The following is a 72,089-nucleotide window of genomic DNA, read 5'->3' on the forward strand; positions in this document are numbered from 1 at the left end:
AAATCAGCAGACTCAGCTCTGGGAGAGTCACAAGGTGATAGGAAACTGAGTCCCTGCTCTTAAAGAGACAGCATAACAAACAGTCCTTTCGAGATACAGCACAGAAGCAGCAGTTTGAAAAATGTCTGGGGTGTACAGGAGAGAGATTTATTTACTAATCTCAGAGTGTGTGCTGAAGGGACAGAGAAGTCTTTGGGAGACTTCTCCAAGAACAAAAGAACTGACATGATATTTCTCTCTCCTACTTCCCAACCTGGATACAGAGACATCTGCCAGAACCAGCACAGTTCAAACACTCTCCACCTAGCTTGCTAACAGTATGCCCTATCCCGCATGCTCTTCTGTGGATTCACCCCCTCCAACCCAGCATCAGTGGGATTTTTTCCCAGGCAACTGCAGATCCCCTCCTGCACCTTGTTGGTACCATGCACCCTGCCCCTATGTTCTCCAATGGACCCATCCCCCTCCAATGTGCCCTTGGCAGTCCATCCAAAGCAATGCTACAAACAAGGCAGTGTGCAAGCAGCCCCAAAAGGAGCCAGCACCACACCAAAGTGACTCCTGCCCCAAGGAGAGGGGAAGAGAACCATACACACCTCTCCAACTGTGGACCCAGCAGTGGGCTGGGGGCAGACATCTGGTCTGACAGCAGTCCCCACCCATCAACAAACCCTTCTTAGGAGGATGACACAGGAACCACACACTGCAGTTTGGTGCTACCACAGCTCTGGCAAATGCCTGGTTTGACTCAACCCAAGCCCAAGGCAGCCCCATACTGGCCCACTAACAACACAGGGACCAAACCCTGCTCAAAACAAGCAAAGAAAGCCATTGCAGATAACTGAACTAAAGGCAAATGCAGCTCAGCCACAACTGTAAGGTGCACACAACACACACAAGAGACACGAATGAAGTGCCAGGTTCTAGTGAACAGGGGTTGTTGCACTGAAGGGCACTACAGAACCTCTTCTTCATGAGGCCGCTACTTTCAAGAGCAGATGTAGCTGATTTTCCTAACACTTAGAAACAGTGAGTTAGAAAAAATGAGGAGATGGCAAATATGTCCCAAATGGAAGAACAGGACAAAATCACAGCAAGAAGCTAAATGACACAGAGATAAGCAATATGCCTGATAGAGAATTTAAAGTCATGGTCATAAAGATACCCACTGGACTTGAGAAAAGAGTGGAGGATCTCAGTGAGAACTTCAACAAAGAGAAAAGAAATATAAAAAAGAACCAACCAGAGATGAAGAATTCAATAGCTGAAATTTAAAATACACTAGAGGTAATAAATAGTAGACTAGAAGAAACAGATCAGATCAGTGAGGTGGAAGACTGAGTAATGGAAAGTAACTAAGCTGAACAGGAAAAAGGAAAAAGAATAATAAAAAATGAGAATAGGTTAAGTGAACTCAGAAACACCATCAAGTGTAATAACATTTGCTTTATAGGGATCCCAGAAGGAGGAGGAGATAAAAGGGGGCAAACATTTATTTAAAGTAATAATAGCTCAACACTTCCCTAAACTGGAAAAAGAAACAGACATCCAGATCCAGGAAGCACAGAGAGACCCTAACAAAATCAACCCAAGGAGGTCCACACCACAACATATAGTAATTAAAATGGGAAAAAGTAGTGAAAAAACAGAGAATTTTAAAAGCAGCAAGAGAGGGGTGCCTGGGTGGCTCAGTCAGTTAAGCATCTGCCTTCTGCTCAAGTCATGATCCCAGGGTCCTGGGATCGAGCCCAGCATCAGGCTCCCTGCTAAGCAGGGAGTCTGCTTCTCCCTCTCCTCCCCACTCATGCTCTCTGGCTATCTCTGTCTCTCTCTCTCTCAAATAAATAAATAAAATCTTAAAAAAAAAAAAAGCAAAGAAAACAGTTACATACAAGGGAAAACCCATAAGGCTATCAGCAGATCTTTCAGCAGAACTTTGCAAGCCAAAAGGGAGTGGCGTGACAGTTAAAGTGCTAAAAGGGAAAAACCTACAACCAAGAACACTCCGTCCAATAAGGCTATCATTCAGAATAGAAGTAGAGATGAAAAGGTTCCCAAAGTTAACGGAATTCATCACCACTAAACCAGCCTTATAAGAAATGTGAAAGGGGATTCTTTGAGTAGAAAGGAATTCCATAAGCAGGAGTAAGAAAAGTGGGAAAGGAAAAAAAATTCACAGGTATGCATAACACAAAGGTAGTAGATTAATCACTTATAAAACCAGTATGGAGGGGAGGGGGCGCCTGGGTGGCTTGGTCAGTTAAGCAGCTGTCTTCGGCTCAAGTCATGATCCCAGGGTCCTGGGATCAAGCCCCGCATCGGGCTCCCTGCTCAGCAGAGAGCCTGCTTCTCCCTCTCCCTCTGCCTGCTGCACTGCCTACTTGTGCTCTCTATCTCTGTGTCAAATAAATAAAAAATATCTTAAAAAAAAAAAACAAACAGTATGGAGGTTAAAGCACAAAAGCAGTACAATCAAGTATATCTGTAAAAATCAGTCATTGGATTCACAAAATGAAAGGATGTAAGGTATGACACCATATACGTAAAACATGGTTTGGGGGGAGAGTAAAAATTCAGTGCTTTTAGAATGGGTTCAAACATAAGTGACCATCATCCTAATATAGACTGCTATATGCACAAGACATCATCTATAAACCTACTGATAACCACAAATCAAAAACCTGTAACAGATATGCAAAAAATAAAAAGGAAACCAAGCATACCACTAAAGAAAGCCATCAAACCACAAGAGAACACAGCAAGAGAAGAAAGGGGTAGACTAAAGAAAGCCATCAAACCACAAGAGAAAACAGCAAGAGAAGGGGTAGAGAAAAAGAAAAAAAGCCATAAAACAAGTAACAAAATGGCAATAAATATATAACTAACAATTATTTTGAATGTAAATGGATTAAATGTCCCAATCAAAAGACACAGGGTGACTTCATCAATTAAAAAAAAAAAAACTAGACCCATCTATATGCTGCCTACAAGGGCCTCATTTCAGACCTAAAGACACATGCAGATTGAAAGTGAAGGGATGAAAAATATATATCATGCAAGTGGAACTGAAAAGAAAGCTGGGGTAGGAATACTTATATTGGACAAAATGGACTTTAAAATAAAAAACTAATGATGTATTGTATGGTGACTAACATAATAAAATTAAGTTGAAAAAAATAAAAATGAAAAAAAAATAAAACAAAGACTGTACCAAGAGGCAAAGAAGGACACTACATAATCATAAGAGAACAAGCCAACAAGAAGATATAACAATTGTAAATATTTATGCACTCAACATGGGAGCACCTAAATATATAAAGCGCCGTTAACAAACATAAGGAAACTGGTAATAATACAATACTAGTAGGGGAATTTAACACCCCACCTATATCAGTGGATAGATCATCCAAACAGAAAATCAACAAGGAAACACTGGCTTCGAATGACACATTGAACAGATGGATCTAACAAATATATTCAGAGCATTCCATCCAAAACAGAAGAATACACATTCTTTTCAAGTACACATGGAACATTCTCCAGAATAGATCATATGCTGGCAACAAAACAAGTCTCAACAAATTTAAAAAGACTGAAATCTTTTTTTTTTTAAGATTTTATTTATTTGACAGGGAGACACAGCAAGAGAGGGAACACAAGCAGGGGGAGTGGGAGAGGGAGAAGCAGGCTTCCCGCTGAGCAGGGAGCCTGATGAAGGGCTCGATCCCAGGACCCTGGAATCATGACCTGAGCCAAAGGCAGACGCTTAATGACTGAGCCACCCAGGTGCCCTAAAAAGACTGAAATCTTATCCATATTTTCCAACTACAATGGTATGAACCTAGAAATCAACTGCAAGGAAAAATCCAGAAATAACACATGGAGGAAATAATACATGGAGGTTCAGTAACATGCTACTAAACAATCAATAGGTCAGTGGCGGAGCAAGATGGCGGAGGAGTAGGAGACCTGGATTTCATCTGGTCTCAGGAATTCAGCTGAATAGGGATCAACCATTCTGAACACCTACGAACTCAACAGGAGACCGAAGAAGAGAGTAGCAACAACTCTCTGAACAGAGAAGCAACCACTTACTGGAAGCAGGGACCCAACAAGTGGCAGAGCTGGGGAGACTCCCCTTCCTCCCCTGGGAGGAGCAGCGCGGGAGTGCACCGCAGGGATCTGCTGGGTTTGGAGACTCCACACGGGGTCGGGTGCCAGAGAGAGAAACGCTCGGTCACAGGCCAGGTAAGCATAGAGTGCGGCCGGAGGAAAAAGTAAAACTTTACCGTGGCAAGATACTACATACAGAAAACTCTAAAGACTCCATCAATAAAAAAAAAAGAAAAAAACCTATTAGAACTGATAAATGCATTCAGTAAAGTCACAGGACACAAAATCAATATACAGAAATATGTTGCATTTTTGTACACTAATAATTAAGTAGCAGAAAAGTTATTTTTTTAAAGATTTTATTTATTTTTGAAAGGGGGGAGAGAGAGTGAGCATACGAACGAATGGGGGGCAGGGGCAGAGGAAGAAGCAGACTCTCAGCTGAGCAGGGAGCCCAATGCAGGACTTGATCCCAGGACCTTGGGATCATAACCTGAGCCAAAGGCAAACGCTTACCCAACTGAGCCACCCAGGTGCCCTAGAAAGAGAAATTAACAAAAACGATCCCATTTATAATTGTGCCAAAAAATAATAAAATATCTAGAAATAAACTTAACCAAGGCGGTGGAAGACCTATACTCTGACAACTATAAAACAATGATGAAAGAAATTTAAGATGACACAACAAATGGAAAGACATACCATACTCATGGATTGGGAGAATCTTGTTAAAATGTCTCTACTACCCAAAGCAGCTACAGATTTAATGCAATCCCTAAAAACTAACAACAGCATTTTTCACAGAATTAGAACAAATAATCCTAAAATTTGTATTGGAACCAGAAAAGACCCCAAAGAGCCAAAGCAATCTTGAAAAATAAGAACAAAACTGGAGGTATCACAATTCCAGGCTTCACAGCCATATTACAAAGCTGTAGTAATCAAAACAGCATGGTACTGGCACAAAAATAGACACATAGATCAATGCAACAGAATAGAGAGCCCAGAAATAAAGCTGTGATTATATGGTCAATTAATCTATGACAAAGGAGGCAAGAATGTGCAATGGGAAAAAGGCAACCTCTTCAATAAGTGGTGCTGGGAAAAATCAGCTACATGGAAATGAATAAAACCGGACCACTTTCTTACACTATACACAGAAATAAACTGAAAATTGATTAAAGACGTAAATGTGAGACTCGAAACCATAAAAATCCTAGAAGATAGCACAGGCAAGTAATTTCTCTGACATTGGCCACAGCAACATTTTTCTAGATACGTCTTCTGAGGCAAGGGAAACAAAAGCAAAAATTAACTATTGGGATTATATCAAAATGAAAAGTTTTTGCACAGCAAAGGAAACCATCAACAAAATGAAAAGGTAGCCTATTGTATGGGAGAAGTTATTTGCAAATGATATATCCAATACAGGGTTAATATCCAAAATGTATTAAGAACTTATACAACTCAACACCAAAAATTAAAAAAATGAATAGAAGATTTCAACAGACTTTTCTTTGAAGAAGACACACAAATGGCCAAAAGATATATGAAAAGATGTTTAATTAACATCACTAATCATCAGAGAAATGAAAGTCAAAACCAAAATGAGATACTACCTCACACCAGTCAGAATTGGCTAAAATCAAAACCACAAGAAACAATAGGTGCTGACAAGGATGTGGAGAAAAAAGAACCCTCAGGCACTCTTAGTGGGAATGCAAACTGGTACAGTCAATATGGAAGTTCCTTAAAAAATTAAAAATAGAATTATCTTATGATCCAGTAATTCCACTACTGGGTCTTTACCCAAAGAAAATAAAAACACTACTCCAAAAAGATGTATGTACCCCAATATTTATTGTAGCATTATTTACAATAGCCAACATATGGAATCAGCCCAGGTGTCCATCCATGGATGAATGGATAAAAAAGAGGTGGTATGGGGGGGGGGGCGGAGCAAGATGGTGGAGGAGTAGGAGACCTGGATTTCCTCTGGTCTCAGGAATTCAGCAGAATAGGGATCAAACCATTCTGAACACCTACGAACTCAACAGGAGATCGAAGATAAGAATAGTAACACTCTGAACAGAAAAGCGACCACTTTCTGGAAGGTAGGACGTGCGGAGAAGTGAATCCGAGGCGATATTCGGGAGGATAGACGGCGGGGGAGGGGGCCTCTGTCGGCCGCTTCTGGCAAGTGCTAGAGCCGCGGAGCACAAAATTGGAACTTTTAGAAGTCGGCTCCGCTGAGGGACGTCGCTCCAGTGGCTAAGCGGGGGTGGAACCCTCGCGGGACAGTGTGGTCTCAGGACCCTCAGGGTCAAAGAAAGACCAGGGGGTGCCTGAGTGCGGCAGAGCTCCCAGGTATCAGAGCGGGAAAGCCGGCTGCAGAGACGGAGCCGAGGCGCGGGCTCTCGGCTCGGGGTTGCCATAAACTGTGATCCGCGGCCCAGTCGGGCCACTGCGCCTCCAGCAGGGACCCAACAAGCGGCAGAGCCGGGGAGACTCCCCTTCCTCCCCCGGGAGGAGCGGCGCGGGAGTGCACCGCAGGGATCTGCTGGGTTTGGAGGCTCCACACGGGATCGGGTGCCAGAGATAGAAACGATCGGTCACAGGCCGGAGTGCGGCCGGAGACCGGGGAGATGGGAGTGACTGCTTTTCTCTGGGGGCACACTGAGGAGCGGGGCCCCGAGTTCTCAGCTCCTCCGGGCGGAGATTGGGAGCCCACCATTTTCACCCTGGTCCTCCAAAGCTGTACCGAGAGCTTGCAGGGAAAAAAGCTCCTGAGAGCAAACCCGAGCAGCTTGCTTAGCCCGGACCAGCAAGGGCGGGGCAGTTCCGCCTCCGGCAAAGACATTTGGGAACCACGGCAACAGGCCCCTCCCCCAGAAGATTGGCAGGAACAGCCAGCAAGCCAAGACCAAGTTTACCGATCAAGGAGAACGGGAGAACTCCAGCGCTAGGGGAATACTGCACATAGAATTCATGGCTTTTTTTTTACCATAATTCATTAGTTTTTTAAAGGTAATTTTTTTAACTGTTTTTTGAATTTTCCTTTTTCCGCTTTTCAAACATCTTACCAATCCCTTTTTTTAAAAAAAAACATTTTTTATTTTTCATTTTTAGTCATATTTTTATCCCTTCATAGTAGTTACCCTTATTTTTGCCATATATATATAAGTTGTTCTCTAAAATTTTGAGATACAATTTCTTCTAACATATCAAAATATACCCGAAATCACTAGTATATGGCTTTGTTCTATTCTCCTGCTGATCACATTCTCTCCTTTTTTTCTTTTTTTTTTCATTTTTCTTTTTCTTTTTAAATGTTCTTCTTTCTTTTTAAAAACTTCTTATCAATTCCTTTTATAAAATCTTTTATAATTTTCATCTTTACACTCATCTTCAATCCCTTCATTTTATCAACCTTTATTTTGTACATATATAAGTTTTTCTTCCTTTAAAATTTTAGCAGGTACTTTCTTCTAACATACCAAAATATGCCGAAAAGATAGTGTGGGGCACTGATCTATGCACTAGCCTGATCATATTTGATCATATTCTGTTTTTTTTTGTTTTGTTCTGTTTTTGTTTGTTTTTATCTTTTTCTTTTTCCTATTTTTTTTCTCTTCTTTCTTTCCCTTTCTTGTCCCCTGGTTTCAGGTCTTTTCTGATTTGTATAGAATATATTTGCTAGAGATGTTGTTAACCTGTTAGCATTCTGTTCTCTCATTCATCTGTTCTCGTCTGGACAAAATGACAAGACGAAAAAAATCACCTCAGCAAAAAGAACAAGAGGTAGTACCGTCAGTCAGGGAACTACTCAATAGGGACATTAGTACGATGTCGGACCTAGAGTTCAGAATCATGACTTTAAAGATACTAGCTGGGCTTGAAAAAAGTGTGGAAGTTATTAGAGAAACCCTTTCTGGAAAAATAAAAGAACTAAAATCTAACCAAGTCGAAATCAAAAAGGCTATTAATGAGGTGCAATCAAAAATGGGGGCACTAACTGCTAGGATAAATGAGGCAGAAGAGAATCAGCGATATAGAAGACCAAATGATGGAAAATAAAGAAGCTGAGAAAAAGAGAGAGAAACAACTACGGGATCACGAGGGCAGAATTCGAGAGATAAGCGATATGATAAGACGAAACAACATGAGAATAATTGGGATCCCAGAAGAAGAAGAAAGAGAAAGGGGCAAAAGGTATATTGGAGCAAATAATAGCAGAGAACTTCCCTAATGTGAGGAAGGAAACAGGCATCAAAATCCAGGAGGCACAGAGAACCCCTCTCAAAATCAATAAAAATAGGTCAACACCCCGACATCTAATAGTAAAACTTACGAGTCTCAGAGACAAAGAGAAAATCCTGAAAGCAGCTCGGGAGAAGAGATATGTAACCTACAATGGTAGAAACATTAGATTGGCAACGGACCTATCCATAGAGACCTGGCAGGCCAGAAAGGACTGGCATGATATCTTCAGAGCACTAAACGAGAAAAATATGCAGCCAAGAATACTTTACCCAGCTAGGCTATCATTGAAAATAGAAGGAGAGATTAAAAGCTTCCAGGACAAACAAAAACTAAAGGAATTTGCAAACACGAAACCAGCCCTCCAAGAAATATTGAAAGGGGTCCTCTAAGCACAGAGAGAGCCTAAAAGCAGCATAGATCAGAAAGGAACACAGACAATATACAGTCACAGTCACCTTACAGGCAATACAATGGCACTAAATTCATACCTTTCAATAGTTACCCTGAATGTAAATGGGCTCAATGCCCCAATCAAAAGACATAGGCTATCAGATTGGATTCAAAAACAAGACCCATCAATATGCTGTCTGCAAGAGACTCATTTTAGACCCAAAGACACACCCAGATTGAAAGTGAGGGGGTGGAAAACCATTTACCATGCTACTGGACACCAAAAGAAAGCTGGGGTGGCAATCCTTATATCAGACAAATTAGATTTTAAAACAAAGACTGTAATAAGAGATGAAGAAGGACACTATATCCTACTTAAAGGGTCTATCCAACAACAAGATCTAACAATTGTAAATATCTATGCCCCTAACACGGGAGCAGCCAATTATATAAGGCAATTAATAACAAAAGCACATTCACAACAATACAATAATAGTGGGGGACTTTAACACCCCCCTGACTGAAATGGACAGATCATCTAAGCAAAAGATCAACAAGGAAGTAAAGACTTTAAATGAAACACTGGACCACCAAATGGACTTCACAGACATATTCAGAACATTCCATCCCAAAGCAACGGAATACACATTCTTCTCTAGTGCCCATGGAACATTCTCCAGAATTGATCACATCCTAGGTCACAAATCAGGTCTCAACCAGTACCAAAAGATTGGGATTATTCCGTGCATATTTTCAGACCACAGTGCTTTGAAACTAGAACTCAATCACAGGAGGAAAGTCGGAAAGAACTCAAATACATGGAGGCTAAAGAGCATCCTACTAAAGAATGAATGGGTCAACCAGGAAATTAAAGAAGAATTTTAAAAATTCATGGAAACCAATGCAAATGAAAACACAACTGTTCAAAATCTTTGGGATACAGCAAAGGCAGTCCTGAGAGGAAAGTATATAGCAATACAAGCCTTTCTCAAGAAACAAGAAAGGTCTCAAATACACAACCTAACCCTACACCTACAGGAGCTGGAGAAAGAACAGCAAATAAAGCCTAAACCCAGCAGGAGAAGAGAAATCATAAAGATCAGAGCAGAAATCAATGAACTAGAAACCAAAAGAACAGTAGAACAGATCAACAAAACTAGGAGCTGGTTCTTTGAAAGAATTAACAAGATTGATAAACCCCTGGTCAGACTTATCAAAAAGAAAAGAGAAAGGACCCAAATCAACAAAATCATGAATGAAAGAGGACAGATCACAACCAATACCAAAGAAATACAAACAATTATAAGAACATATTATGAGCAACTCTATGCCAGCAAATTAGATAACCTGAAAGAAATGGGTGCATTCCTAGAGATGTATCAACTACCAAAATGGAACCAGGAAGAAATAGAAAACCTGAACAGACCTATAACCCCTAAGGAAATTGAAGCAGTCATCAAAAATCTCCCAAGAAACAAAAGCCCAGGGCCAGATGGCTTCCCAGGGGAATTCTATCAGACATTTAAAGAAGAATTAACACCTATTCCCCTGAAACTGTTCCAAAAAATAGAAATGGAGGGAAAACTTCCAAACTCATTTTATGAGGTCAGCATTACCTTGATCCCAAAACCAGACAAGGAGCCCATCAAAAAGGAGAATTACAAACCAATATCCTTGATGAACATGGATGCAAAAATTCTCACCAAAATACTAGCCAATAGGATCCAACAGTACATTAAAAGGATTATTCACCACGACCAAGGGGGATTTATCCCTGGGCTGCAAGGTTGGTTCAACATCTGCAAATCAATCCACGCGATACAATACATCAACAAAAGAAAGAACAAGAATCATATGATCCTCCAATAGATGCAGAAAAAGCATTTGACAAAGTACAGCATCCTTTCTTGATCAAAACTCTTCAGAGTATAGGGATAGAGGGTACATACTTCAATATCATAAAAGCCATCTATGAAAAACCTACAGTGAATATCATTCTCAATGGGGAAAAGCTGAGAGCTTTCCCCCTAAGGTCAGGAACGCGGCAGGGATGTCCACTCTCACCACTGCTATTCAACATAGTATTAGAAGTCCTAGCCACAGCAATCAGACAACAAAAAGAAATCAAAGGCATCCAAATCGGCAAAGAGGAAGTCAAACTCTCACTCTTTGCAGATGATATGATACTGTATGTGGAAAACCCAAAAGACTCCACCCCAAAACTGCTAGGACTCATACAGGAATTCAGTAAAGTAGCAGGAGATAAAATCAATGCACAGAAATCAGTGGCATTCCTATACACCAACAAGACAGACGAGAGACAAATCAAGGAGTCAATCCCATTTACAATTGCACCCGAAACCAGAAGATACCTAAGATTAAATTTAACCAAAGAGGCAAAGGATCTGTACTCAGAAAACTATAAAATACTCATGAAAGAAATTGAAGAAGACACAAAGAAATGGAAAAACGTTCCATGCTCATGGATTGGAAGAACAAACATTGTGAAGATGTCAATGCTACCTAGAGCAATCTACACATTCAATGCAATCCCCGTCAAAATACCATCCATTTTTTTCAAAGAAATGGAACAAACAATCCTAAAATTTGTATGGAATCAGAAGAGACCCCGAATAGCCAGAGGAATGTTGAAAAAGAAAAGCAAAGCTGGCGGCATCACAATTCCGGACTTCCAGCTCTATTACAAAGCTGTCATCATCAAGACAGTATGGTACTGGCACAAAAACAGACACATAGATCAATGGAACAGAGTCGAGAGCCCAGAAATGGACCCTCAACTCTATAGTCAACTCATCTTTGACAAAGCAGGAAAGAATGTCCAATGGAAAAAAGACAGTCTCTTCAACAAATGGTGTTGGGAAAATTGGACAGCCACATGCAGAAGAATGAAACTGGACCGTTTCCTTACACCACACAGAAAAATAGACTCCAAATGGTTGAAAGACCTAAACGTGAGACAGGAGTCCATCAAAATCCTAAAAGAGAACACAGGCAGCAACCTCTTCCACCTCAGCCGCAACAACTTCTTCCTAGAAACATCGCCACAGGCAAGGGAAGCAAGGGTAAAAATGAACTATTGGGATTTCATCAAGATAGAAAGTTTTTGTACAGCAAAAGAAATAGTCCAAAAGACAGGCGACAGAATGGGAGAAAATATTTGCAAATGACATATCAGATAAAGGGCTAGTATCCAAAATCTATAAAGAACTTATCCAACTCAACACCCAAACAACAAATAATCCAATCAAGAAATGGGCAGAACACATGAACAGACATTTCTCCAAAGAAGCCATCCAAATCGCCAACAGACACATGAAAAAGTACTCAACATCGCTTGGCCTCAGGGAAATCCAAATCAACACCTCGATGAGGTACCACCTCACACCAGTCAGAATGGCGAAAATTAACAAGTCAGGAAATGACAGATGTTGGCGGGGATGCGGAGAAAGGGGAACCCTCCTACACTGTTGGTGGGAATGCAAGCTGGTGCAACCACTCTGGAAAACAGTATGGAGGTTCCTCAAACAGTTGAAAATAGAGCTACCGTAAGACCCAGCAATTGCACTACTGGTAGCTGGCAGCATCTTCTTTAAAGACAGGGGTTTTCTTCATTGTTTTACAGCCTAAATGTATAAAACTTCGAGCGAGGTCTCCATTGCAATAGGGCTGAACATTTGGAGTTAAATCCTAAGATTTTCTGTACCTCTCAGCCGACTTTGGAGAGGCAAGACTGATGTTGTGGAGCACAGTTATTCTTGCTGTTTGCTCCTGGTCACGTTGATTGTGGCACTTGGTAGGGAAGAGGTACCAATTTGAAGATGAACACCAAATAGCTGAGAGCTACCTTCACCCTGAAGGCTTTTAACTACAATATAGGAAAGCTTGAGTTCCATCACTGCATACTAGCAGAGCCCATGTATGTGGCCTCTCAGAAGGTCCAAAGCTTTCAGATACTTATACACCTGTGAACTCCATCCCCAATATTCTTAAGGGTCACTCCTTAATCCACAATCTGTGTGTCCCCCTGGCACTTGTGTGGCTGTGACAATGAAGAGGACTAGCAGAGACAAAGTTGCAGGAGCAGAGCCACCAGGGGTGCAGCTGAGAACTTTGTCAGGACACGATACTCAAAGTCTCCTAAGTGGCCCTGCATACCACTTTGGTACCAACTCCCTTCTTGCCCAAGACTCCTTTTCCTCTACTTCCCACTCCCCAACCCCTGGTTTCTCTGTTTTCCTCCATCTCTGCAGAGCACAGAAGACATCTCCACAGAGATGCACCCCAGAGCTATCCTTGGGATGTATTATTCATCTCTAGTTCTTTAAATAGGGCCACGCACACCATAGCATCCAATCAATATTTGCCAAATAAGTGATGCTACATCTCTGTAGCTCCAGAACATGTTGTAAAGCAGAACATAAGTGGTAGTGTACACAGAAAAGAGACACAGCACATTTTAAAAATCAAATTAATATAATCTTCTGTAAGATGAGAGGAAAAGAAACATGATAAAAGAGTAAGCAGCACAATCATCCATGAAGAAGGGTGATGGGCCAAAACTCTGTTTTTACAATTAGGATCACTGTTGATACTTCTTTACACCTGCTGTTCACTGGGTGAGGGTGGAGTGATTTGGAGCAGACATTATAATGTAGGGAATGGAGAAATAATCTAAGCATGAGGAAGCCCAGGTCTTAAAAATTTTCACATTCAGTCACAGATCACCTTGTTTTTTATTTCCCTCCTTTTTGATTATGCTAATGATACATACTGAGAACCTAAAAGATCCCAACAGAGAAGATATTGAAGCCATTGTAGGAAGAACAAGGCTCCATTCTGAGTACAATTCATTCAATGCACACTTTTTTTTTTTTACTCAACAACTATTTTATGGCAGACCTTAGCTGAGGATAAAGCATTAAACAATGCTTTTGGTCCCAGTCCTCACATAAGGAACTATCTAGAATGAAGAGTAGAATTCAGGGATGCAAAAGAGGAGCTGTAAGGAGAGCAACCTAGAGGGAAAGCATTCCAGAAGGAACAGCATGAATAAAAGGGCTCAGTTTTCACGTGACTTAGTATGCAATCCCTCTCATTTGCTTTGTTTTCAAATAAGATGATTCATAAAACATCACTGGTACTTACGTTAGGGCTAAATGTATAGATCGTTTTTACAATTGAAAGGATTCCATAAAGACTGAAAAAAAAAAAAAGGTTTCATTTCTCCACTTATTCAATATAATCTCTCTCAGGATTCAATCTATCCTGGGTGAGACCAAGAACATAGCATTAAATGGCCTCATGATGTACTGTGGGCTTTTTAAATTAGGAAATACTTAATATTCCCTCAGTTTACCATGATTTGATAGCCTGGAAGACCAAAGTAAAGGAGATGGATAGAGTTAAACCAACTCTGCCTTAACTTGGGTCCCCAACTAAATTTTAAATTACTCTTTTAAGATTTTATTTATTTATTTATTTGAGAGAGAGAGAGCGAGCTCACAAGCAGGGGGAGAAGCAGAGGGAGAGGGAGAAGGAGGCTTCCTGCTGAGCAGGGAGCCTGATGCCAGGCTCAATCCCAGGACCCTAGGATCACGACCCCAGCTGAAGGCAGACACTTAAGGGACTGAGCCACCCAGGTGCCCCTAAATTACTCTTAAGTACGGAACTTGCCTTGAATCCCCTGTACTACATACCTAGTACAAGACAGATTTTAAAATGTTTGTTAAACAAAAGGATATATTCAATACATTTTAAAGAGATATCATGGTTTCTGAAATGCGTAAGAGTTTCTGTAAATGTCAGTCTCTCCCCTTTGTGGCCCAGCTGTGAGATGGTAATTATGGAATGAAAAAGTCTCTTTCTAAACTGTACATACAAAATAGAACTCAAGAGCTCTCCTAGCTACCCCATAGGACAGTTCTGGTGGATGTGACAAAATCTAGGAGTTTCATGCTATTCAGTTTCTGCACCAGCCTCTACTGTTGTATTCACATTAAGTAGTAACACCTGCACCACCACCCTCACACATGCGTGTGCACACACACACACAGGAGGGGCTGTACAATGGTTAGATCACAGGCTTGAGAGCCAGATTGACTATATTTGAATCATCACTTTGGTAGTTATTAATTTTATGGCTATAGACAAATTACTTAACATCTTCCTGCTTCATTTCTAATACATAAAATGAATATAAGGACCTACCTCAGAGTTGACTGTTTCCCCATATTTACTGAGAAGTAGGCAGCTAGCTGTCTGTATTTTCCCCCAAAAATCCTTCCACTGCCCTGAAAGACATGAGATCTCACATCCAAACCAATTCAAACCTTGAGCCTTCTGGTGATTTGTCTCTCTAAATATCAGTGACCTTTACACTTCATATATTTTGACAACCCACTTTAATGGCCACACCTTGAACCTTGTCATCTCCCAAATGACACCTCATACTTCACACTTTCAAACCACAGATTCTTACTCTTCTATATTTCTTATTTTCTCACTCTCATTACACTTCCCAGAAACCTTGAATTCACTCACTAATTCACTAAACAAAAATGTACTGAATACATTTTATGTCCCCATCATTGTTTCCTGGATTCTCCCATTGCCTTTCAACTTATAAGACCCCTGCTAGCCCATTTCCTTTTCTTCCCAACATAGGTTCTGTGGTTAATTACTTGAATTGTTTTCTCCCCTTAACCCTCAAATTCATGGAACACTTTTTTTTCAGTTTGAAGTCTGTTTCCTCAAAGGAAAGCATATATTAATTATTAATTTGTTAATTCTTAAGTTTCATCTTCCTAAAGGTTAAAGGAGTAAAATCAAAATTGTTTCACTAGATATCACACATTCCTGGAGGTTACAAGTTAATTTGTATTCTCACCTTATACCACATATCAAATAAATCTCAGATTATTTATAGAGTCCACTGTTTTTAAAAATCCAATTTTTTAAAAATTTTATTTTAGAGAGACAGTGAGAGAGAGAGAGAGCACAAGACGGGGTAGGGTCAGAGGGAGAAGCCTGACTCCCCACTGAGCAGGGAGCCCAATGTGGGACTTGATCCCAGGAGTCCAGGATCATGACCTGAGCCGAAGGCAGTCGCTTAACCAACTGAGCCACGCAGCACCCTAAAAATCCAATTATTATAACAAACTCAGGGGATATAGTCTCTATGAGCACTTCTTTTAAAACTGTAGAAGACTGACTTCAGATAAACAAGAGATAAATGGTAAGAACACTTACAAACAAAATGGTAATAGTTATCAAATGCAAATAACTAGACTACTAGCCGAAAACAAAACAAAACTATGGAGATTATGGTTGGAAAACAGAATGTAAATATTTTAAACTGAAACAACACAGAAATATTATAAATGACATTATACACATATATTAAAATATTCATGTATGCACATATATTAAACATTTTATACCTACATAAAATGTATGTTTTAATAAATAAGTTATATATGTAACTAATATATACTATTGTATAAGCTATATTTATTAGTTATAGTATTTATATGTTATATATAATAAATATACTACATACTATATACTATATCTAGTATATACTATAATATACTATATACATATAGTATATATACAACATATTAGACTATACACTATAGTCTATATATGTGCTACATACCATATATATATATACACACACTACATAGTATAGACTATATACTATGTATGGTCATATAATTACAGTATATATTATTTTTTAAAAACATACATTTTTAACTAAATAAGGGTAAACATAAAGGCAAATAATTTAGTAAGCAAAAATATAGTACTGGAGAGAAAGAAACTGCAGCAAGGAAGTGTAAATAAATCATGTACCTACTTATGGTAAGAAGTCAACACATTGCCAATGAAAGATAGATGAAATATTTTATATAAATTTATCGTACTTATAATTTCATGTTATAAAAAGACAATGACTAGAATAAAAACACAAACCTTTCCATTTTTTAGAACATACACACACAAATGCTTTTAAATTTCAACCCAGGGGCTCCTGGGTGGCTCAGTCGGTTAAGTGTCTGCCTTCAGCTCAGTTTATGATCCCAGGGTCCTGGGATGGAGCCCCACATTGGGCTCCCTGCTCAGCGGGGAGTCTGCTTCTCTCTCTGCCCCTCCCTCCCTCCTGCTCTGCTCTCTCTCGCTATCTCTCTCTCAAATAAATAAAATCTTTAAAGAAAAATAAATTTCAGCCCAGTAATTCCATTTCCAGCATATAAATGTGAGATTATTCATTTCAACACTATATTAGTAGAAGATTGGGAAACTATATGTCCACTAATAGGGGACAGGTTAAAGAACATACAGCCATACGATGGAATACTGTGTGTCCATCTTAATGGATAACAGAAGCAGCTCAATATGTACTGACATGGAAAGATATTCAAAATGCATCCTTGCATAAAAAACAAAGCACAGAATAATGCATGTAATATGCAATAACTCACATAAAAAACGAATGTATGTAATGTGTGTATGCATCTTGTACACATACAGGATCTAGAAAGATATTTACAAAAGAGATGAGTGATTAACTTGGAAAGGGAAACTCCTTGGTGGGAGACAGGAATCAAAGAGAATTCTTAATGCAAGGATGGTTCGATATTCACATATCAATCCATGTGATAAGCCACATTAACAAAATGAAGGATAAAAACCATACATCTCAATAGATGCAGAAAAAGCATTTGACAAAATTCAACATCCAGTCATGAATAAAAACTCTCAACAAAGTGGGCATAGAGAGGACATAATAAAGGCCAAACCCATAGCTAACATTATACTCAATGGTGATAAACTAAGAGCTTTTCCCCTAATATTAGGAAGAATATGAGGATGTCCACTCTCACCACTTTTATTCAACATACTACTAGAAGGCCTGGCATCTGCATTCAGGCAAGAAAAAGAAATAAAAGGCATCCAAATTGGAAAGGAAGAACTTTAAGTATCACTATTTGTAAAAGACATGATACTATATAGACAGAACCCTAAAGACTCCATCAAAAAACTATTAGATCTAATAAGTGAATTGAGTAAAGTTGCAGGATATAAAACTTCTATACACTAATACCAAAGTAGCAGAAAGAGAAATTTAAAAAACAACTCCATTTATAATTGCATCAAAAAGAATAAAATAACTAGACATAAACTTAACCAAAGAGGTAAAAGACCTGTACTCTGAAAACTATAAAACACACTGATGAAAGAAACTGAAGAGGACACAAACAAATGAAAAGACATACTATGCTCATGAATTGGAAAAATATTGTTAAAATGTCCACACTACCCAGAGCAATCTATAAATTCAATGCAATACCTATCGAAATACCAATAGTAGTTTTCACAAAACAAGAAGAAATAATCCTAAAATTGGGGTGGAATCACAAAGAAACCCGAATAGCCAAAACAATCTTTAGAAAGAAGAACGAAGCTGGAAGTATCACAGTCCCAGATTTAAAGATTTACTACAAAGCTATAATAAGGCAAATGAACATGGCACTGGCACAAAAATAGACACAAAGATCAATAGAACAGGATAGAAAGCCTAGAAATAAACCCATGCTTATATGGTCAAGTAATCTACAAAAAAGAAGCCAAGAATATACAAAAGGGAAAAGACAGTCTCTCCAATAAATGGTGTAGGAAAACTGGACCACTTTATTATACCTTACTCAAAAACAAAACAAAAACCTCAAAATCAATTAAAGACCCGAAAGTGAGACATGAAACCATAAAAATCCTAGAGGAAAACACAGGCAATAATCTCTTTGATATCAGCCTTACCAACATTTTTCTAGATATGTCTACTCAGGCAAGGGAAACAAAAGCAAAAATAAGCTATTGGGACTTCACCAAAATAAAAAACTTTGCACAGCAAAGGAGACTACTGACATAACAAAAAGGCAACCTACTGAATGGGAGAATATATTTGCAAATGACATACCTGGTAAGAGATTAATATCTAAAATACATAAAGAGTTTATACACAACTCAATACCCCAAAAAACCCTCCAAGTAACCCAATTAAAAATGGGCAGGAGACATGAAACAGACATTTCTCCAAAGAAGACATACAGATACCCAATAGACATAAAAATAGATGCTCAACGTCACTAATCATCAGGAAAATGCAAATCAAAACCACAGTGAGATAACACTTTACCACCTGCCAGAATGGCTAAAATCAAAAAGATAAGAATTAACAAATGTTGAGGGGCGCCTGGGTGGCTCAGTTGGTTAAGCGACTGCCTTCGGCTCAGGTCATGATCCTGGAGTCCCCGGATCGAGTACCACATCGGGCTCCCTGCTCAGCAGGGAGTCTGCTTCTCCCTCTGACCCTCTTCCCTCTCGTGCTCTCTATCTCTCATTTTCTCTCTCTCAAATACATAAATAAAATCTTTAAAAAAAAAAAAGAATTAACAAATGTTGGAAAGGATGTAGAGAATAAAGAACCTTCATGCACTGTTGGTGGGAATACAAACTGGTGCAGCCACTGGGGAAAACAGTATGGAGGTACATCAAAAAGTTAAAAATAGAATTATCATATAATCCAGTAGTTCTACTACTAGATATTTATGCAAAGAACACAAAAATACTAATTTAAAAAGATATATGCACCTCTATGTTTATGGCAGCATTATTTACAATTGCCAAATTATGGATATGATATGGATATGATAGATGAATGGATAAAGATGTGGGGGTGTGTATACACCTACATACTACACCTACATACACATATGTACATACACATATAGTGAAATATTACTCAACCATAATAAAGAATGAAATCATTTATAACAACATGGATGGATCTAGAGGGTATAACGCTAAGTGAAATAAGTCAGTCTGAAAAAGACAAATACCATATGATCTCATTCTTATGTGGAATTTAAGAAACAAAACAAAAGAACAAAGAAAAAGAGAGACAAAACAAAAAACAGACTCTTAACCATACAGAACAAACTGATGGTTATCAGAGGGGAGGTGGGTAAGGGGATGGGTGAAATTGGTGAAGGGGATTAAGAGTATACTTGTCATGCTGAACAGTGAATAATGTATAGAATCACTGAATCACTATATTGTACAACTGAAATATAACACTATATGTTAACTATACTGGAATTAAAATCTCTAAAAAACAAAACAAACATACACACACACACAAATTAAAAATAACCAAAGAGGTGAAAGACCTGTACTTTGAAAACTATGACAACAGTGATGGAAGAAATTGAAGATGACACAAAGAAACGGAAAGACATTCCATGCTCATGGATCAGAAAACCAATACCATTAAAATGTCTATACTACTCAAAGCAATCTACATAATTAATGCAATCCCTATCAAAATATCAACAGCATTTTTCACAGAGCTAGAACAAACAATTCTAAAATTTGTATGGAACCACAAAAGACCCCAAATAGCCAAAGCAATCTTGAAGAAGAAAAGCAAAGCTGGAAGCATCACAATTCTGGGCTTCAAGTTATATTACAAATCAAACTTAGTAAAAAAAAAAAAAAGAAAAAAGAAAGAGGGCGCCTGGGTGGCTCAGTCGTTGGGCGTCTGCCTTCGGCTCGGGTCGTGATCTCGGGGTCCTGGGATCGAGTCCCACATCGGGCTCCTTGCTCCGCAGGAAGCCTGCTTCTCCCTCTCCCACTCCCCCTGCTTGTGTTCCTGCTCTCGCTGTCTCTCTCTCTCTGTCAAATAAATAAATAAAATCTTTAAAAAAAAAAAAAAAAAAAAGAAAGAAAAAAGAAAAGAAAGCTATAGCAATCAAAACAGTATGGTACTGGCACAAAAAAAGACACATAGATCAATGGAACAGAATAGAAAGCCCAGAAATGAACCCACAACTATATGGTCAATTAATCTACAAAGCAGGAAAGACTATCCAATGGGAAAAGGACAGTCTCTTCAACAAATGGTGTTGGGGAAACTGGACAACAACATGCAAAAGAATGAAACTGGGCCACTTTCTTACACCATACACAAAAATAGACTCAAAATGAATGAAAGACCTAAGTGTGAGGGAGGGAACCATCAAAATCCTAGAGAACACAGGCAGTAACCTCTGACGTTGGTCATAGCAACTTCTTACTAGATATGTCCCCTGAAGCAAAAGAAATAAGAGCAAAAATAAACTGTTGGGATTTCATCAAGATAAAAAGCTTCTACACAGCGAAGGAAACAATCAACAAAACTAAAAGGCAACCTATGGAATGGGAGAAGATATTTACAAATGAAATATCTGATAAAGGGTTAGTATCCAAAATCAATAAAGAACTTATAAAATACCCCCCCAAAAAAGCCCAATAATTGTTAAAAATAAGAAGATATGAATAGACATTTTTCCAAAGAAGATATAAAGAAGGCCAACAGACACATAAAAAGATGCTCAACATCATTCACCATCAGGGAGATGCAAGTCAAAACCACAATCAGATACACCTCACACCAGTCAGAATGGCTAAAATCAACAACACAAGAAACAGCACGTGTTGGCGAGGATGCAGAGAAAGGGGAGCCCTTGTTCACTGTTGGTGAGAATGCAAACTGGTGCAGCTGCTCTGGAAAACAGTATGGAGGTTCCTCAAAAACTTAAAAATAGAACTAACCTATGATCCAGCAATTGCACTACAGGATATTTACCCAAAGGATACAAAAATACTGATTCGAAGGATACCCCAATGTTTACAGCAGCATTATCTACAATAGCCAAATTATGGAAAGAGCCCAAATGTCCATCTACTGATAAATGGATAAAGAAGATGTGTTATATATATAAATCGAATATTAGTCATAAAAAGGAATGAAATCTTGCCATTTGCAATGACGTGGATGGAGCTAGAGAGTATAATGCTAAGCGAAATAAGTCAGAAAAAGACATATACCATACGATTTCATTCACGTGCAAAAGTTAAGAAACAAAACAGATGAACTTGGGGAGGGGGGAAAGAGAGGCAAACTGGAAAATGCACTCTTAACTACAGAGAGCAAACGGAGGGTTGCTGGAGGGAGGTGGGAGGGGCGATGGGTTAAATGGGTGATGGGGATGAAGGAGTGCACTTGTGATGAGCGCTGGGTGATGTATGAAGAGATGAATCACTGAATTCTACACCTCAAACTATTATTACACTGTATGTTAACTAACGAATTTAAATAAAAACCTGAAAAAGGAAAAAGGAGAGAAGTTTCTTTGACACTGCATTCCCTTTTGTAACTTTTGAAATTTGAACCATGTTTATGTGATACCTATTCAAAAATTAGTAAATTTTTATAAAAGGATAACTTCATATTTCACTGTTAAAAATGTTTAGTTTTTTACTATGATTTTTCCTTTTATTCTATTAGGACTTAAAAATAGTGAAATATTTAATATTTACTTCTTTCAATTTAGTTATAACCATTTCTTAATCAAAACAAAATTTCTTAGCATATATTTTTATTTTTTATTAAAGATTTTACTTATCAATTTGACAGAGAGAGAGAGAGTGAGAGCAGGAACCAAGCAGGGGGAGTGGGAGAGGGAGAAGCAAGCTTCCCGCTGAGCAGAGAGCCCAATGTGGGGCTCGATCCCAGGACCCTGGGATCATGACCTGAGCTGAAAGCAGACGTTTAACGACTGAGCCACCCAGGCGCCCTTAGCATATATTTTTAAGTTAAATATTTTTTAATGAGTTTTAGCATCCTATAGAATAGTGGTTTAAGTAAAAATGGAATAATTGATGCATATGTTTTACCTTTAGCACTTTAATTATGGCAATTCCTGGACTGGACATTTGGTAGTAATATATGAATAAAGATACAAATCCATCATGAAGGTTAACAGAGACAGGCTCAGCCATGTACATACAATATGTCACATTCTTTACCATTTCAGTTTTGGTGTGGATAAGAGATGCCTACCTTTCTGCATCACAGTAGTACCTTCATTATGTTCTTACACCATGAAGTGCCCCTGGATCCAGCCAGTTTCATCAGCAGAGACTGAGCTAAGAATAAAGGGAATCATGGAGAAGGCAGACTAATTGATCCCACCCAAACCTTTCACCCATATGACATCACCACCAGTGGCACATACAGCAGACCTACCATCCTCCACCCTTGAGATACATACTGCTGGAGGTGAGGGACCACTTGGGATGCAGGGAAAGAATATGGCCGGAATTTCCCAGGGGCCAAGATGTCTTCCACAGCCCAGAAGGCAGGCACTTCAGGAAAGGTGAGACCAACAATGGCACCTACCTTGTCAGCTTCACTTTGTTCTGGGAGGGCCAGGTCTCTGTCTTTCCACCTCATCTACCCCAGCAAAGGGGTGTGGACTCTCTGAAGGGCAAGGAATCAAGGCTATGACAGAATGATCTTCACAGGCCCATGTGCGAATGTCACCTCTATGGTCCTCTGTGACCCTAAACAAAACTGTTCAACTGTGTCAGTACCTGCATGCTGGAGACCAAGAAGCATGAAGCCTCATCACATGCCCTATGACAGCCTGACCCACATGACCACCAATGACTTAGCCAAAAAGAGTAGAGCCTTTTAAGGTAAGCAAGCCTTCGAACCTAATGTGCAATTAGACAGGTAGCTTATTTTCCTTTATCAACTACCCCAATCATTTTAATTGACAGTAAGCCCTGCATTCTCAATGTCAAAATACCTATTGGTTATTAGCTTTGTTTTCCTAAAGGCCACACAGTTCTATCAGCTAACCTTCTTCACACAGCTTCTTTTTTGGTCCTTCAGGACTAGAGATGAATGACTCCCTGCTGTTGTGAGCACCAGAGTACTGCACCATCATTGTTGGTTTCCTTAAATCCCACCCTTTATTAATCCACCTGGGTTACCAAGTTTGAGTGTGTCATCTGTTTCCTGCTGGGCCTGAAACTGAGCCAGAGGAAACTTCACGTGCAAATTTACCAAAAAGGCATTCACAAAATTTAAAAAAAGACAATGTGGCTGATGATTAGTAGCCAAGGAGGAAAGTGATGGAAGGTAAGGCACAAAGGTGGTCAGGACCAGCCATATCATGAAGAATCTTTTGTAGGAGTTTGGATATTATATCAAGTAAAATGGAAAGATATCAAAGTGTTCCATGCAGAGAAACACTTTTTTAATTAATATGTATTTTATTAATACATACACATTGTCCAAAAAATCAAGTTGAGCTAACTATAGCATCGACCATACCAATTTCTACTACACTCTCCCTTCCCCAGATGCAGCTGCTTTGAAATATTTTAATTGCTTTAAACACTATTTACCACCATGCTTTCTAAATGTTGTGCTTATGTAGCTTGGTCAGCTACACAAATCTCAATTTTCTTGAACAAATGAGGGATTTAGTTTTCTGGGGTAAAAGAAGCCTGGAGGCAATGCAGGGCTGACACACACAGCACCTAATTTGCCTCCAAGGACCCATCTGAAACCCCTCTGTTTGCCTCCTCAGCATGTGGCTTTCTCATGCTTGTCACCTCAGTATCTCAAGAACGATGCTCCACATTCATCAGCTCAACTGTGGTCTAGGCAAGAAGAGGAAAGGCAGAGGGCAAGAGGTAAAGCCACGTTCCAGTTGCATCTGCCACTCAGTGATTTCTGGTCCTACATCACTGGGCAGGATAATGTAAAATGACCACCCTTACTGACAAGAAAGGCAGGGAAATATAACATTTTGCTAAGCATGCTGCCACTGTGTTCTATAAATAAGGGAGAGAGGAGAAAGGACCCTGCATTTGTCACCAGCAGTATTAAAACATTGCTATTTCTTGATGTTTCCATTTTCCATTTCATTCCATTCCATTATCAATTTCCAGGGTTGGTAGTAAAAGCTTCAGTTCTCTTATATCACACTTGCACCCCATTTGCCTTCACTATATTCTCCCAATATATCCTCAGTTGACCCTTGGACAACACAGGTCTGAAGAGCACAGGCCCACTGATGTGTGGATTTTTTTTCAATAAATATATGGAAAATTATTTGGAGGTTTGCGACAACTTGAAAAAACTCACAAACCACATAGCCCAGAAATACAGAAAAAAAAAATAAGAAAAAGTGTCATGAATTCATAAAACATATGTAGATACTAGTCTATTTTGTCATTTGTCACCATAAAATGTATACAAATTAAGTGAAAATTTATCAAAATTTATACACATAAACACAGACCCTACATACATGGCATCCCTCATAGTCAAAAGAAGTGTAAACAAAGATGCAGCATTAAATCATTAACTGTATAAAATTCACTGTAGTACATACTGCACTACTATCATAATTTTGGTAACTATCTCCTGTTGCTATTGCGGTAAGGTCAAGTGTTGTGAGTATCCATGTAAAATGCCCTAGGTTGGTAATCATCCCTGCGTGAACAGTTTCTCTCTCCAATAAGTTATGTATCATAGTAAAAAGTAATCTCTTGAGGTTCTCACATTTTTTATTGTGTCTTGTGCAATACCATAAACCTTGAATAACACCATGGGACTCGTACAAAGTGGCACTAGTGATTCTGGGAGTGCCCCCAAAAAGGAGAGAATAGTTGTGACATTATAAGGAAAAGTTGACTTGTTTGATATGTACCATAGTCTGCAGCTGTGATTTGCCCATCATTTGAAGATAAGTGAAGCCAGTGTAAAGACCACTGTAAAAAAAAAATAAAAGGAAATTTGCGAAGTTGTCGCTGCAGCTATGCCAGCAGGAGCAAAAACTGTATATTTTGCAAAATGCCTTTCTATCTCACAATGAAAATACAGCTTTTATGTGGGTGCAAGGATTGCTATAAGAAAGGCATAGCTACAGACTTAATGATTCAAGAAAGAAATGAAGTCATTATATGACAAAGCAAAAGGCAGGTGAAGGATCTAAAGCTGGGCAATTTAATGCCAGCAAAGGATAGTCTGGTAATTTGAGAGAGAAGTTTGACTTTAAAAATGTTAAGCTAACAGGAGAAGCAGCTTCACCTGACCAAGAGGCAACAGATGGGTTTCCAGACACTATTAAGAAAATCACTGAGAAAGGATTTCTGCCTGAACAGGTTTTTAATGCAGATGAAAGTGCTCTATTTGGGGGCGACGGGGGGTGCTGTGCCACAAAGGATATTTATGAGTAAGTGAGCATGAGGGTTTAACACAGAAAGGGATAGGTTAACTCTACCATTTTGTGCAAATGCAGTTGGGTTTGTGATCAGGACTGCCCTTGTCTATAAAGCTGCTAGCTTCTAACCCTTGAAAAAGATAAACACCAGTTGCCAGTCTTTTGGTTGTACATAAGGCCTGGACAGTGAGAACTCTTCTGGGTTGTTTCTATTGATGCTTTGTCCCTGAAGTCAGGAAGCAACCTGCCAGCGAGAGACTGACTTTTAAAGTTCTTCTGATATTGGGCAATGTTTCTGGCCATGCAGAACCCCTTGAGTTCAACATCAAAGGTGTCAAAGTGGTCTACCTTCCCCCAAATACTGAATTAGAATTCAGTCTCTAGATCAGGGAGTGAAAAAGGACCTTTAAAGCTCATTACACATGGTACTGTAGGGAAAAGATTATCAACACTATGGAAGAAACCCTGAAAATTACAACATCATGCAAGTCTGGAAGGATTACACCATTGAAAATGCCATGGTTTATAGAGAAAAGGCCTTGAAGGCCATCAAACTCAAAACGATACATTTCTGATAGAGAAAACTGTGTCCAGATGTTATGCATGACTTCAAAGGATTTAAGGCAGCCACTCAAGGAAATCATAAAAGAGATTGTGGATATGACAAAAAAAAAAATAAGATTAGGGGGTAAAGGGTTTCAAGATAATGGATTTGGAGAAATTCAAGACCTGACAGACACCTTACCAGTGGAATTCACAGAAGACGACCTGATGGAGATGAGTGCTTCTGAACCAGTGCCAGATAATGAGAAAGAAGGCATAGAAGAAACAGTGTCAGAAAAAAATTGATATCAGACAATCTGGCAGAAGGGTTCCACATCATTCAGGATTGCTTTTAACTTCTGTTAGGACATGGGCCCTACTATGATATGGGTACTGAAACTAAAGCAGATAGTGGAAGGACTGGTACTATGCAGAAACATTTCTGGAGAAATGAAAAAGCAAAAAGACAGAAATTATGATGTTTTTCCATGAAGTGTTTCCATATTTCTTTCCACCTCCACTACCCATTCTGCCTCTGCTACCCAAGACAGCAAGACCAACCCTTCCTTTTCCTCCTCAGCCTATTAAATTTGAAAATGATGAGGATGAAAACCTTTTTGATAATCTACTTCCACTTAATGAATAATCATGTCATATGGTTAATAAACTTATGTTACATATGTGTGAGTGCCTTTGTATGAAAATCTAATAACTGTACAGCAAGAACTCTAGATGTTTTTGTGTCATCCATAATCATCATCACCTAAGTATTCATCATGTAGAACATCATGTGTAAGACTTACATGGAAATGGGGCGCCTGGGTGGCTCAGTCGTTGGGCGTCTGCCTTTGGCTCAGGTCATGATCCCAGGGTCCTAGGATGGAGCCCCGCATCGGGCTCCCTGCTCGGCGGGAAGCCTGCTTCTCCCTCTCCCACTCCCCCTCCCACTCCCCCTGCTTGTGTTCCCTCTCTCGCTGTGTCTCTGTCAAATAAATAAATAAAATCTTAAAAAAAAAAAAAAGACTTACATGGAAATGGATAGCTTAACCTTACATAGGCATCAGGTGAGTGATATTTAATATAAAATTACTAATGTGTTAGTTTTCTGTTTTATAACTTTGCTTTCAAAGAATTACATCACAGTACAGTTTGCTTCTCTCTCATAATTAGAGAAACTGTGTTTCAGCCTGTCATCACAGGTAAGTGGGTTTTTGTTTTTTTTAATTTTTAGTTTTTACTTTTTTTAAAATTTTATTTGTGTTATGTTAGTCAACATTTTTAATTTAACAATGTTTCCAGTACAGTATTATGACTGTGACTATGGTTTAACATTTTTATAACAATTTATTCATTAATGGATAAATTAGGCTACAGTGAAGTAATTGTATCAAATTACACTAGGCTACCGTAAGGCAATCACATTGCTTGCTCTTCATTATCAGTGCATGAATCATTACACAAAATCATTACAATAATTACAAGAAATTCATAGTTTCTTTTTCACATTTTTTTCTTTTTTGATGTCTAGTGTTAGTAATAAATTCATATTTACAGTGTTTTGTATCATACAAGACAATATCGATATTGGTACTGACAGTTCATTTTGTAAACAGACAACATAAACTTATAGTTTCGATGCAGCACAGTATTGTAAATGTTTTTTCTCCTTATAATTTTCTTAAAAATATTTTTCTCTACCTCCCTTTATTGTAAAAATACAATAAATAATATATATAACATACAAAATATGTGTTAATTGACCATTTATGCTATCAGGAAGGCTTCTGGTCCACAGGTTATTAGTAGTTAAGCTCTGTGGGAGCCAAAAGTTTTATGCAGATCTTTGACTGTGTAGATCATTGGCACCCCAACCCCTGTGTTGTTTAAGGGTCAACTGTATGTACAAGAGCTTTTTAGTTAAATTAGTAGTGTATATATTGCAAATTCAATTTGCTATCTGTTGAGCCACATAGCATACCTTCCCTCCCCCCAAATCACAAATTTTTGGTTTTATTTGCTTTGTTTTCTATGTATTTATCTTTAATTTGACCACATCCTCCATCATATCTGTGAAAATTCTTCTAATTTTCTAAAATATCACTGACATCAGTGTTTCAAGTCTATCTTTATCCAGCAGAATTCTTCCCCAGAGCATTTTATACATCTATTCCAGTCAGAAATGGCTACTATCTGCTGGACAGGGTAACCAACCTGGGGAACCCAACCCCCTCCCCCTGCCACTTTCCTGTGTAGCACCTCCTCTCTCCTGAGTTTACTCATTTTGATCAAGCATATCTTCACAAAACTTTATAAGGGAAAAATTTTAATTTTCACTTCTTACCTATCCAAAAGTATTTTTATTCTACCATGGCACTTGTTGGATAGTTTGGCTGAGTCTAGAATTCTGGGTTGATAATGGTTTTCCTTCAAAATTTTAAAGTCCATTATTTTTCAGTTCTCTGTAACTGCAGAAAAGTTCAGTGCTGTTATAATTTATAAAAGCTATTATATCTGTTTCATCTTCTCATCTCTTCTCTTCAAATCATCTCTTTAGAGTGGTGTTATGATTGTATGATTTGAGGTGAGTAGGAGTAAAGATTTTTTCACTTATTGGCTGAACACACTATACATCCTTTCAAACTAGAGGCCCCTCCCCCCCAACTTGTGCTCTCTCTCTCTAAAAATAAAATAAAAATAAAAAGAGTGAGTTAAGGGAAATGTGTGACATCAAGTGTAATAACATTTGCATTATAGGCATCCCAAAGAGAAAAGAAAGAGGCAGACAATTTATCTGAAGAAATAATAGCCAAAAACTTCCCAAATCTGGGGAAGGAAATACATATCCAGGTCCAGGAAGCACAGAAAGCCCCTAACATGATGAACCCAAGGATGTCCGTACCAAGACACATAATAACTGAAATGGCAAAAAGTAATCATAAAGATAGAATTTTAAAAGCAGCAAAACAAAATGGTTACATGGAAGGAAAACCTCATAAGGCTATCAGATGATTTTTTAGCAGAAACTGTGTAGCCTTGAAGAGAGTAGCATGATATATTCCAAGTAGCATGATGTATTCAAAAGAAGTGCTGAAAGAAAAAATACAACCAAGACTACTCTACCTGACAAGATTATCATTCAGGATTGAAGGAGAGATAAAGAGTTTCCCAGACAAACAAACTTAAAGGAGTTCATCACCACTAAAGCAGCCTTGCAAAGAAATGTTAAAAGGAATTTTTCAAGTGGAGAAAAAAGCCCTAACTAGGAGAAAATTATGAAAGAAATTTCACAACTAAAAGCAAACACATAGTAAACATAGTATCTTAACCACTTATAAAGCCAGTATGGAGGTTAAAAAACAAAATTAGTAATATCAATTATATCTACAAAAAGTCAAGGGATACACATTTTTTTAAAAAATATATAAAATATAACATCATATACATAAAACAAAGAAGGGGAAGTAAAAATTTAGTGCTTTCAGAAGGTATTTGAACTTAACCATCATTTTAATATATACTGCAATACACATAGGGTGTTATATATGAACCTAACGGTAAATGTAAATCAAAGACCTATAATAAATACACACACACAAAAAAATAAAGGAACCCAAGCATAACACTAAAGAAAGCAGTCAAATCACAAAGAGAGCAAGAAAAAAGGAAGAGAACTACAAAAACAACCAGAAAACAATTAACAAAATAGCAATAAGTACATACCTATCAATAATTTCTTTATAAGCAAATGGACCAAATGCTCCAATCTAAAGAAATAGGCTGAATGAATGGGTTAAAAAAAAAAAAAAAAAGACCCATCTATATGCTGCCTACAAGAGACTCACTTCAGACCTAATGACACATACAGACTGCAAGTGAAGGGATGGAAAATATATTCCATGCAAATGGAAGCAAAAAATGGGAGAGAGGAGCAAAATTTATTTCAGACAAAATAGACTTTATTTACTTATTTACTGCGAGCACAAGGGTAGGGCAGAGGGAGAGAGAGAATCTTAAGTAGGCTCCATGCTTAGCATGGAGCCCAACACGGGGCTTGATCTCATGACCTGAGATCATGACCTGAGTTGAAATCAAGAGTCAGACACTTAACTGAGCCACCCAGGTGCTCCAGACAAAATGGACTTTAAAACAAAGACTGTAACAAGAGACAAAGAAGTGTACTACATAATGAAAAAGGGATCAATTACAAAAAGAGGATATAACTATTATAAATATCTATGGACCCAACATAACAGCAAATAAATACATAAGGAAATATTAAAAGACATAAAGAGAAAAAAATGACAATAATACAACAATAGTAGGGAATTTTAATACCCCATTTACATCAATGGATAGATCATCCAGACAGAAAATTAACAAGGAAACAGTGGCTTTGAACAACACATTAGACCAGATGAAGTTAAGGATATATACAGAACATTCTATCAAAAACAGCAAAATACACATTCTTTTCCAGGGCACATGAACTTCCTCCAGGAGATATCACACACAAAAAATAAAAAAAGAAAGTCTCAATAAATGTAAGATTGAAATCACATCAATAATATATTTTAATCACAATATGAAACTAGAAATCAATTACAAGGAAAATATTGGAAAAAAACCACAAACATGTGACAGCTACACAACATGCTATTAAACAATGAATGGGTCCACCAAAAAATCAAAGAGGAAATTAAAAAATACAACGAGGCAAATGAAAATTAAACACAATGATCCAAAATCTTAGGCACACAGCAAAAGCAGTTCTAACAGGGAAGTTTATAGCAATACAGACCTACATCAAGAAACAAGAAAAATCTCAAATAAGCAATCTAACTTTGCACCTAATGGAACTAGAAAAAGAAGAAGAAATAAAGCCCAAAGTTAGTAGAAGGAAGAAAATAATAAAGATTAGAGAAGAAATAAAGAAAAAAGAGACTGATAAAAAAAAAAATCTATGAAACCAAGAGCTGGTTACGTGAAAAGAGAAACAAAAGTGATAAACCTTTAGCTGGAGTCATCAACAAAAAAAGAGATGACTCAAATAAAATCAGAAATGAAGGAGGAGAAATAATAACTGACACCACAGAAATACAAAGAATTATAAGAAATTTCAGTGAAAAAATATATGGCAGCAAATTAGATAACCTAGAAGAAATGGATAAATTCCTGGAAACATACAATCCTCCAAACCTGAATCAGGAAGAAAGAGAAAATCTAAACAGGCCAATTACTAGTATCAAAATGGAATCAGTAGTCAAAAAACTTCCAACAAACAGAAGGGCAGAACAAGATGGACCTACAGGTGAATTCCACCAAACGTTTAAAAAACAGTTAATGCCTATTCTCAAACTATTCAAAAAAAAAAAAAAAAGGAGAGGAAGGAAAACTTTCAAATTCATTTGGTGAGGCCAGTATTACCCTGATATCAAAACCAAAAACACTACAAAACAACAAAACTACAGTCCAAAGCTCCTGATGAACATCGACGCAAAAATTCTCAACAAAATATTAGCAAATCAAATTCAACAATACATTTAAAAAATTATCCATCATGGGGGTGCCTGGGGGCCTCAGTTAAGCATCCAACTCTTGGTTTCAGCTCAGGTCATGATCTCACAGTCCTGGCTCCATACTCAGTGGGGAATCTGCTTCAGATTCTCTCTCCCTGCCCTTTTATCCCTCCCCTCCTCACTCACTCCCTCACTCACTCTCTCTCTCTCTCAAATAAACAAGTAAAATCTTTTTTATAAGAGATTTAGTTTTTGAGAAAGAAAAAGTGCATATGTGTACATGTGGTGGGGAGGGGCAGAGGGACAGAGAGAGAGAGAGAATCTTTCAAGCAGACTCCACACTGAGCATGGAACCTGACATGAGGCTCAATCCCAAGACCCTGAGATCACAACCTGAGCTGAAACCAAGTCTGCCACCCAGGCGCCCCAATAAATAAAATCTTTAAAAAAATTATCCATAATGATCAAGTTGGACTTATTCCAGGCATGCAAGGGTGGTTAAATATTTGCAAATAAATCAATGTGATACATCACCTTAACAAGAGGAAAGATAAAAAACCACGTGATCATCTCAACAGATGCAGAAAAAGCATCTGACCAAAAAATACAACATCCATTCATAATACAAAATCTCAACAAAGTAGGTTTAGAGGAAACATCATAAAGGACATATATGACAAACCCACAGCTAACATCATGATCAGTGGTGAAAATATGAAGAGTTTCCTCTAAGATCAGGAACAACACAAGGATGTCCACTATTGCCACTTTTATTCAACACACTACTGAAAGTCCTAGCCACGGCATCAGACAAGAAAAAGAAAAGGCATCCAAAATGGAAAGCAAAACTGTCACTATTTCCAGATGACATATTATATATAAAAAACCTTAAAAACCCCACCAAAAAACTATTAAAACTAATAAGTAAATTCAGTATAGTTACAGGATACAAAATCAATTACAGAAACCCAATGCATTTCTATACACTAGTAACTAAGTGGCAAAAAAGAGAAATTAAGAAAATAATCCATTTATAATTATACACACACAAAAAAATAAAATCTGAGGAATAAATTTAACCAAGGAGATGAAAGACTTATACTCTGAAAATACAAGACATTGATGAAAGAAATTGAAGATGACACAAATGGAAAAATATACCATGGTCACAGATTAGAACAATTAATATCACTAAAATATCCGTACTAACCCAAAGCAATCTACAGACTCAATGAAATTTCTATTAAAATACCAATAAGACTTTTCACAGAACTAAAATAACCCTAAAATTTGTATGGATCCACAAAAGGCCTTGAATAGCCAAAGAAATCTTGAGAAAGAACAACAAAGCTGAAGATATCACAATCCCAAATTTCAAGATATACTACAAAGCTGTTAAAATCAAAACAGTATGGTTGGCACAAAAATAGATCAATAGAACAGAAGAGAGAGTTCAGAAATAAACCCACAATTATATAGTCAATTAACCTATGACAAAGGAAGCAAGAATATACAGTGGAGAAAAGATCCTTTTAGTAAATGGTGTGGGTAAACTGGACAGCTACATGGAAAAGAATAAAAGTGAGCCACATTCTTACACCATACACAAAAATAAACTCAACATGAATTAAAGACCTAAATCTAAGGCCTGAAAACATAAAAGCATAAAACAAAACATAGGCGGTAATGTCTTGGATATCAGCCTTAGCAACATAATTTATGGATATGTCTCCTCAAGTAAGGGAAACAAAAGCAAAAATAAACTATTTGGACTACACCAAAATAAAAAGCTTTTGCACTGGAAAGGAAATCATCAATAAAACAAAAAGGCAAACTACCAGGGAGAAGATATTTACAAATAATATATCCAATAATGGATTAACATCCAAAATATATAAAGAACTTATACAACTCACCAAAAAAAAATCCAATTAAAACATGAACAGAGCCCCTGAATAGACATTTTTCCAAAGAAGACATACAGATGGCCAGTAGACAGATGAAAACATGCTCAATATCACTAATTACCAGGGAAATGCAAATCAAAGCCACAATGAGATAGCACCTCACACAACTGAGAATGCCTAGCATCAAAAAGACAAGAAATAAAAAATGTTGGAGAGGATGTAGAGAAAAGAGAACTCTCAAGCACTGTTGGTGGGAATGTAAACTGGTACAACTACTGTAGAAAACAGTACGGATTCCTCAAAAAATTAAAAATACAAATACCACATGATCTAGTAACTCCACTATGGGGTATTTAGCCAAAGGAAATGAAAACACTAATTTGCAAAGATATATTTTCACACCTTTGTTTATTGCAGCATTATTTGCAACAGCCAAGATATGGAAGCAACCCAAGTGTCCATCAACAGATAAATGGATAAAGAAGAGGTGGTGTATGTATACAGTGGAATGTTACTCAGCCATAAAAAACAATGAAATCTTGCCATTTGTGAAAACATGGATGGACCTAGAAGATATTATGCTAAGTGAGATAAGTCAAAGACAAATACCATATGTGCTCGCTTTGGCAGCACATACACTAAAGACAAATACCATATGATTCACTTATATGTGGAATCTAAAAAACGAATGAAAAAATGAAATATTTTTTATTTGTTGTTTTTAGTTTCACATTTTAATTTAAATTCCAGTTAGTTACATACAGTGTATTATTAGTTTCAGGTGTAGAATTTAGTGATTCATCACTTATAAACAACACCCAGTACTCATCACAAGTGTCCTCCTTAATGAAACAAGTTTTTAAACACAGAGAACAAACTACTGGTTGCCAGAGAGAGGTGATGGGGGGATTGGTGAAATATATAAAGCGGATTAAGAGGTACAAATTTATGCTTATATAATAACTCATGAGGATGAAAAGTACAGCATAGAAAATAAAGTCAATAATATAGTAACATGATGAGAGATGGTAATTAAACTTACTGTGTTGAACATTTCATAATCACAAAAGCACTATATTGTACAACTGAAACTAAGATTATGTATCAACTATACTTCAACAGAAAAAGATATTTAGTAGGCAAAATAAAATGAACTTGGTTAACGGAGAGTCAATAAGTTGGATCAATCAAGAATATACTACTAACTCCTACATATATGGTCAAATGATCTTTCACAAGGGTGCCAAGACTATTTAATGGGGAAAGGAAAGTCTTTTCAACAAATGGTGTTGAAAAAAACAGATATCCACATGCAAAAAGAATGAAGTTTGATCCTTACCTTACTTACACCATAGGAAAAAAATAACTCAAAATGCATCATAGTCCTAAACATAAGACCTAAAATAATTAAACTCTTAGAAGAAAATAGAGAAAGCCTTATAACATTGAATCTTGATGATGATTTTTTGGATATGACACCAAAAACATAGGCAACAAAAGCAAAAATAAGTAAATTTTGTCTACATCGAATTTTAAAACCTCTGTGCATCAGACACAATCAACAGGATGAAAAGGCAACTTAAGGAATGGGAGAAAACAATTACAAATCAAATATCTGATAAGAAGCCAATATCCAGAATACATAAAGAATTCCTACAAGTCAGCAATAACAAAAATCCAAATAATCTGATTTTAAAATGGGTAAAGGACTTAAAAAGGCGTTTCTCCAAAGAAGATATACAGATGTCAATGAGCATAAAAAAGATGTTTGATATCATTAATCATTAGAGAAATGTAAATCAAAACCACAATGAGATATCATTTCAGACCCATTAGGATGGATGTTATTTTAAAAAAACAAACAGAGGTGTGCCTGGATAGCTCAGTCAGTTCAGTATCCAACTTGGTTTCAGCTCAGGTCATGAGCTCATGGGTCGTGAGACTGAGCCCCACATTGGGCTCCATGCTCAGTGCAGAGTCTGCTTGAGGTTTTTCTCTCTCTGCCCCTCCCCCCACTCACGTGCTCTAAATAATCTTAAAAAAAAAAAAAGAAAATAACAAGTGTTCACAAGGATGTGGAGAAATTAGAACCCCTGTGTACTATTGATGAAAATGTATAATGGTGTAGCCATTAAAGAAGACAGTATGGCAGTTCCTCAAAAAAATAAAAATGGAATTACCATATGACTTAGCAATACCTCTTCTCGATATAAATCCAAAAGAATTGATAGCAAGGTCTCAAAAATATATTTGCATACCCACAGTCATAATAGCATTATTCACAATAGCCAAGAGGTGAAAGCAATTCAAATGTCAATTGACAGATAAATGGATAAACAAAATGTGATATATACATGCAGTGGGACGTTATTCAATCTTAAAAAGGAAGGAAATTCTGACACATGCTATAACATGTTTGAAACTTCAGGACATTATGCTAAGTAAAATAAGCTCATCATAAAAAGGCAAAAGTGCCTTATGATTTCATTTTATATGAGGTATCTAGAATAGTCAAACTCATCTAAACAGAAAGTGGAATGGTGGTTGCCAGAGGAAAAGGGGAATGAAGAGTTGTTATTTAATGCATACAGAGTTTCAGTTTTGAAAGATGAGAAAGTTCTGGAAATTGGTTGCACAACAATGTGAATATACTTAGCAATACTGAACTGTACACTTAAAAATGGTTAAAATGATAAATCTTATATGTATTTTACCACAATTTTTAAAAAGAACATACCTGTATTTCTCCTAATATAGACAAATATAATCTAAAATACATCTGTTACAAAATACTTAGATATTCTTGATGATTTGTAACAAACACCTTTTTTGCATGGATAATCTTACAAAGTCCCATGGAATTTCATACTATGTATAACCTGACAAGTCCCAAATCTACACATATAATGTGGGCAATTTCCTCTGAACTCTTCCAGACTGACATATCCAACTGCCAATGAACATCTCAATTTGAATGGCATAACATACATCTCAAGCTTAAGCCCTAAGTGTCCAAAACCAAATTCTTCATTTTCCTCCATAAATCTGTTCTATCCTGTTTTCCTCATCTCAATAAACAGCAATGCATTTCTTGCCAGTTATCCAGGCGTGAAAAATATGAAGTCTCCCACATATGCTTGACATTAATTCCACCATCAAATCCTATTTTCTTCACCTTCAAACAATATCTAGAATTTTATGACTTTTCACCACCTTCATTGTAACTGTGTGTACCCCATCATCAGCCCTCACCTACACTATTGCAATGGCATTCAATTTTTGCCTGCCTGTTTCCAATCTTGGGCACTATAGTCCATTTTTCAACTACATCCAGAAAAATCCATTTAAAATATAATAAATTAAATTGGGTCACATTCTTACATGTCACACCTTTGCTCAAAACACTCCAGTGATTTTTTTATCTACTCAGAGTATGAGCAAAAGATCTCATCCTGACTCACAAGGCCCTACATGTTCTTGCCTCTCATTACCTCTCTGGCTTCATATACTACCATCTTTGCCCCTTATTTATTACCTTCCAGTCTCACTACTTTCTTGGCTTTAACTCAACAGGATATAGGTTTTGGGGCCTGAAATCCCTGCATAAGCCTAAATCTCCAAAGGGGTAGACTGGAAAAAATATACCCACTGGTAATGAAAGATAACAAAGAAGCTTCTCAGTTTTGTCCTAATCTCTTGTAAAGAAGGTAAAATCTCACCTGTGTCCTGCCTTGATAAAGAAATTCTGATCTATACTATCTGTTCAATTCAGGAAACCCCAACCCAATGACAAAGAAAGTAAACAAGCAAGCTGGGAATAATTCCTTAAGGTAACTTAACAGAAACAAATGCAAACTCTTCCTGAATTCATACACTCAAAACAAACCACACAGGATTATCATAGGTAAATTCAACCAATCATAAAATCACAATCCAGAATTACATAAGACAACCATCCTACATAAGAATAGGAAGATATCTTGCAATTAGACCTCCAATAACTTCATGTGAGAGTTATCACTAAAGAATATAATTATTTAACGTTATTAAAGGCAGGGGAGGGGCTTAGATAGTGGTGGAGGAGGATCCTGAGCTCACCCTGTCCCACCTTCTCAACTATCATCTACAACCAAGTCAATAAACCAGAGGGTGATCTGAACACCAGCAGAACAAACTCCACAACTAAATAGAAGAAATTGAATCTGAAAGGTTAGGAAGGTCAGAAAGGTGGAACGAGACTGCCCACAGGAGGGAGGGAGCTGTGCACTCAGACAAGGCAGAGACACAGCCCTTGCACCAGGAGCTCACATGGGGAAGACTAATCCCCAGTTTGGCTTTAAAAAAAAATCAGACAGGCTGAATTCTGTGGGTTTGTAAAAACAGTGGGACTTGGAGCCCAGAGCTTTAAAAGTCAGCCGACTCAGCACTAGGTGAGCCAGGAGGGTGAGTGATAACTGGGTCTCTGCCCTTAAAAGGACAGCAGCCTGCACGAAGAGGCAACATAAAAACAGTTCACACAATGCCAGGGGGATATGGGAGACAGATCTGTTCATACTGATTTTGGAGTGTGCTGGGGAACTGTCTGAAAATGGGGGAGATGGGAGGTGACATTTTCCAAACCACCCCACTAGCATAAACACAGAGACACTGTGGGAGGAAGGACTGCACAGACACTTGCTCCCTAATCCACTAGCAATGCACCATGCCCACAAGTTCTCCTGATGACTTGCCTACTCCAATCCTGCTAGCCTCAGCCCTAGGCTCAGGGCAAATTTTGTTAAAGCCACCTGTGTGACCTGCTCACCAGCTGGGTGCACAGCTGTCACTGCGCACGATGCACATCCACTGCATCTCACCCAGCCATGTGCCCCCAGGCATGCTTGATGGAATGAAGAGCAGGATGAAAGAAGCAGAGGAACAAATTAGTGACCTAAAAGACAGAGTAATGGAAAGTAATCAAGCTGAACAAAAGAGAGAAAATAATTATGCAAAATGAAAATAAACTTAGGGAACTCTCTATCAAACATAATAATATTCATACTGTGGGAGTCCCAGAAGAAGAAGAAGAGAGAAAAGGGGGCAGAAAATTTATTTGAAGAAATAATAGCTGAAAACTTCCCTAATTTGGGGAAGGAAACAGATATCCACTACCTAACTTGCGTACACCACGCCCCACCCTCACCAAATGGGCCTGCCTCAGTCCCTCTGCTGTGGGTCCCCTCCCCTAGAAGACCAGTGCAAACTTTGCCAACACAAAGTTTCTTGACCTCCTGTGGAGGACACATGCATCTTGTTAAAACTGTACCCCCACCTATGGTCACTTTGCAGAGCAGCCCCAGCTGGCCCTGGTCTCTGCACATCCCCTGGGGAAGAGGACCAGCAAGCAGAGCTTACAGCACTACACCCATACACACATGCTTTCTGGAGAGGCCCCAGCCAGCATAGTCTCAGCAGCTGTGTCTCCTGTGGAAGAGCACCAGCGCAACCTTGTTAAAAGTGCACACATCACCCACTACTTTCAAGAGCAAGAGACGTGGCTGACTTTCCTAACACAAAGACACACAGAGGTAGGCAAAATGAGGACACAGAGAAATATGTCACAAATGAAAGAGCAGAACAAAAAATTACCAAGATATTTAAGTGAAATGGAGATCATATATATGCCTGATAGAGAAATTAAAGTAATGATCATAAAGATACTCACTGGACTTGAGAAGAGTGGATAATTCAGTGAGACCCTTAACACAAAGGTTAAAAAAAAAGAAGAGATGAAGAGATGAAGAACACAATAATTGAAATTAAAAATGCAGTTGATGGAATAGCAGACTAGAGGAAGCAGAGGAATAAATTAACGACCTAGAAGGCAGAGTAATGGAAAGGAATCAATCTGAGCAAGCAAGAAAAAAAATACAAAATGAGAACAGACTTAGGAAATTCAGCGACTCCATGAAGCATAACAACATTTGCATTATAGGGATCCCAGGAGAAGAAGAGAGAGAAAGGGAGCAGAAAATTTATTTAAAGAAATAATAGCTGAAAACTTCCCAGATCTGGAGAGGGAAATATATCCAGATCCAGAAGGCACAGAGAACCCCCCAAAAAATAAACCCAATGAGGTCCACACCAAGACACATAGTAATTAAAATGAAAAAGAGTAGTCATAAAGAACAATTTTAAAAGCAGCAAAAAAAAGGGGGGGAAAGTGACATACAAGAGAAACTCCATAAAGCTATCAGAAGATTTTTCAACAGAAATTTTGCAGGCCGGAGAGAGTGGCATAATATATTCAAAGTGCTGAAAGGCAAAAATCTGCCACCAAGAATACTCTGTCCAGAAAGGCTATCATTTAAAATAGAAAAGGAGATAAAGAGTCTCTCAGACAAAACTAAAGAAGTTCATGACCAATAAAACACCCCTACAAGAAATATTAAAGGAGACACTTTGAGTGGAAAGGAAAAAGTGTGAGAATCTGAAAAGTAAAAAACAAAAAAGCAATAAAAGTAAGTGTATCTGTAAAACTCAGTCAAGGGATTCACAAAATAAAAGGAGTAAAATATGACACCATATACCTAAAACATGAGGGGGAAATGAGTAAAGAATGGGTTCAAGTTTAAGAGACCTTCAACTTCATTTAGATGGCTATATGCATTAGATGTTATATACAAACCTACTGGTGACCACAAATCGAAAACCAGTAATAGATATGGAAAAATAAAGAGAAAGAAATCCAAGTTTATCACTAAAGACAACAAACCATGAAAGAAAGAGAAGACAGAATCAGAGAAAAGCTACAAAAATAACCACAAAACAAGTAACAAAATGGAAATCAATACCTATCTGTCAATAATTACTCTTAATATAAGTGGACTAAATGCTCCAACCAAAAGAAATAAGGTGACAGAGTGGATGTAAAAACAAGACCCATCTATAGGCTGCCTACAAGAAACTCATTTCAAACTTAAAGACACTTGCAGATTGAAAGTGAGGGGATGGAGAAACATTTATCATGCAAATGAATATCAAAAGAAGGCTGGGATAGCAATACTCAGAGCAGACAAAATAGACTTTGAAACAAAGACTGTAATAAGAGACAAAGAAAGGACTATATAATAACAAAGGGGACAATCCAACAAGAAGATATAACAATTATAAATATTTATGCATCCAACATGGGAGCACCTAAATACATAGAACAGTTAATAACAAGCATAAAGGAAATAACTGAAAGTAATACAGTAATAGTAGGGAACCTTAACACCCATTTACACCAATGCACAGATAATCCAAACAGAAAATCAATAAGGAACCAGTGGCTTTGAACGACACACTGGAACAGATGGATTTAACAGATATATTCGGAACATTCCATCCTAAAACATCAGAATACGTTTTCTTTTCAAGTGCACATGGAACATTCTCCAGAAGAGATCACATATTAGGCCACAAAACAAGTCTCAACAAATTCAAAAAGAATGAAATCATACCATGCATCTTTTCTGACCACAAGGCTATGAAACTAGAAATCAACCACAAGAAATAATCTGCAAAAACCATAAATACATAGAGGTTAAACAACATGCTACTAAACAATGAATGGGTCAACCAAGAAATGAAAGAAGGAATAAAATATTACATGGAAATAAATAAAAATGCAAACACAGTGGTACAAGCTTTGGGATGCAGCAAAAGTGGTTGAAAGTGGGAAGTTTATAGCAATAATGGCCAACCTCAAGAAGCAAGAAAAATCTCAAGTAAACCTACCTGTACACCTAAAGGAGCTAGGAAAAAGAAGATCAAACAAAACCCAAAACTAGTACAAGGAAGGAAATAATAAAGATTAAAGGAAACAGTCAACAAAACTAAAAGGCAACCTACGGAATGGGAGAAGATTTTTGCAAATAACATAACAGATAAAGGGCTGGTATCCAAAATCTATAAAGAACTTATCAAACTCAACATCCAAGAAACAAATAATCCAGTCAAGAAATGGGCAGAAGACATGAGCAGACATTTCTCCAAAGAAGTCATACAAATGGCCAACAGACACATGAAAAAATGTTCTACATCACTCGGCATCAGGGAAATATAAATCAAGACCACAATGAGATACCACCTCACACCAGTCAGAATGGATATAATTAACAAGTCAGGAAACAACAAACATTGGTGAGGTTGCAGAGAAAGGGGAATCCTTTTACACTGTTGGTGGGAATGCAAGCTGGTCCAGCCACTCTGGAAAACAGTATGGAGGTTCTTCAAGAAGTTAAAAATAGAGCTACCCTACAATCCAGCAATTACACTACTGGGTATTTACCCCAAAGATACAAAGGTTGTGATCCGAAAGGGCACCTGCACCCCAATGTTTATAGTAGTAATGTCCACAATAGCCAAACTGTTGAGGGAGCCCAGATGTCTATCAACAGATGAATGGATAAAGATATGGTAAATATATATAATCGAATATTACTCAGCCATCAGAAAGGATGAAATCTTACCATTTAAATCAACATGGAGGGGAACTGGAGGGTATTATGTTAAGCAAAATAAGTCAAAGACAGAGAAAGACAATTATCATATGGTTTCACTCATATGTGTATATGAGTGTGTATGTGTATATATATATATGAAATAGTGCAGAGGATCATAGGGGAAGGGAGGGAAAACTGAATGGGAAGAAATCAAAGAGGGAGACAAACCATGAGAGACTCTTAACTATAGGAAACAAACTGAGGAACTGAGGGTTGCTGGAAGGGTGGTTGGTGGGTGGATGGGGTAACTGGGTGATGGGCATTAAGGAGGGCACGTGATGTGATGAGCACTGGGTGTTATATGCAACTGATGAATTACTGAACTCTACATCTGAAACTAATGATGTACTATATGTTGGCTAAATGAATTTAAATTTTAAAAAAAAGATTAAAGCAAAAATAAATAGAAATTTTAAAAATAGAACAGATCAATGAAACGAGAAATTCATTCTTTAAAACATCAATAAAATTGATAAACCTCAAGCCAGACTCATCAAAAGAGAGAGAAGACTCAAATAAAATCACAAACGAAAGAGGAAAAATAACACCACAGAAACACAATTTTAAGAGAATATTATGAAAAATTATATGCCAACAAATTGGACAACATAGAATGGATAAATTTCTAGAAACACATAACCTACCAAAACTGAATAGAAAATTTGAACAGAATGATTACCAGCAATGAAACTGAATCAGTAATCAAACAACTTCCAACAAACAAAAGTCCAGGACCAGATGGCTTCACAGGCAAATTCTACAAAACATTTAAAGAGGAGTTAATACTATTCTTCTCAAACTATTCCAAAAAACAGAAAAGGAATGAAAACTTCCAAATTCATTCTATGAGGCCAGCATTACCCTGACACCAAAACCAGATAAAGACACCACTAAAAAAGAGAACTACAGACCAATATCTCTAATGTGTATGGATACAAAAATCCTCAAAAGTACTAGCAAACTGAATCCAACAATACATTAAAAAATCATTCACCACAATCAAGTGGGACTTATTCCTGGGATGCGAGTGTGGTTCAATATTCACAAATGAATCAACATGACACATCATATCAATAAAAGAAAGGGTAAGAACCACGTCATTGCAATGGACACAGAAAAAGCATTTGACGAAGTATAACATTCATTCATGATAAAAACCCTCAACAAAGTAGGTTTTGAGGAAACATACCTCAACATAATAGAGACCTATTTGAAAAACCAACAGCGAACATCATACTCAATAGGAAAAAAATTAAAGCTTTCCCCCTAAGGTCAAGAACAAGACAGGGTTGTCTCCTCTCACCACGTTTATTCAATATAGTACTGAAAGTCCTAGCCACAGCAATCAGACAACAAAAAGAAATAAAAGGTATCCAAATTGGTAAGGAAGAAGTAAAACTTTCACTCTTGGCAGATGACACGATATTTTTTATAGAAAACCCAAAAGACTCTCCCAAAATACTACTAGAACTGATAAATGAATTCAGTAAAGTCACAGGATACAAAATTGATGTACAGAAATATGTTGCATTTCTGTACCAATAATGAAGGAGAAAGAGAAATTAAGGAAACAATCTCATTTACAAATGCACCAAAAATAATAAAATACCTAGAAATAGACTTAACCAAAGAACTGCACTTTGAAAACTCTAAACACTGATGAAAGAAATTGAAGATGACCAAAGAAATGGAAACATTCCATGCTCAAGTAGCATTCTATATAAACTATATTCAAATTTAAAAAAATTTCAACTTCTGATACAAACAATATGGATTAATCTAAAAATCATTACGCTGAGGGGGAAAAAGTTAGACAAAAAAGAACACACACTGCATGACTTCATTTGTATGAAGTTCAAGCACCAACAAAATGACTCTGTTGATAGAAAACATAATTGTGATTGCTTGCGGGGTGGGGAGGGAGGGCTGGCTGGAAGGGAGCATGAGGAAACTCAAAGGATGGAAAAGTTCTGTACCTGGCTTGGTATGTTGCTTACACAGATTTTTTTAAAAATATTATTTATTTATTTATTTATTTATTTATTTATTTCAGAGAGAGCAAGCCAGTGAGCAGGGGAGGGGCAGCGGAGGGAGAGAGAGTCTAAAGCAGACTCCTCATTGAGCATGGAGCTCAATGCGGGGCTGGACCTCACAAACCTGAGATCACGAGGTGAGCAGAAAACCAACAGTCGGATCACTCAGGCATCCCTGGTTACACAGATTTGTCAAAACTCATTAAATTGTACAAGATATGCACATAAGATATGTGCATCTTATTGTTTGTAAAGTATATTCAATTTTTACAAAAGCTAAAAGCAATGCAATTAAACCCATAAAAACAAAATCTATAAATCAAAATTGATATGATGAGGGCAACTATATTCAGAAGTCTCACAGCCTTCAATATATTTATTTTTTAAAAAATGAAAATAAATTTGAAAAAATGTCAAAAAGAAAAGAAGCCTATGGGTTGAAGAGAAATAAATATAAAAGTAGATATTATTCAAAGATAAACAAATATAGATACAAATAAATCCTAGAGCTAATTTCTTTGAAAATATCAATAAATGATAAACTGTCTAGCAGATTTAAATAGAAAACACATTCAAATCATTAAAAGTGAGGATTAGACTTTATTCACAGATTATAATGGTGTAAGAAATTTTAATGCACCACTCTAAGCTACAAATTCTGAAAATACAGATGAAATGCACAATTTTCTAAGAACACATAAACTTCCAGAAACGACTTGAGAAAGTAGTCCATCTGGATACCAATAACTATGAAAGAAATAAAAATTTTTGCCTAGGGAATAACTCCAAATGCTGTACCATGTCTAAATAATTTAACTAGTGAATTCTAGCAGAGCTTCAGGGACAGATAACTCACATAAAACACTCATTTAAACTGTTCTGGAGCAAAGAGAAAGATGGCATGCTTCCCAGTTCCTTTTCCCAAACCAGCAATACTCTAATTCCAAAGTCCAACAAATAGAGCACAGAAAAAGGAAATCACAGGGCGCCTGGGTGGCTCAGTTGGTTAAGTGACTGCCTTTGGCTCAGGTCATGATCCTGGAGTCCCGGGATCGAGTCCCACATCAGGCTCCCTGCTCAGCAAGGAGTCTGCTTCTCCTTCTGACCCTCTTCCCTCTCGTGCTCTCATTCTAATAAATAAAATCTTAAAAAAAAAAAAAGGAAATCACAGACTAATCTCCCTATTAATATAAATAACATACTAATCCAGTAGCATGTTAAATATGACAATCACTTCAATACCTCAGAATATTGAAAAGTAATTATTTTAATAAGTACAAAGATAAAAAATAACTAAAATATGGGGCGCCTGGGTGGCTCAGTCATTAAGCGTCTGCTTTCAGCTCAGGTCATGATCCCAGGGTCCTGGGATCGAGCCCCGCATCGGGCTCCCTGCTCAGCGGGAAGCCTGCTTCTCCCTCCCCCACTCCCCCTGCTTGTGTTCCTGCTCTCACTGTGTCTCTCTCTGTCAAATAAATAAATAAAATCTTAAAAAAAAAATAACTAAAATAAATGCAGTATTAAAGTCAATACAAAAGTTTCCTGGTAATAGAATCAAACCTCTTTAATCCATTAGAGAATATTTCTTATATTTGATATTAATAATGAAATACTAAGGCCCATTCACATTAAATTCAAGAACAAGAGCAGCATGCTTATTGTCTTGCACTTTTCTGGAAGTTCTAACCAATTCAATAAAGGATAGAAGAATTTGTTCAAGTGATAACTTTTAGAAGCCTGGGGAGAAATTTCAGAGGATGCTTCTCTAAATAGAAAACCCAGGTAAATTAAATGAAAGGCACTAGTTAAGTAACTACATTAGAAATATACAAAATGAACAATTTTTTCTATATACCACAAGAAATCAGTTAAGAAATTTAATAGGGACAAAAGTGCCCCATTTTAAACAACCACCAGAAACCTAAAATGTCTACGAGACAGTTTAATAAAGAAATGTGAAACAGCTTATATGAAAACTACCAAACTTTACTGAGGACCAGAAAAGTTCTTTATTAGAATGTTTAGTATCATACACATGTTAATGAAAATACCAACAAAATGCCTAAGAAGTTAACACAATAATTCCAATGTTCATTTGAAAGAATAAACATGTTATAAATGGCAGAAATTATTTTTAAAGGATGGGTTATAAGTTAACAATAAAAGATGTATTTTTGTCAAATGTTAAAATGTACCATAAAGATACAGAAATAAAAATAAGAGTGTTGCAACAAGAATAAAGAAGCAATTACATATAATCATTTCCTCTATGATAAAAATGCCATCTGGAATCAAAAGAACCCCTCTCTAGGAAAGAGAAAAGTTATTCCCACTTAACAGAGGAGGAAACTGCGGATCAGATAGTAATTTGCTCAAAGTCACCCAGTTAGCACCCAGCTGGAAAACATTATTAACAGTGATTATTTCTTGAAGATGAGATTACAGATGATTATTTTTCTTTGTGATGATCCCTTTTAAGTTTTTTTGTTTGTTTGTTTTTATTTATGAGAGAAAGTGAGAGAGCATGAGTGGGGGTGCGGGGCAGAGGGAGAGGGAAAAGCAGACTCCCTGCTGAGCAGGGAGCTAGATGCGGGGCTTCATCCCAGGACCCTGGGACCATGACCTGAGCCAAAGGCAGACACTTAACCAACTGAGCCACCCAGGCGCCCCCTTTCTATAACAAATAGAAATAGTAAGGATAATATTTTGAAATAGTAAACTGATAGAAATTTCATTTCCCATATGTTGTGCTATTTTTGCCTAATCACCAGTATTCATCATTTTGGGGAGAAAAAGAAGAATTGCTCAGTTTTGATCTTCAAACCAGTATTCCAGCACACAGAAACAGAAAACTTGAAAGCTAGGTTTGGTTGTTTGGTTGGTTTGGTTTTTGAGGGGACAATACCCTCCAAAGGATATGTAATACCCTTCATATATCAAAGAGAGTCAAGTCTGGTCAACCTAATCAGTTTTACAAAATCTATAAAGTAGGCAAGAAAGAAGATAGGGGACTCCCACCACCTAGAGAGGAAAAGAATATAGCCCTTTACCCAATGGGAAAAGCAGCTGGGAGAGGGGAGGGAGAGAAGCCATTAAGGCAAGTCCTCAATTCTGCCCCCACAACTCCCACAGTCAAACTTTGGGGAAGGTGCAATAAAAATGCCTCAGATAGTTTGAGGTCATACCCATGGGGGGACTTGGATTTCACTTTCCATTTGTAACTATAATAAAAGAATGGCTTTGTAGGTATATTGTGCCAATGTACAACAGAGTGACAACAATGACATAGGTAAACACCACCAAGGGATAAGGGGAGGGGAGAGAGGGGCAATGACGCTGGGTCACATCAGGTCATCAGCGGGACATGACAGAGAACTTCCCCAGGAGCAACCATCATCCTGCATTTCCCTTGACTGGAAAACAGGCAAGGACAGCGGCAGATGCTCAGAGATGAGGTGGCATGAATCACACATCAATCAGAGCAGTGGGGACCAGCAGAGAAGGCTGTTTCTTAGGATAGAATTTCTCCTGCTACCAAGAGATCATGTAACCATCTCTCTGAGCCCGGATAGCACCCAGATAAACAGAAAGGGAGGGTGAGCAAGGGAGATAGGGCAGGAAGAGGAATCCTCCAACACTGTCCATTTAACAACAACAACAAAAGAAATGGGGAAGTAATCTGAATACCATTTTAAACTGGAAGAGACATTTGCTGGTGATGGGAAAATTGACTTTTGTTCCCTCAACAGCAAGAACAGTATTAATTCAGTCATAGAAAAATTAGAAAGGTACAGTGATCTGAGTTTTAGTTTATTGATTTTGCCCCCGCTATGTGTTTTTCCTAAGAATTATCTATTATGTGTTTAACCACTTGTGGCGTGCCAGGCACTGTGCTGAATGTTTTACACTCATATCATATTCTGTACAACAATCACAAGAGGCAGGTGGTGGCATAATCCTTGAACCACAGAAGAGCAAATAGCAATTTGAAAGATTAAGTAAATTTTACCAAGATTAGAGAACAAATAGGTGACAGAGAAAAGACCTGAGTCCAATGCCAGAACCTCTCACTCGAACCCTATGGAATACTACCTACGTGCTACTAGTATGCTCCCTCTTCAGATGTTTAAAGAAAGCAGTTAAATGACTAACCCAACCAGCAAGCAGCAGAGGTGGGGTGTGAGTCAAGTGGTCTGGCTCAAGATGTGCCAGTTTCTATTTCTTGAACAATGTTTAAGTATCTTAACATCTATTTATTAAAATTTTAAATCTTACTGTTGCTTGCTTAACTATGGAAAACATAGGGAATACGAAACTAGATTAGGATAGTGAGAAATGAAAAAAAGTTGTGGGGCGCCTGGGTGGCTCAGTCAGTTAAGCCTCTGCCTTCGACTCAGGTCATGATCTCAGGGTCCTGGGATCAGGCTGCATGGGCTCCTGGCTCAGCGGGGAGTCTGTTTCTCCCTCTGCCCCTCCCCCTGCTCATGCTCTGTCCCATATAAATAAATAAAATCTTTTAAAAAAATGGAAACTTAGTGAAACAGACAAGTTGTAAAAAGGAGTAAAATTATTGGTAGCTGAATGGGAACAGTGAGAAAACACAATCATTGTAACCTAGCAATGTGGGATTACAACTAATCCCCATGAATGGGTATGACTCAATGAATTGGTATGGAGTCCAAGAAATAATGCTGAGAAAACCTTGTGGATTTTACATGCTCAGAACTCATAAGAAAGTCATTACCTCTTACTGCAAAAAAAAAAAAAAAAAAAAAAACCTCCATAAATGACATACATGAAGAGTTGTGTGGGACAACCAAACTCTAGTGTACTCATATTCAAGAAACAATGGTAAAAGGCATGGGAATGACAGCTTGGACACTGTGACAGTATTTGGTGTGCACTATGAGGGGAAGGTACTTGGATCAGACCTCAGTAGTTGTATGTAATATTAGCTAAGGCAACTTGCACCTGCTTTAATAACAGGGATGCATAACTAAAGGAGCATATTTTGTTACGTAGGAAGGGAGGAAGGGAGAAAGAAAATATGTAAATATTCAAAATACAGCTAAAACTAAAGGAGAATGCTCCAAAATTCAAGTCATCAAGATGTGTAGATTCCTTTGCTTGTAAAGAGATTTCTGGGGAGTTATTTTCTGGAGCACTTTTATGAGTACTTCTGTTAACACCTGGACTTCACAGCTCTAGTTGCTTAACTTTGTGATTTGTTAAATCACAATTTTGACAAGGCCAGTGTCTTGAGTGTCCCAGGTCAGTTAACTGCCTTGTTTCAGAGCTAACGGGTGCACTCCTAATCTCAGTTAATGGTGAAGAGCCTTTATACTATTGTGTTTCATATTTGAATTTACACCAGGCTGTGGGCTACTTAAGAACAGGAAATATTTCATCACTGTATCCCCTGAACCTTGTATGGTTACAGTGGAGGCACTTGATAAATGGGTGAAGAGAAAGCAGGTATACAACCACCACTTGGTAAGGAGCACAAATTGAGAGATTAATGCATTTTTCAGCTGAAACCTATGCATGAATATACTTAACTCAGTCCCTGTGCTACATTCCTCCACGTGCCAAGGTTAGAGCAAAATATGGCTGATTCATCTGATACCTGCAAGTGTACAGGAAGGTCTAGAATGAGAGAATGGTGCTGAATATTGCTTATGAGGGGTGTTTGATTTATTAGAGAATTAAAAAATGAAACAAAAATTGAGATAAGCCCTCTGCTCCCACTGGTTAGTTACCCTTTGGAAGAGAGAGAAATTTCAGAAATTTGCAAACAGACTGAATTTAAAGCCATCAGTGACCCTTTGAAAGGAAAACTTATTTACCTCATGGAAGATTCTACACCTGTGTATTTGTTACTTCCCAGAAGTTTTAAAAGTACAGGTCTTCCTCGACTTATGATGGGGTTATGTCCCAATAAACCCACTGTAACTTGAAAATATCTTAAGTCAAAACTGCACTGAACACACTTAACCTACAGAATATCATAGCCTAGCCTACCTACCTCAACTTAAATGTGCTCAGACACTTATACATCGGCCTACACTTGGGCAAAATCATCTAACACAAAGCCTACAAGAGTGCTGAATATCTCATGTAAGTGATTGGATACTGTACTAAAAGTGAAAAACAAAACGGTTATATGGATGTAGAATGGTTGTGTCAATTGTTTACCCTCAAAATTGCGTGGATGACTGGGAGCTCTGGTGCACTGGTTCTACCCAGCATCCTAAGAGAATCATACCACACACTGCTAGCCTGGGATGAGATCAAAATTAAAAATCACAGTATGGTTTCTACCAAATGTGTATTGTTTTCATACCACTGTAAAGCCAAAAAACTAAAAGTTGAACCATCATTTTAAAATTCAACCTTAGGGATTGATCTCTTGATCTCAGGGTTGTGGGTTCGAGCCCCATGTCAGGTATGGAGATTACTAAAAAATAAAATCTTTTTTAAAAAATTCAACCTTAGGTTTTTTAATTTCTTTAAACAATCTTTCTATGCTCTTGATCTTATTTGGATTTTATCTACCTTTTTGACTTGTGAGTTTTTATTTTTTTTAAATTTCATTTCTGCTTTCACAAGAAATATTAAAAATATTCATCTTCTCAGCTACATGTGAAATAATGAGACTGGGCCACTTTCTCACACCATACACAAAAATAAACTCAAAATGAATTAAACACCTAAATGTGAGACCTGAAACCATAAAACTCCTAGATGAAAACACAGGCAGTAATTTCTTTGGCATCAGCCTTAGCAACATTTTTCTAGATATGTCTCCTCAGGAGAGGGAAACAAAAGCAAAAATGAACTATTGGGACTACACCAAAATAAAAAGCCTTTGCACAGCAAAGAAAACCATCAACAAAACAAAAAGGCAAACTACTGAATGGGAGAAAGTATTTGCAAATGATATATCCAAAAAGGGGTTAATATCCAAAATATATAAAGAGTGTATACTGCTCAATACCAAAAAAAAAAATTAAACAATTTGATTAAAAAATGGACAGAGGACCTGAATAGACATTTTTCCAAAGAAGACATACAGATGGCCAACAGACACATGAAAAGATGCTCAACGTCACTCATCATCAGGCAAATGCAAATCAAAACCACAATGAGGGGCAGCTGGGTGGCTCAGTCGGTTAAGCGTCTGCCTTCGGCTCAGGTCATGATCCCAGGGTCCTGGGATCAAGCCCCGCATTGGGCTCCCTGGTCAGCGGGAAGCCTGCTTCTCCCTCTGCCTCTGTGATTCCCCTGCTTGTGTTCTCTCTTGCTCTCTGACAAATAAACAAACAAAATCTTAAAAAAAAAAAAAAAAACACAATGAGCTATCACCTCACACTTGTCAGAATGCCTAATATCAAAAAGACAAGAAATTACAAGTATTGTCAAAAATGTAGAAAAAATGGAATTCTCATTCAGTGTTGGTGGGAATGTAAATTGGTGTAAACATTGGGGAAAACAGTACAGAGGTTCCTCAAAAAAATTAAAAACAGAAATACCATATGATCCAGGGGTGGCTGGGTGGCTCAGTCGGTGAAGCACCTGCCTTCCGCTCAAGTCATGATGTGCTGGGATTGAGCCCTGTGTCAGGCTCCCTGCTCAGTGGGGGAGCCTGCTTCTGCCTCTCCCTCTGCCCCTCCCCCTGCTCATTCTCTCTCTCTCTCTCTCTCTCTTTCACTCTTGCTCTCTCAAATAAATAAAACCTTAAAAAAGAATAAGAAGAAAAGAAATACCATATGATCCAGTAATTCTACTACTGGGTATTTACCCAAAGAAAATGAAAACACAAATTCAAAAAGATATATGCACCCCTATGTTTATTGCAGTATTATTTACAATAGCCAAGATATGGAGGCAACCTAAGTGTCCATCGACAGATGAATGGATAAAGATATGGTATACATACACACACACAAATATTATTAAGCCATCTAAAAGAATGAGCTCTTGCCATTTGTGACAACACAGATGGAACCCGAGGGTATTATTCTAAGTTAAATAAGTCATTGAGAAAAACCGATACCAGGATTTCACTTGTATGTGGAATCTAAAAAGCAAAACAAACAAAAAACAGGCTCTCAAATACAGAGAGCAAACTGGTGGTTGCCAGAGGGGAGGTGGGTGGAGGGATGAGCAAATAGATAAAGGCGATTAAGAGGGACAAATTTCCAATTATAAAGTCAGTCAGGGAGATAAAAGGTACAGCACAGGGAATATAATCAATAATATTTTAATAACATTGTGTGGTGACTACGCCTATTATGGTGAGCACTGAGTAATGTATAGAATTGGTGAATCACTATGTTGTACACCTGAAACTAATACAACAGTGCATGCCCATTTCAATAAAAAAATTAAAAATAAAATAAAAAGGTATTGTCCTCTTAATGTGTTCTAATAAAAAGTTCTGTTGTTGCAGTTTTTAGACAACAGTGATTTAATTTGACTACCTTAGCATGTGTTTTAAACCCTTACCAAAATTTGGGATGAGTTCCTTTTCTGTGAAATTTGTTAAGAAGTAAGATGGAAATTTCAGGACACCAATCAAAGATCTCTGTCCACTCTTTTCAAAGGCAACACTAGGCAATATTCAAATATTACATCACAGTTTTCAACCTCCTGCCACAGTGTGATACCTTTACCCCACCCCCACACTAAGCTAGAAACTCACTTGGTACCAAGGGTTAGACACCCAAGTTCTGTGGACACAACAGAACAAGGGTTGTGACTCCTTTTGCTCATCTGTGAGGAGAGAAATAAATAGTCTTTGGTGACCTGAACAATAACTCCAGAATATCATTTCAGGCAAGTTCAATGGGCAGAGTTTCCGTAGGCTAATTAAACATTAAAACAGCAAGCAAGCATAACTTCTAGAGATAGATTTCTCAAAGGAATCTAGCAAATGTTATGTATTCTCTTCCCATTGTAGTATCATTTTTCTCTCTGAAAAAGAGCATACTGTTAAGTGACCTAAAATTAAAACGTCACAATTTGATGATCCCTTTTCTATTTCATCATGGTAAGTACAGAGGGATACAGTAGTGGGACTTCAAGCCTATTAAGGATGTTTACTAAATATCTCCTAGAACATTAGAGTGAATACTTTGACCACTGGATAACTGGATTAATTAGAACCTTTCCAGTTGGTATTGACAAAAATCCACCTCCAGTCAGGTTTAGTGAGAAGGGGCATTATTACCTAACTGGTAAATACAGTTCAAATTCAAAATGACAGCTGGACCCACCACTCACATAGTGTCCCCAGAGCTCATCTCTCAACTTCTGGTCATGAGCCAGCTTTCTTTATCAAAGAAGCCCTCATCATGCAGCATGAAAGGCGGCTGATAAAAAATAAAATCTTTTTTAAAAAACTCAACCTTAGGTTTTTTAATTTCTTTAAACAATCTTTCTGTGCACAGACCCACGTTCACATCCTTCCAGCTGAGCAACCACAATAGGAGAAAGAAATTTTCCTCCCCTGAGATCCATGTATCTATCCCAGGAAGGGATCTCTGGGCCATGTGCCCATCCCTAAACCAGTCACTTAGCCTGAGCACAGGGTCATGTGTCCACAATCCACACAGCAGAAAGGCAGGGTGCCAGGCTGGAAAGGTTTACAGCCCGACAGCTTGCTGGGTGGAATAAGGGGGGACTGATTGCCTGAGAGGGATAGCTTTGGCAGATAGATCGCTCCTACAAACATTTCAAAGTGACAAGTATTATTTTTTTTTCCAAACAAAAAAAACCTCTATAAAAATGCTGTACAATCTTACTTATATGTGGAATCTTTAAAAAAAAAAAAATGCTCATAAATAAAGACCACAAACTGGTGGCTGCCAGAGGTGGGTGGTAGAAAGTAGGCAAATGGGTGAAGGGGGTCAAAAGGTACCAAATTTCAGTTATAAAAGAAGTCTTGGGGATGTAATGTACAGCATGGTGACTCTAGTTAATACTTTGTTGCATATTTGAAAGTTGCTAAGAGAGCAGATCTTAAAAGTTCTCAGCGTAAGAAAACAATTTATAACTATGTATGTGGACAAGTAACTAAACTTATTGCAGACATCAAGTCACAATACACACAAGTATCAAATCATTACATTGTCCACTGACACTAATAAAATGTTGTATGTCAAATATAACAATTTTAAAATGAATTCAAGAAAAGAAAATAATGCCACTTCTCTGGTCCCACCCCAGACACCGGGGGTGGGGCCCAGCAATCCATAGGGAAACCCTACAGGGGATTCTAACCCATGCCAGAGTTTGAGAACCACTGGCCTAGCTGATATTCCCACTTGAGTGAACAGATTTCTTTTCAGCCTTAGTTAAAGAATAATATGCCAGGATTGTAAAGTGTTTCCATAAAAAGCTAAATAGTAAACATCTTAGGCTTTGTGGGCCAAAAGGCAAACTCAAGGTTATATAAATATGTAATCCCTTAAAATGCAACCATTTAAAAATGTAAAAACCATTCCTGGCTGGTGGGCTGTACAAAAGTAGGTGGCAGGCCACATTTGCTGACCCCTGGTCAGTGGCTTAGGGTTAGGCAGACTTATTTTAAAAAGAAACAAAGAGAAAAGAACAGGGGGAAAAAAAGAGAGATGTACTTCTAGATGCAGAAAAAGACATTCACTTTCAGTGGAAAAGACATGGACTCCCATTTAACACTCTGAAGCATTTCTCAACGAAGGATAAATGCATCACCTGAGAAACCGATCCCGTAGCGGCAAATGACACAATCACCGCCATCACCCTTGGCCAGGACTTGAGACCCTTTCCTGTCAATGCTTTCGTTCACAGGCACAAAGAGCCATTGAATGTCTGACCCTGAGAAGTCCAGATACCAAAGTGAGATGGAAAACATTAACAATGTGCATATGGAAGGAGAGAGGTTGGGTGATTTCTGTGGCTCTATTAACTCACTTACCCCTTAAGGGAATGTTTTAAGATTCTCAGTGTGTGATCGATGCCTGGGATAAAATCACTGCATGTGACACTAAGAAAATCCACCCTCTCCAGATGGCGTGACATTGAAATGCTAACGTGATTTTGCTCAATTATAGGTACAGAAAACCACCAGGGGCCACTCTCCATAGATACCCACGTGGATAGCCCAATCTCCTACCTTTCCATCCATCTCTCTAGCCATTCCCTGTCAATATCTACTGCTGACTCTTCTTCCTCTTCCCACCAAAGTATATCCTGACATTGCTCATGTTTTGCTCTAGGCCTTTTTCCCTTCTCATCTATAGCCTCCCTTTGGGTGGTCCGTTCCCATTCAATTACCATCTTTCAAGTCCACAACTCTAGCATAGATCAGTCCAGTGCTACTGAGCTTTAAACTGCTGTGTCTCACTGCCTACTAAACAGTTACATGTGGTTGTGCCTGCGTCTAAAAATTAACTCTGCATTCCTACCCCTCAAGCCCAATGTGTATTATCTCAGGAAACGATACCACCATCCAGCCTGTTATTCAAATTTGAAACCTGGGAGTCATCCTTGATACCTCCCTGTCCTTCAACATCTCCTTTCACATTTAAGCAATCACAAAATCTTATTTTACCCCCTCACTATCTCAAAACCGGCCACTTCTCTATATGCCTCCTAGTCCAAACTACCTTCATTCTGTCCTTAAATACTACTGTAGCCACCTAACCACCCTACAACCATTCTTGGTCCCTCCCTCCACCGATCCATTTAAATCCAAATATAATCAATCTCTGCCTTCACAATTTTTCCAAACACTATAAAAAGCCCAGAGGGTCTCAAGGGGATGTGTTGGGACTAACTGCACCAGAGTCCTGGAGTGGATCTTGTTAAAAATGTTGCCTCTTGAGTTACATCAAACTCAAAGAATCAAAATCTCTAGGGATTGGCCCAAGGCACTAATTTCTAATCCCAAATCCTTACGATGGTTTACAGGACCTTCACAATCTGACCTCCTGCAGTTCCAGGCAAGGTTAGGGCATCTTATTCATGATTCTATCCCAAAGCACCCCGTACCCCTCCAGGAGCACTCATGTATTCAATGTCAGATTCCCTGCCAGAGAGTAAGTCCCAGGAGCGAAGACGCCATGCCTGCCATGGTTCCCATTTATCCCTCGTGCCCAGGATAGTGGGGCACAACATCTGTTTAATATTCATCAGCATTCAGAACCAAAGAGAATTTAATATAGATTTTCCTCACAGCATGGTTGGTTTAACATGACTGAAAATGTCTTCATTTGTTGATCAAGTGTACAGACCGAGAAAAGAAAGGGCTCAGATAACATTGATTGGAGTAATTAATTAGTGGCCTGAAGGAGAAAGTTTAATCTTCAAAATCAAAGTAATTATTTAGAGGTTGATAACAAGCTCTCCTCCAGTCTCCAGTGAGATCAAATGAACAGAAATAAGTTTTGGACTACATTCAAAGAGTTTCTGATCATATGTACTGTGTGGGTAAATACAAATCTAAAAAAAAAGAAAGAAAAGTTGAATTTTCTCTGGTATAAGAGACCTCTCTCCTCATCCCACTTTTGTTTGAGCATCTCCTTTAGAAAACTTGCAATCACATTCCTTCTCTGGCCTTTTGAAGTGTATGTAGATCTTTTCAAAAGCTAAATAAGCCTCTTGACAGTTTTATAACCCAAGAATGTCTTTCTCAAGGACCTAGCAGCCATCTCTTTAAAATGTAAACATAAAGGAAGATAGCACTTCTATCTCAGCCTCCATGAGAGTTTAACTTGGACATCTGACCCCAAATTGTAACTACCTACCTGTCACAGAGATTTGAGGAGTTTTATTATTCTTCTGAATAAAGAGAATTAGCAAACACAGATGTTGTCATGTCCTCTGACCTGAGGACTAGTTATAATTTATCTTGAGTACATGGAGGTGAGAGATTGTATCTGCCTGGCTATATGCAAGGGTGAGATTCTTTTCTGTCTTTTCTCTTTAGCTGATTGTCTGGGGTGCACATCAATTTTGCTTATATGCTTATACAATAATAAAAGTGTTTGTTCTTCCATCTTTGTGGAGAGGTTTTCTGGGTTGGCAGATTTTGTTTTCAATTTTATTTCCCCAACAATACCAATCACAAGCCAGACTGACCAAGTAAAGGTGGTGAATTCATATCCAAAAAATTGTTTACCAGTAGGAAAGACAAGCTGAAGCCACCGTGCATTTCATCAGGGCCCATACAATTGGAAGGCCCTACACAGCTGGGTTGGGAGTGGGAATACCCTGCCCTGAAAATACAGTCTTTCCCCTCGTAGGTTACTTCTGCCCACTGCACTCCTGTCTCCCCTGACTCCTCCATGTAAAACAAAAACAAAAACAAAAACAAAAACCCTCTGGCATATTTGGCATATTAGCAATGGAAAGCTCAGGCAGGACGTACTCATACCCAGACCACAAAGGGGCACGCATGCAGCCTGAGGAACTTAGTGAAGGCAAATTTACAAACATAAGTGAGGAAGTGGTTGGGATAAAAAGAATGAAATGTCCTAGAGGAAGTGACACTGGCAAAAACTTCCCATTAGATGAACTCTCTGCACACTAAGGAGGAAAGGATAAAATCCTGGAAACTGATCTAAACACAGAAAGGAGAATGACAAACAGAAAAGATGCTTATCCTAAGATTATGATGAGAAGGTGAGCCCTGTTGAAACTAATCTTTGTAAGTTTTTTACAATGAAATAACACTTTAATTTACAATGTTTCTAATGTTTTAAGTTACGGTGTACCATAAGTAAATATTAGTTTTACCATTTTTTTCACTTCCCAATACATTAATAACCAACAGTGAGAGCTGGTTAAAATGTTCAATGTTTTCACAAACAATTTTAAAGTTCACAGAACATTTGTAATCTCCCCACTGATGCTTAAGATTGCTTTGCATGGTTTTAGCTTGTGTGGTCTTGCACTATCGTGCAAAGCAAGGACTGCCTATATTTCTTATTCCTCATTAAACAAGTTAATACACGTGTCTAAAAGTGTCTGTCGCACAGTAAATGCTCAGTGTCACCTATTATTTCAAAGATATTACTTGCTGTTTTTCAGCTTTAATGCAAAAGTTTTGTTTGTTTGTTTTTAATGTCTCTACTTGCTGCTCCTGTTTCTCTCCTTCCACTCTCTTGAAACCATTCTTGTCAGGCTTTTGTCCATACCCCTCCACCGCAACTGCTCTTCTCAAAGTCACCACTTTTGAAGAGCTCAATCCAATGGTAAACTGTAAACCTTACTTACTATACTTCACAGCAGCATTTAATTCAATTAATCATAAAAGACCTTGTTTTCTAAACACCACACTCTCCTTGCTGGTTTCCTCCTGCCCTATAAACAGATCCTTTCCAATCTCTTTTTCTAGTAACCCTTCCCCCCACCCCTTATCCAAATATTAGAGTGCCACAGGGCAAAACCTTTGGATCTTATCTCCCTCTCTCTCCCAGCCTCTCTCTCTCTCCTCTCCCACCACACTGTTCTCACACACACACATAGATCCTGTATCAAAGCCATCAGCATATTGTCAACCTAGTACCTTCTAGTCATTAGAATTATCCCCATTTTAGAGATGAGGAAACTGAGCCACAGAAAAAGTTATGTGACTTTTCAAGGGTCACACAAATGATTTGGGACAGAACTGGGATCTGTGCCTAGGTAGGCTAACTTTAGAGATTTAAAGTGGCAAATTTCCTCAATTCGGTCAAGGTTTCCAAAAAATAGTTAGGTTTAATTTCAACACTACTTTTCATAAAGACAAAAAATAAACAATTTCTAAGTATCTTCCAAATAGACAATTCAATTAAGTAAAGGTACACCTAATATAAAACATAACATTATAAACCAAAACATAGTTTTTTTAGGTTTTATTTTTTTGAGAGAGAGAGAGAGAGAGAGTGCATATGCATTTGCACACATACATGGGGTGGGGGGGGGGAGCGGAGTTTCCAGAGGGAGAAGGAAGAGAAGCAGACTCCCTGCTGAGCATAGAGCCCCAGGAGGGAGAGCTCAATCTCAAGACCCTGAGATCACCACCTGAGCTGAAATCAAGTCACACCCTTAACTGAGCCAACCAGGTGTCCACCAAAACAGAACTTTAACAGTTTATAAGAAAATTTCCCACTCAGTTTATAATCTGTTTCTATGTATAATTTTTTTTAATTGGGATACTTTTTTCTGTTTGTCCTTTTTTTTTTTAACCTAACGTGTATCCTAACATTTTATCCATTATAATAGAGTACCCTTATTAAAATTACACTTCAATTTTTTGGAAAATTGAGGACTAGAAGGAAATTTGCCATTTTAAAACTGAAAGCAATTTTCCTATTTCTTTAGAAATAGAGGGTTGAATTCACTGCGGGGAAAGAAAAATAATTTTTCAGGCGCTTGGGTGGCTCAGTCAGTTAAGCGTCTGCCTTCAGTTCAGGTCATGATCCCAAGGTCCTAAGATCGAGTCCCACATCAGGCTCCCTGTTCAGCAGGGATTCTGCTTCTCACTCTGCTCCCCCCACCCCACTCGTGTGTGCTCTCTCTCTCTCTCTCTCTCTCTCTTTTGCATGCGTGCAAAAATAAATAAATAAAATCTTAAAAAGAAAAAGAATTTCCCTTTACCCTTCTAGGTTCTTGGCTGAGATAACCACTCCCCACACAATAAAAAGAAAGAATAACAAGAGAAAAAAACTATTTTAATTAGGTATGTGTGAGAGCCCCACAAAGAAGTACAAAAGGCAACCAAGTAATTGTGGCTTATATATCATCCTGAGCTAAGAATAGGGGTAAGCATCTGAGACTTCAAAGGCAAGGGAAGGTAACTCATAAGAATGTGAAAAGAGGAAATGCACAGTAAACAAAATTAGCCCTGCCAGGCAGGTAAATCTCTCAGATTAAAGAGTGATCTCCAGCAATAGTCCCCCCTCCTGGTACAGGCCCCCCTTTCTAATGCCAATTTCCCTTACAAAAGAGTAACTTCTCTCTGTTATCAGAGTTACTTGGGTGTCTGCAGTTTCTCAAAATAATCAGCTCAAAATATTCCTTATACCAAAGACACATGTTTTGGTGTGTCTGCTACCCTTCATCACCTTTAACACACCAACTGGGCAAAAATACTCTTTGGTTCTGCAAAGAGGCAAAGATCCTATTCTGAAAAAAGAATAGATCAGGATGGAGGCAAGAAAACTGGATATACTATATCTAATCTAACTCAATCACCATCCCCAGATTGACGTGAGGAAAGCAGTATTTTGAGAGATCCTGAGAAAAATCATGATGCCTTTCATCATTAAATACTATTTCTTTTCTAAGAGAAAGAGATCACATGCATGGATGATTATTGCACGTTGTTCTTCCATCATAGCAATGCCTGTGTGCCTCTTTCCCAAATGATATTCTACACTTAAATATGAGGAAAAATACCACCTCAAAATCACTTACTCAAAAATTTCTTTGAAGACGGTACTGGAATTTTTTAGAAAAGTTGTTTTGTTTTGAAGTATTTCCTCATTTCCCAAGAAAGGAAAACCAATTATGATAAGATGACACCTTGGATCCATTATGTCTGTCTTGAGTACAAAAAAGTTTTTATTTGCTTCACTTGAGTGGGCTGCCCTTAGAAAGTTGCTTCTAGCCAATTCCTGTATATAAAGTGCCACCACTATTTAGAAGGCCCAGAACAATTAAGAAGTTCCAAGGAGCTCCAAAAGTGAAGGGATAGAAAAAGGTATTCCATGCAAATGGAAAAGAAAAAAAAGCCAGGATTGCAATATATTTATCAGACAAAATAGACTTTAAAACAAAGACTGTAATAAGAGACAAAAGAAAAGGCATTACATGATGATGAAGAAATCAATCCAACAAGAGAATATAATGATTGTAAATAACTATGCACACAAAACTGGAGCACTTAAATACATAAAGCAAATATTAACAGAGAGGGAGAAACTGACAGTAATATAATACCACCAGATAACCTTAGCATACCACTTAAATCAATGGATAGATCATCCAGGCAGATAATCAATAAAGAAACATCGTCTTTGAAGGACAAATTAGACCAAATGAACTTAACCAGATATATACAGAACATTTCATCCAAAGCAGCAGAATCCATATTCTTTTCAGATGTGCATGGAACATTCTCCAGGATAGATCATGTTAGACTACAAAACAAGTTTCAATAAATTTAAGAAGACTGAAATCATATCAAGCATTTTCCTACCAAAATAACATGAAGCTAGAAATCAATTATATGAATAAAACTGGAAAAAACACAAACACATGGAGGCTAGACAACATGTTACTTAACAACCAATGGGTCAATGAAGAAATCAATGAGGAAATCAAAAAATACCAAGAAACAAATGAAAATGAAGACACAATGTCTAAAATATTTGGGGAGAAGCAAAAGCAGTGGTAAGAGGTTTTATAGTAATACCTGCCTACCTCAAGAAACAAGAAAAGTCTCAAATAAAAAATCTAACTTTACACCTAAAGGAACAAGAAAAAGAACAAACAATGCCCAAAGTTGGTAGAAGGAAAGAAATAACAAAGATCAAAGTGAAAAAAAAATGAAATAGAGACAAAAGCAATAGAAAAGATCAATAAAATCAAGAGCTGGTTCTTTCAAAAGAGAAACAAAATTGAGAAACCTTTAGCCAAATGCATCAAGGAAAAAAAGAGAAAAGGGGCACCTGAGTGGCTCAGTAGGCTGAGTGTCCAACTCTTGGTTTCAGCTCAGTTCATGATCTCATGGGTTGTGGGATCAAGCCGCAAGTGGGGCTCCACACTCGGCAGGGAGTCTGCTTGAGATTCTCTCCCTCTCCCCTTGTCCCTCCCCCCCATCATGCATGCACGTACTCTCTTTAAAATAAATAAATCTTTAAAAAAAAAAAGAAAAAAACGAGAGACCTAAATAAATCACATCAGAGAGGGGAGAGAAGTAACAACCAACATCACAGAAATACAAATACAAAGATTATAAGCCACTACCTCAAAAAAATTATATACCAAAAAATTAGGCAAAATAGAAGAAATGGACTAATTTCTATAAACATAAAATCTTCCAAAACTGCATCAGGAAGAAATAGAAAATCTGAACAGACCAAGTACTGGTAATGAAATTGAATGAGTAATCACAAACTCCCAACAAACAAAAGTCCAGAACAAGATTAATTCCCAGGTAAATACTACCAAACATTTAAAGAAGAGTTAATACCTACTTTCCACAAATTATCCCAAAAAAACTAAACAGGAAGGAGAGCTTCCAAATACATTGTACAAGGCCAACATTACCCTAACACAAAAACCAAAACACAAGGGAGAAAAAAAAAGAAGCTACAAGCCAATATCCCTGATGAGCACAGATGCAAAAATCCTCACCAAAATATCAGCAAACCATATTCAAAAATACATGAAAAGGATCATTCACCATGATAAAGTGGAATGCAGGATGGCTCAGATCCTGCAATGTGATACACCACATTAACAAAATGATAGATAGGGGTGCCTGGGTGGCTCAGTTAGTTTAGTGTCTGACTCTAAATTTCAGTTCAGGTCATGATCTCAGAGTCATGAGATTGAGCCCCACATCCGGCTCTGCGCTCAGCAGGGAGCTTGCTTGAGATTCTCTCTCTCCCCCTCCCCCCAAACTCACATGCTCTCTCTCTCTCCCTTTTGCTCTCTAAAAAAATAAAATGAGCAAAGAATCTGAATAGATATTTTTTCAAAGAAGACATCCAGATGGCCAAGAGACACATGAAACCATGCTGAACATCACTACTCATCAAGAAATGCAAATCAAAACCACCATGGGTTATCACCTTATACCTGTTAGAATGGCTAATATCAAAAAGAAACAAGGGTTGGCTAGGATGCAGAGAAAAGAAAATCTTCATACAGTGTTGGTGGGAATGTAAATTGGTACAGCTACTCTGGAAAACAGTATGGAGGTTCCTCAAAAATTAAAAATAGAAATATCATACAATCCAATAATTCCACTACCGGTTATTTACCCAAAGAAAATGAAAATGCCAGTTTGAAAAGATATATGCACCTCTGTGTTTACTGAAGCAGTATTTCTAATAGTGAAGATATGTATGTAACCCAAGTGTCTATCGATCAATAGAATAAAGATGTGTATGTGTATGTATACACACACACACACACACACATATATATATATATATAAAACTGGAATATAATTGAGTCTTAAAAAAGAATGAGATCTTGCCAGCGTGACAACATGGATGGAGGGTATAATGCTAAATGAAACAAATCCGAGAAAGACAAATACCGTATGATTTCACTCATATGTGGAATTTTAAAAACAAAAGCAGAAACTGACATAAATCCAGAGAACTGGTTGTTGTCAGAGGGGAAGGGTTAGGGGAATGGGCAGAACGGGGGAAGGGGAGGAGGAGGAACAGGCTTCCAGATATGGAATAAGTCATGCAGGAGACAAGGTACAGCACGGGGAACATAGCCAATGGCACTATATACATTGTATGGCAACAGATGGTAGCTACAGTTGTGCGGAGCATATTTTAGCATATAGAGTTGTCCAGTCACTCTATGTTGTACACCTGAAACTAATGTAGCATTGTATGGCAACTATATTTCAATGTAAACAAAACAAAACAAAAGGAAGAATAAAGAGTCCCTCCTTTGGGAGTGGACTAGATATGGTCACCACATACAACTCTGCAATTTGTGAAATGCCAATAGTTGGTTCTTACAAGTGCTCGCTTTCTGTCCTACAGCCTGCCCTCACCTCTAAGCTCACCCCTCACAATTAAGGGCTATTAGCAGGGCTTTCCCATAACTTTCTTTTTGTTTGTTTGTGTGTGTGTGTGTAATTCTGATGGTTTTTTAAAGAGCAATATTGCAGGCCAGTTCTAATGTTTTCTTTCAACATCACTCCTCCTGTATCTCCTGTGTTACAGTTAGTAGATGATCTTTAGTATGTGGCATGTGGATGGCTTTCTTCCCAATATCCAGGGCCCATTTAAGATCTGTCCTATCATGGGGAGTCATTTTAAGTCAGTTCAAAGCATGTGGAAAAGCCTGTACTGAGGCTTACATATTTCCTAGACTTTTCTTCTACATAGATAATCCTTAAAAATAGCCTGCTTTTTAGAAAAGATTTACCTTTTTTGAGTCAAAAATATGGAATAGATTGGATTTTAGTACAAAAACAATGTGCTTAGAAACTCTTGGTAGGAACTAAAACATGTTTTTTGAAAAAGAAAAAACCTATTTTTTTTTAACTACCATGACATAAAAATACTAGCAGTTCACAGATTTATTAATGTTAAATTTCCAAAGCCCTGACCTTTGACAAATGTCAATGTTATTCTCTCACTATAGACAGAAGAGATGTTTTACCTTGGATTGCTTAAGTGTGCACAGTATATTTATGAAGTCACTTAAAAGATAAACTTTTGTCAAGGAGTCAGAAGGTTATATTATCTTGACATGTTTAAATGTGGGGTCACTATATTGCAAAGTTATCTATTATCTGGAAGCTGTCTGAATAGATGTGATATTCACTGACTTATGGAACTGGCAAAAATCAGAGCTCACATACTTCAACCTCCAACTCGATTCTGCAATCCAGGCTATATTCATTATCTGCCAAATGATCATCTTCTCTCTGCAATAAAAGAAGACCAAACACTCTAGATGAAAGAAGGAAAAGGTGGGGATATTTGTTCCTTAAAAAGATGAAGAAAAGAAGAGTAAGTCGAAATTAAAATACCAAATTGAGGGGGAAATTTTCAACAAGGGATAATATCACCCTTAATATATAAACAGGTCTTAAAAATTTTTAAAAACATTGTTTCCACAGTACAAAATTAGTAGACAACATGAACTCACATAGAATGACAACTGGATAAAACTGGATAAAAAAAGTTAAATTTTACTTATATAACTAGAAACACACACGTGCGTGTGTGCATGTGCGCACGTACACACACACACACACACACACACACACACACACACACACACACACACACACACACACACACACCCAAGGGACAAGGAAATGGGCTGAGCGTGTTCTAAATTAACACTAGGGGCACTTGGGTGGCTCAGTCGTTAAGCATCTGCCTTCGGGCTCCCTGATCCGCGGGAAGCCTGCTTCTCCCTCTCCCACTCCCCCTGCTTGTGTTCCCTCTCTCGCTGTGTCAAATAAATAAAATCTTCAAAAAAAAAAATTAACACTAAACAATACATATAAATAGAAAAAATCACAGCCTATCCTGCAATATTATTGTGGCTACAGGACTAAGAAACTTCAGATTATCAAAAATAGAAATATTAAAGTCAAGGCCATTATGGGGAAAGAGAGAACGGTGTAGAGAGTTTCAGGATTGCAATACCAAGATTATTTTCACTGCAGGAGTTTCAATAAAGGTATTTTTATTCATCTAAGTACATATTGTTATTTCAAGCTACAAAATAACAAACTTATTCAATGTCTCAAAAAAAATAAATTAAAAAAACACTACCTCCACAGAGACTGTTTTCTGAGTATAATGCAACACTATTATAAAACAGAGGAAGGGGGATTGAGCAATCTTATGTACCTGAAAACTATAATATAGTCTACTAAATAATATTTGTTTTAAGGAGAAAATTAGGGAATTTTAAAAAAGACTTCAACCTAAATAAAAGCACTACATGAAAAACTCATGAGATACAGCTACAACTATATTTAGAAGGAAACATTTTAATAATAAAAAAAAATATGCCATGCATTTGTTGAAAAGTTTTCATACGTGATCACATTTAAACTTTTTTATTGTATTTCTACTGTAAAATACTGCTAAACAAAAATTCAACTGAGTAAATCTGACGGTCTAATTGCCACTATCAAGGGATGCATGAACCTGGCAGCATCCCATCTAGCAAGTAGAGGGGGGCTCCGGAGTTGTATAAAATGGAAGGTTTTCATAGGAAGGAGGGTGGGACAAGAAAGTTTTAGCAAAACAAAGGACTATTTTAGGCAAGGTCACTTTCCCTTAGAGGGAAGAGCAGGGGGTCTTATTAGGTGGATTACTTCATCTTCCTTTGGGGGACAGAGAAGACCCCCATAACAGATTACCTCATTGGTGCTGACCAGAAAATGCCTGACAGGTTAAGGCTACATTTCTGGGGAAGGTTGAAACCGCAATCAGGTTAAGTATTAAGCCCTGGCTTGGTGACTTGGCCTAAGTGACACCATTCTGGACCTGTGGTTTTCTTTTTAATAATATATATTCGTGAAGGTAAAATATACATTTTCCAAAGAATCATTTTTAAAAAAGCAAGCACCTAGGTAAACACACCACACTTTATTTATAAAGAAAATATTGCCAAAACCCTAGAAGCTTCCTGGCTGCTCCTTTCCCAAGGGTCACATCCTCTCCCCTCCCCTGCGAGAGTAACCCACGGCCCTGATTCCGACTTTGTAACTGTTCCAACTATGTATACATTCTTAAAAATACTGCCTCATTTGGGCCTCTCCTTTACTTAAGTGGATTACATGTATCCTTTTGTAGCCTGATAATTTTGTTTTAACATTCGTGTTGCCCGCAACTGTAGATCTTGTTTTTGTTGTAGTATCATCTAGACATACCACAGTGATACATTCTACCAATAAATACTTGGGTCATTTTCATTTTAGGGCTGCTATAAATACACTTACACTTGTCTTCTGGTGCATATGTGCAAGATTTTCTCTGGTTAAAACTGAGAAGTAGAACCACTGTATCTTAGGATATGCACATATTTAAATTTACTAAGTAATGCCAAATTAGTTTCCAAAGTAGTTGAGCCAATTTACATTCTCATCAGTAGTGCTCAAGAGTTCCAACTGCACCAAATTCTTAATACCAAGAATTATTAGATTTTGTAATATCACCGGTCTAATAGGAATGTTTATTAGTTTAAATTTGATTTCCCTAATTAATAATGAAGTTGACCACGCTTTCATGTTTATTGACATTCAAATTTTCTCTTTTGTTAAGTACCTTTTCTCATGTTTTTCCCATTTTTTTTTATAAAATTCCTTTTTATTTTGGGTTATTTGGTAGGAATTTTCTGTCTATACTGGATATCAGTTTTTGTCAACTATATGACTTGCAATTATCTTCACTCAGTTTGTGACTTTTGTCTTTACTGTCTTTTCGGGAGTTTTTGAGAAAAGAAATTCTTCATCCTAAAGTAAATGAATTTAACAATCTTTTCTGTTATGCTATGCATATGTGTGTCTTTATGCATGTATGCACTTTATTTTGCTTTTTGCAAGCATATGTGAGTGTAATCCTGTTTAGGAAATTCTTCCCTACGTGGAAAATACAAAGATATTTTCCTGGAATTTGTATATGGTATTAAGTAGGGGTCTCATTTCATTTTTTAAAGATTTTAGAGAAAGAGAGCATGCGAGTGAGGGGGGGGGCAGCAGAGGGAGAGGGAGAGACATCCTCAAGCAGACTCCCCGCAGAATGCAGAGCCTGATGTTGGGCTTGATCCCACGACCCTAAGATCATGACCTGAGCCAAAACCAAGAGCCGGATTCTTAACCTACTGCACAACCGAGGCACCCCCCACCATTTCATTTTTTTAAAAATATGGGCACCTAATTGTCCCATTTGCTGAATATTTAATATTGTAGTAGTAACTGAAAAAAGCTATCCTTTCTCCACTTATTTGAAAACCACCTTGTTATATATCAAGAGTCCTATAACGTGTGGTTCTCTTTCTCAATTCTCTATTCTGCTCCATTGATCTATTGCTCTACCCCTGCAATAAAAACACACTCACCTCAGTTCTTTAGAAATCATTATATTCAAGAGGGCCCACCTTATCATTTTTCTTCACAAGTGGACCAATACTTAGGTCTTGAAATTCAATATAAATTTGAGAATCATTTTTATCAAAGGTCCACAAAATAATAAGGTTGGGATTTTTACTAGGATTACAATGACTATTTTTGGGAAAACTGACATTCACATTATGAATCTTAATCCCTTCTCTCCATTCAAGTATTCCTTAATTTCTTTCAATATAGTTTTATCATTTTCTTAGTTTCTTGTACATTTTTGTTAAATTTATTTCAATGTTTCATATTTTTCTATACTATTATCAATGGTATGTTTTTAAATTTTCATTTTATAACTGATGTTTGCTGGCATATAAAAATGCAACTTGTTTTAGTATACTAGTATTTTATCTGGGCAACTTGCTCAATTCTATTAATTCTAAAAATATTTTCTACACTCTTTTGGGCCTCCCATACAGACATTCAAGTCATCTATGGATAATAAGTTTTATTACTTACTTCCCAATCTTAACATGGTTTTTGTTTTTTTGTTTTTTTGTTTTTTTTGCTTATTATTGGCTTGCTCCAGTACAATGATCAATAGAATTGGTAGTGAGCGTCACTGACAAGCTCCCATTCTCAATGGGAATTCTTGAACTTTCAAGTAATATTAAGAATAAGGTTTTGGAAGCAACCAAGATGTCCTTTAGTATGTGAATGGCTAAATAAACTGTGGTACATGCAGACAAGAACTGTTACGCTGTGCTAAAAATAAATGAGCTATCAAGCCATCAAAAGACATGAAGGAGGGTGCCTGGGTGGCTCAGTTGTTAAGCGACTGCCTTCGGCTCAGGTCATGATCCTGGAGTCCCGGGATCGAGTCCCACATTGGGCTCCCTGCTCAGCTGGGAGTCTGCTTCTCCCTCTGACCCTCTTCCCTCTTGTGCTATCTCTCAAATAAATAAATAAAATCTTTTAAAAAATGTAAAAAAAAAAAAAAAGACATGAAGGAAACTCAAATGCCTGTTACTACATTAAAGAAGCAAATCTGAAAAGGTTATCTACTATATCATTCCAACTACATGACATTCTGAAAAAGGCAACATTACAGAGGCAGTACAAAGATCAGTGGTTGCCACAAGCTCGGGGAGGGGAGGAAGGGAAGGATGAATAGGTGGAATACAGATTTTTAGGAGAGTGTCACAATTTGGTATGATACTGTAATGGTGGATATATATCATATATATGCCAGTAACATACAATGTACAACATAAAGAATGAACCCTAATGTAAACCATAGACTTTGGTCAATAATATATCAGTATTGGCTCATCAACTGTAACAAATACACTACATTAATGCAAGATGCTAGTAATAAGCATGGAGGGGGGATGTTCAGTGCTTGTAGTAGTATTTTCTATAGATACCATATGCCAGATTAAGTAAATTCTCTTATATGCCTAATTTAAGTTTTTTTTCCTTTTAAATGGATTTCGACTCTAACAAATGATTTTGTGTACCTACTAAGATTATCATTTTTCTCCCTTAGTATGTCATTATGCTAAATTATTTGATATTTTAATGTTTGTTAATCTCATAACCCTTGCATAAAGACATAAATCTTTATACATGTGATCCTTCTCCATTCCATAACCCTAACCCAGAGTATTTCCTGAATCTTATAATATTTATATATGGATTATATATACATACACATATATATGTATGCTCATACACACACACACAACACAGTTGACTATTGAACAATGTGGGGTTAGGGGCACCTACCTCGTCCCAGGCAGTTGAAAATCCTTGTATAACATTTGATTCTCCCAAAACTCAACTACTAGTAGCCTACTGTGGACCAGAAGACTTAACCAATAATATAAACAGTTAATTAATGCATATTTTGTATATGTATTATATGCTGTATTCTACAATAAAGTAAGCTAGAGGGGAAAAAAAGAAAATCATTTTAAAAAAACCATTTACATGGCCAACAGATACATGAAAAAGTGCTCAACATCACTCGGCGTCAGGGAAATACAAATCAAAACCACAATGAGATACCACTTCACACCCGTCAGAATGGATAAAATTAACAAGTCAGGAAGCAAAAAAAATTGGTGAGATTGCGGAGAAAGGGGAACCCTCCTACACTATTGGTGGGAATGCAAGCTGGTGCAGCCACTCTGGAAAACAGTATGTAGGTTCCTCAAAAAGTTAAAAATAGAGCTACCCTACGACCCAGCAATTGCACTACTGGGTATTTACCCCAAAGATAAAATGCAGTGACCCGAAGGGGCACCTGCACCCCTATGTTTATAGCAGCAATGTCCACAATAGCCAAACTATGGAAAGAGCCAAGATGTCCATCGACAAATGAATGGATAAAGAAGATGTGGTGTATACACACACACACACACACACACACACACACACACACACACACACACACACACGGAATATTATGCAGCCATCAAAAGGAATGAGATCTTGCCATTTGCGACGACGTGGATGGAACTGGAGGGTGTTATGCTGAGTGAAATAAGTCAATCAGAGAAAGACAACTGTCATAGGATCTCACTGATACGTGGAATTTAAGGAACAAGACAGAGGATCATAGAGGAAAAAAGAAAAAAAACAAAACAAGATGAAACCAGAGAGGGAGACAAACCATAAGAGACTCTAATCTTAGAAAACAAACAGTTGCTGGAGGAGAGGGGGGTAAGGGGATGGGGTGGCTGGGTGATGGACACTGGGGAGGGTATGTGTTGTGGTAAGCACTGTGTATTGTGTAAGACTGATGAATCACAGACCTCTACCCCTGAAACAAATAAATTGAAGCAGAAAAAAAAACATTTACAGTATTATACTTTAAGTTTATGTCACCTGTTTACAAGAGGAATCATCAGCACCTACATCAATACTGTTTTATATGATGCAAAACACTGTAGATGTTATACATATTACTAACAGTAGATATAAAAAATGAAAAGATAATGTGAAATTCATAGTCATTTACAAGTATAATGATTCATGCACTGATAAGAAGCAACAATATGCTTTATGGTAGACTAATAATAATTGATACAATCACTTCACAGTAGCCTTGCCTATATACAAATGAATGAATCCTTATAAAATTTTTATGGCATACAGTATTACAGTATTACGTATTCATGAAAGAGTACTGGAAATACTGTTGCATTAAAAAAAAAAACCCACTTACCTGTGACGATAGGCTGAAACACAATTTCTCCAATTATGAGATAGAGATATACTGTACAGTGATGTCATTCTTTGAAAGTCAAGTCATAAAACTAAGAAAACACACTGGTAATTGTATATTAAATATCACTCACCTGATGCCTATGTAAGGTTAAGCTATCCACTTCCATACAAGTCTTGCACATGACGTTCTACATGATGAATACTTAGGCGATGATGATGATGATGACCCAAAAACATCTACAGTTCTTGCTTTCACACACACACACACACCAGATAGGTTTAACAAATCAGTGTATTAACAGCATGAGGATTTACTATTCATTAAGTGGTAGTGGATCATCATCGAAGTCTTCATCCTTATCATCTTCACATTGAGTGGACTGAAGAGGAAGAGGAGGGGTTGGTCTTGGGTGTCTCAGGGGTGGCAAAGGTGAACAGGTGGAGGAGATGAAAGGGGAGGCAGACACACTTGATGTTACTTTACACAAATACATAATTTGACTTTTTAAAAAAAAATTTATTATTTGAGAGAGAAAGTGTGTGGGGAGGGGCAAAAGGAGAGAGAGAATCTTCAGACACCCCACTGAGCACAGAGCC

At 37.7% G+C, this 72,089-nt stretch overlaps 1 pseudogene; it reads left to right on the top strand.

The window, feature by feature from the left end:
• Positions 1-23,009: 23,009 nt before the first annotated feature.
• Positions 23,010-55,420, top strand: LOC148162691 (NXPE family member 1-like; annotated as a pseudogene).
• Positions 55,421-72,089: the final 16,669 nt, after the last annotated feature.

The sequence above is a fragment of the Eumetopias jubatus genome, unplaced genomic scaffold (assembly GCF_037043125.1).
Source record: "Eumetopias jubatus isolate StellerSeaLion01/CBP00866 unplaced genomic scaffold, mEumJub1_p1.0 scaffold_13, whole genome shotgun sequence".
NCBI classification, from domain to species: domain Eukaryota; kingdom Metazoa; phylum Chordata; class Mammalia; order Carnivora; family Otariidae; genus Eumetopias; species Eumetopias jubatus.